The sequence below is a fragment of the Cupressus sempervirens genome, chromosome 1 (assembly GCF_028749045.1).
Source record: "Cupressus sempervirens isolate cs-2001-9-10 chromosome 1, ASM2874904v1, whole genome shotgun sequence".
Taxonomy (NCBI): Eukaryota; Viridiplantae; Streptophyta; class Pinopsida; order Cupressales; family Cupressaceae; genus Cupressus; species Cupressus sempervirens.
This window is the reverse complement of record NC_143118.1, coordinates 896,731,504-896,803,592: the sequence shown is the minus strand read 5'-3', so window position 1 is coordinate 896,803,592 and position 72,089 is coordinate 896,731,504. Positions and strand designations below refer to the sequence as shown.

Genomic DNA, 72,089 nt, shown 5'->3' with positions numbered 1-72,089 from the left:
TACCCCAATCAGATCATAATGAATAAATACATTGTTTTGTTTTGTTTTAAATAGTATAACAGATGAAGGGGCATACCCCTGGAGTCTTACATTAGATCAAGATACATTTATCAATACATTTGTTGAGCTCCATCTGGTTAAGAGTAGAAACCCGCCAAAGTGCTAACATACCTCCTACACCAATCCATCATTCCTCGCACGAGGCTTATCAATCAAACACGGTTAGTAATCCTTAAACCAAATTAGCAATAGCTATCCATCCACGGTCTCCAAGAGGATCATGTTTCCTAACTTTATTAATGTATATTTGCCAATATTTATAAAATTCAAATCTACAATTGATGTATAATAATCCAAAATAAAAGGTGACTCTCTAATAAACCTACAATAGAACCATAAAAGAAATCATCTACAATAGTAAACCTTTGATTCCTTTAGAAGCTTGACCATATGATCATCAACAAGTTAGATTGAAAACAAAAGAGGACATCGAGCTACGTCAAAAGATACCATCCTTCAGAATAATATTAAATAAATAAACCATAATCTAAGTTTATATTACGAATGGATTAGAGGTATAATAAACTAGAAATAACAGTATCATGCTCTGTCACACCATAAAACCTTACTATCTTCCAATAGAGAAATGAAAATCAATGAAGATATAAATCTGTAGCAAAACAAACCAACAGGGAATCACATCTTGGGCCGAAGCCTTGAGAAAAACTAAATAGCCTAAAACCTGTTATTGCAATCTTCAAACTATTGAAGCGATACCCAAGATAACCAGAGTCTTAATGCAAATTCTTTTAAAATACTATCTTTAGGAGATCTGTATTACTCAAAAGAGTTAAGACAAGAGTCTGAATCAAATCTCAAAACTAGAGGAGTCTTTTAATCTCTTAACTACTCTATGACAGGTAGGTAAATCCAATCGTGCCCAAGTATGAGCTCACAGCCCGAATGCCAAAATAAACCAAGAAACAAAGCACTAAGCAAAAGACAACGACTTCATAACAATCCAAAATATAATAATACCAACTCATTTACTTTAACCTGTAATAAAGTTTAAACTTATTTACAGAGCATATACAACCTATCCAGCCAACCTCACTAGCCCATAGCTCGAGAGATGGAAATGAAACAAACAACACAAGCAACTAAATACTAAAAGATTAGCCTAAAAAACACACATGATCAGAGAGATTTAATCACAATTTTAATCCTACGAGCATGAACCAAGTTAATATGACAGAGTAAGAAATAATTCTAAATTTAATCACCGACCTTCACTCCATCCTCCAATAACTTGAAAAAAATTGTAAAATCCATTTATCCAAATTGACAATTTCAGGTTCCTCATTATGAAGATAAACACAAAAAAGCCTCATAATTCGAAAGAGACTTAATAAAACTTTAATCTTACATGGAGAGTTACTATGATAGAATATATACATCCAATACTACAAAGGATTCGAGCAAACCCACGAAAGAAATAAGACAAATAATGAGCGATAGAAAACATAACAAAGGAACCATAAAGTATTATGAATAGGAAAAAGGAAATACATATTACTATCTTAAACTGAAATAATATGCCACCAATTCTTGATACTTTAGGGCTCGTAGAACAAGACAATACTAGACTATGTCAAAAAAATAGTGTAAGACCCTACTAAAGCTAAAGCTAAGATTTACATTACAGAATCCATATCTAGCCTACCTAAAACCTATACAAAATAGTTGTAACCCCAAAATAGGCCAAAGACAAGCCGATTTTTACAAAATAGACAAACCAGTAGACCCAAATTATGGACCAACCTGTACAGGAAAGTAGAAGACCATGAGCAACAAACACCCAACTGCTCCTTCCTTACTGCTTCTAGTATATCATGATGACCTCAACCACATCATTCAAGTTTTCTGCCCTGAAGAATGGAGGAAATTCAAATGTCAATTTCTCTCTGCTTATTTTTTCTATGTTGGGGATACAAAAATCAAAACGATCAATGTCGTCAAATGTCATGCCAGGTTGAATATAGGCCTTGTGCAAGGTGAGATAATTGACAATCCACCCATTACCCATAACCAGAACAATCTTTCTCCACCCCATAAGAAAATGGAAGCAGGTTTCCATCTTGGGCCATGTCAAATTGAACACCACTCTATACCTAATCAAAAGGATTGGGTGTCTGGGGATATTTGCTATGATGAGACTACCAGGGGGGTGCTCCATGTATTCCTCAAGGAGGGGTAAAAATAAATTCTCATCTAGCCCCATAATCACTTCCTCGATACCTTTACACCATGTGGGTTGAAAAATATTGAGGCACAGTCAGATCATACCCCATTTCCTGAACCCAACTTTTGCCATACACTCGATAAATATTCCTATGACATCACTATTGGTCCTCCAAGAATGGTCATATTTAAATACCCCTTCACCAATTTCTCTACTAACCGCAATTCTGGTCATTCCATCCATTTTCCCAAGATGTTACTCCACTTCTCCGGTTTCACATTCCCAAGGAATGCCATGGTCCTTTCTTCAGATGAATGGAAGATGCAAGTGTTGGTATCCATTGCCAAACACTGCAAACCCTCATTGACGACAACACCAGGATGAAATATGGAAAGAGAGCAAATTAAGAAGGTCCTTGAAGTTCTTAGAAACCTAAACAACTATCGGGCTGTCCCACACCAAATCATAATTAGAGATGGCCTATCGACCTAAAGCACGAAGGGTGATCAAATACATAATTATGGAAACTGTTGCTTAGGAGTAGAGCACTACCAATTGGGTCATAAGTATTGTACCATCTCTTGATATGAGATATCCAAGTGCATTAAAGCACTAGAAGTTCCCTTAATTATTGACCAACTTATTGCTAATACATAACATGCAATTATTTATAAGAGTTAGTATCCTAAACATTAGCTAGCCCGAATATCATGAATATAATAAACACACCTATAACACACCTATACCAAACTTAATACAGCTGACCTAAATACAAAAGTCACTTAATGCTACTAAAGATTAGTCTAAATAATCAGGTACTTAGACCAAAAATTAGAAAATTAGAACCATCTGCCCCTGCATTTGGTAGTGAATCTGCCTTGCTATTACTTTCTTTGAAGATATGGCATATCCTTGTGTCTTCAAACTTATCAATTAGATGGACTACTTCTTCTAATTTTGAATTAAGAATCCAATTAGGAGTAGATCTCTTCCTAATTACATTTAAAACTATTTGAGAATTACCTTTAATAATAATTTTAGAGATACCTAACTGAAGATAATTTTTAAGACCTTCTTCTAGAGTAGTAGACTCAACTATATTATTAGATGTTGGCATGATCGACATTAATTTTTTAGCTAACCACTTACCAGCATCATTATTGATGATATAACTGATACCTGCTATTCCTAGATTACCTCTAGCGGCTCCATCAAAATTAAGCTTAGCCCAATCCTTCGAGGGGGGAGACCATTTGCAATTATTTCTTGCCTCCTTATTTTTATTAAAATAGATTAATGAAGGATTGATCAATTTGGGCCATGTCTTTCTGATATGACCATCCCATATTAAGAAGGAGCCTTCTTCAAAATACTTTCCACAATTCTTGCCTTGATTTTCATAATCAACTCTTTTGATTTTCATAATCAACTCTTTCGATTTCATTTCTGTATCGCAAAAAATCCTCCTATTTCTTTCTTTCTAAATCTCCCACATGAGAATTGATGGGAAAATGTTCCAGTGTTTGCTATAAATAAATACCAAGGTACAAATATGAGTTGGCCACCCAATAAGAAAATCCTTAAGATTTTCAAGGAAAAGAGATTGCCAACCAAACTTATGGATAAGCCACTCCCAGCACCAGCGCGCATAAGGACACTTATAGAGAAGATGATCAAAATTTTCACATTCTTTCTTACTAAGAATGCATCTAGATGGCCCTGCCAAACCAATTCTACTCAATCTATCAGCAGTTAGAATCCTATCTTGAAAAGCTAACCAAAAGAAGAAACTAGCTTTCAGTAAACGGGCAGAGTCCCAACATAAATTAATTTTCACTTTATATATTATAATTATTAATCTAAATATAATATTTTTATCATTGAATATAATAACATTTTATTCTCGTTCTTTAATATATATTTTTTGATTGGTAATGCAAGTTTGTATTGATAAAGATAATTCTCATTCTTTAATATTAATACATTATGCAATATTGATATGATTATAATCAATTATTAATATAATGTTATTAGTATTATTACATTATTAGTTTATTTATTTATTTATTATTTATCTATTCATTTATATTTAAATTATATAAATCTTATTTTGATGGGGTTATCACAGTCCTCCCTCTCAAATTTTGCTTGCCCTCAAGAAAAATAGATATATTCATAACTTTTCTTGTAGAGCATATAATTAGATGCAAGAAAGCTTAAGGGATTCATGGAATATGCATGGAAACATGAAGCAGACACATAAATGCATGGAGACACTAGGTTGACATGATGCAGACATATAATGTATGCATTCTTGATAAATGCCTTACAATTTGCAACGAGGGTCAAGAAAAAGATTTACAAAATTTAATTCTTCAATATAATCTTGCAACTAGAAGTTGTCATTAGTTCACACATGTATATATAAGTGTCAAAGAAAATGTGAGTCATGATAAATTACTCCATGCCAATCCCATACTAAGTCTAAAGTAGAATTTTGCCCCACCTTGGCCTCGGTGGTAGTGTTTATGCATCCACATGAGGTGGCCTACTTAGCAGGATGCTTGTTTTGTTTTGCTCTTATTATTATTCTTAGTCCAGAAGAACACTTAGGATGTAAACATATTGCTTAGGCACGAAACTCAACAATTTCCCTCAAGGCTTTATGGATGTGAGCCCTTAAGCCTTTCTTGGACGTGTCTGCAAGGTGCTTGGGGACGCTGATCCTATCTTTTCTTGGAATAACCGATTGGCTAGATTTACTCTAGCCTCTCCCTGAATACACCTTTGTTCTTTGTCTTGAGGCTATCCTTATAGGTGAGTTAGTAATAAACTATGTGAATAGCAAAGATCGTGCTATCTTGGTTATTATTCTATTCTATGAGAATGGTGAGATGCAACATGTTGCTTAGATACCAAACTCAATGGCTTCCCACAAGGTTTTATGGATCCAAGCCCTTAAGCCTTTCTTGAACATTTATGCAAGGTGCTTGAAGTCATCAATCTCTACTCTATCTAGGGAATGTGTTACATCCCAATTTTTGACCCAATTTTAAATGCTTCTTTATAATGTTCGTTACAATTTGAAGTTCATCGAAGGGAATGGTATGTTACATCCCAATTTTTGACCCAATTTAAAATGTTCATATAGTTGTTGAGGTTCACATGAAGTCAACTGACATTTTAAATTTGTTATAATCTTGTGAAATGGTAAGATGGTTAGTCGTTATAATTTCATACGAAGATAACATGTTAGTTAACCGTTGCGATGATATTTTAAAGCTATTTTAGATAGTTGTTTTTTTATCATGAATTCATGGAATTGAATATGAAGTTCTAGATTGAACTATGAGACATATTTTTCATCACACCCAAACTTAGTTCTTGGTTGGTAAAATGTATTGTTTCTGCTTGTTTAATATTATCTCAAATTAAAAGTTGGAATATCACAATTTTCCTCTTTAGGTATGCAACACCTCGACAAGGTTTGGTTGCAAATATGATGTACTAGGGTGAACTACATCTTATGTCTTTCAAGATACACAAATTTAGTTATATGATGATGTAAGGTTTTGACTTCTACATCCATCTTATTCCTAGAGTAAATGTCATCTTTGTAATTAGCTCTTAGTATTTCATCTAGAACCCTCTCCTAATAATTTTAACATTCTTAATCCCTTTAGTAGGGAGGGGTCTAACTCCATGCCATAAATAGAAAACCTCCAAGTCCACTCAATCTCTACCTGCAAAACCACAAAATGAAGAATAATTTTTTTTGGGGTGCATATATTCACAAGGGATAACATGAATCCATACTATATTGTACTTAACCTTTATATGTATACCCTATTTGTATCCATCTTATTTCTTTACCATTATCTCACATGTACCCACATTTTCTTAAGTTGTTTTTTTCTTCCATATAAAAAGAATTTCACAATACAATAATTTGAGTTAGTAGCAATGCAAGCAAAGATTTTTTTAAAAATCACAAAAGCCCTAGATTTCTTACTTATCAAGGAGAAACAAAAGAGAGAAAATATTATTAAAACAACAATTTCTATCATAAATAAATATGTCCAAGACATGATTCCTCAAAATTACTAAGTGACCTAAGACAACTTGAGTAAGTAACAAATAGAAGATGGGGTGGCCTATCTAGACTCTACCATGGGAAATTAATAGATAATTCAAAAACCAACTAAATCATTGAATTATCTTTGTAAGAGATTTAGTAGCTCCTCTCACATTTATACTTATTAATCTTTTGATAACTTTAAGGTTGATAACATGATATAATAGTAAATAAATTTTGTGAAAAAATAGAATTGTATTATAAACTAGTTGTTTGTGCCAAATACTAAATCAAAATTTTAATCTAATCATTACAAGATTATTCTAATGATAATATTTTAAATAAATTTAGACCAATCTTAAACTTTTTTAACTATTCAATGTGCATTCTATTTATGAATTATTTTAACTATTGTAATATTTTATTTATATTGTTTATTTCATTTTGAAATTATAGAATTTGTACTCAATAATTTAGTATAAATTTTAATACTAATATTAAAAAATTTATATCATTATTCTAATATTTACGTCATTAATTATAAGATATATTTGCTGAATTATATATGTAGCTAGAAAACTTATTTATATATTATAAGAGTTATTTTATTTTATTTTAGAATTATTTGATTTTTTAAAAATTTGTTTAAATTGGTAAATGACCTAAGCGTTATATATTATATTAATTAAGAAAAATACAATATTGTATCTTTGTTCAAACGGGCACTGGTAGGAAAGAACGGAGAAGAAAACCTCCAGTCTTGCCCGAGACCATAGTCCTTTATTATTTCATGTTTGAAAGGGGCATACTCCAATCTTAAAAAAGTCATTATTATCTTAATTTTTATTTACAAGCGAATCGATAGGATTCATATATCAATGTTGCCAAATCTAGATCTTTAAGGACACCTTTGTACTTCAAAGGCATGGGTGAGGATGCCAAAGACAATCTGATCTTCATTTCCTTGAATACTTTGATTAATCATAGCTCTGGACAATGAGATAACACCTTCCTTACCTGCTAATAAATAATTAAACTCAAATATACTGTTAGTTCGAAAAGAATAATAACATCTAATTAGTGTATCCTGATTTCTTGATCGAATTTCTTGACATCTGATACGGGTCTATGTTACCAATTTTTGGATATATTAAGGTTGTTAGAGTTAATATAATCGATTTACTTTTTCATATGATCCACTTAAGCTTAATATTAGTTATTCCAACTGTTAGATTTAATGGTTAATACTCATTTTGATTAATGTCATTCCTTGTTAACAACCTTGCCTTAAAACCAAGGTATGTTATTAACTAGGGAAGAATGCCAAACTACAACAGAACAAGAGTGAGCTCGAAAGGAAAAGAAAGACGCTATCTTTGCCTTTGACCTTGAAGTGTCTGATGCATAAGCTTGTTGAAACTAATTCACAATTTACTTTGCATTTATGATTTATGCTTACATTTAGTTTGAGAGATTCAATGCTTGTCGGGGTAAGCTAATTAGTGAAACTAATGCCCAAAAAAACCACTGAATAATGACCGAGTCGAAAAGGTAAAAAATAAGAAAAAAAAAAGGTTAGAAAGGCCAAAGTCTAAATAATCAAAACCAATAAAACACATGATTAAACATAAAGCAAAAAGGATCTAAATAACATCTGCAAATTTGTGTTAATATAGAACAATATTACATCAATGCCATTACATATAGATCGAGTCTTAGCTACCAAAAAAAAAAGCTAAAAACCTTGCTGTTGGGAATGCTGCCAGAGACTAAAACCAAGAAATTGCAGTGACTAAAATATATACAAGGGATAGAATTATAATTGCCTTATACTGAAGATCCTTGGTGGGCCAAAAACTCATTCGAAAGAGACTGCCCTAGCTTAATACCAAACCAAAATTTAACCAATAGCACATAACCATCGAATGATACCAGTAGAGAACAAGGACCTACTCTAATCTGACCTAGTAGTGCAGAGCCAAAGGCCAAACTAGGTATCCCAAAAAAATGCTACTGCCAAAGCACCCCAAAAATAGGTTTCTCCTTCCCTCTTCCAGTATACCATAATGATTTCTGCAGCTTCCTTCGGGTCTTTGACCTTGGAACCTGGAGGGAACTCAAAAGTGTTCCTTACCGATAAAAATAATAATGCCTTTGTTCAATAGTTTTTCATATATTATATGCTTGTACATCTTTTAAACATATATAATATGGTGGTGTTGTTTTATTCTTTTATATATGTATTACTTTATTATTTCTATACACTATTTTAAATCAATTTTGAACTTATTTTAATTTATTAATTATTTGTTTTTGATAAAAAAGCAGCCAAAACAAGGGGGTTGGCCCTTTACAATAGTGGAAAAACTACCATGAAAAAGCCAATAGACAACCAAACAAACCTCTTAACAATTTACATCAAAATCATAAGTACCATCACAACAATTATTGAAAGTACTAATGTTCATGCACTTAATACTAATAGAGTTTAACAAATTAACAAAAGGCATATGGGTGGTCAGTGCATCATACTACCCATAACCCATACCCAAGTTCAACAGAAAAAGAAAAACCATCACAAATTGGACAGAAAGAAACAACATGCAAAGAACCAACAAAAAAGCCCCAAGCACAGGAACAAAGGCCCACTAACTAGCAACCTTCTTTTTAATTTTCTCGGCCAAAAGAACTTTGGCCCAGTCCTTCACAAGGAATTTATATAGTAGCTTTAGATCTTCATTGCCAAGGCCCTCTTCCTCCTTCTCTCGAGCTAGAAGCTGGAGGGTGGTCGTAGCCAATGGGCCACCTTCAGAGTGAACTTGGAAAATAAGGTGAAGCCTTCCTCCAATGCATTAGACCAATCCTTCAGTTCCTAGAGGTCTTTACAAGTAACAACCACCTCCTCTACATTATTTAAATTTATTTCCTTGCTAGAGTTCATCAGTGACTTCCTCTTATCCTACACATTCAAAATGTTAGTGGGATCCCTTAAGATTTCCATACCATCGCTACTTATGGGGGAAGAAATATGTTGGGGGAAGCTTTATTAGATTTGGGGTCTTTTTGGTTAGCAAGGAATAATAGGGTGAAAATGGCATAAATGTGATTGGGGTCTTGGGACGAGTCCTTGGTAGGGTTCTCTGCTTCAAAATCACAGGTGCCACCAATAGTGTCATCCCACTTCTCCTCATCTTTATTGTTAGTATCATCCTTCAATTCCTCCTTACCATCCCCTGAAATCTTAATACTCTCCTTCGAATTAGTATCTTCCTCCTCAACCTCCTATTAGTGTCTAGCCATTTGTTTGTATCTACCCTTGGTCTTGGCTAGCCTACCCAATCTTCTTCTGTTCCTACAAATCTCTTCATTCGAGTCCCCAATCTCCACCTCCACCCTCTTTTTAGTTTTGGTTTTTTTTATTGGCAACCAACTCTAGAACTTGGGGTTTGTTCTTCTTGCTCTTGACTGGGGTTTGGTTGGGTGAGGGTTGTGGAGTGGGGGCATAACTACCACCTACAAACTCTAGACAAAGGGGGTTAATAGTGAGGAGGAAATTATCAATGGCAATCACTCTAGGTGGGCATAGGGCCAGGTGGAACTAGAATAAATGAAACATGAGCTCTTGTTATAGAATAGCAAAATTAGCCCCTTTCTTTTTTCCCTAACATCCATAACCATCTCTTCTATGGCTTGCAAAAAAAAAAAGGGAATGCAGACTAACTCTCTATTATGAAAGTGGTTAGGGAAAGGGAAATGGTAGAAATAGCACACACCATATCTACCTTAAAAGGTGAGGTACTTCATTATGACTAGGCACACATCGTCCTAGGGCTTTGGTAACTTATCCCTTCGAAATGTGCCATGATACTAGTCTAGGGCTTCGTTCCCTTTGAAAAAACTAGATAGGCTAGCTTTGTCTATCACCTTCATAATTTGTTGCCACTTCCTACTAGTTATTTCAAGGCCCATCACCACAACTATGGACTCCTTGTTCACCTGGAAAGTGACACCATTGATAGTGACCCTCTCGTCTTTCCAACTACTAATGAATTATTGAGAACAATTACTTGCATGTAAGGGACAAACCCACCTTCCTTCAACATTATACAATTTCTCTACCTTTTGGAGAAATCCTCCATCTTCATGGGCTCCAATTTGTTAAGGTCCCCACTTGTGGAATCTTGCTCCTTAGTGATATCACTTTCAAGAAGCTCAGTAATTTTCATTTGCAAGAAGAACACCACCCAGATTTTCATAGACCTGGGGCTAAAAAGAATGTGTCCAGTGGTTAAAATGACTTCTTCCTTACACTTCACAAGGATGTGATATCCAAAATGTTTAGGCAGTCTTAAAACATCATTACGAGGAGTGAGAAGGATTCGAATGAAATCCCTTAATGATCTGATAGTAATATTAATGATAACTTTTTCTGTAATCAACCAATACCACAAAAAATCTGGCTCTTTTTTTAAAGCCAAGGTTATCAATACCTTTCCTTTTTTTGTGCCCTTGTGTGATGAAATCAATATAATTGAACCTCACAAAATGTCTTGTCAAATTTAAAGTAGTCTTAGCCATCATAGTAATAAAGTTAGAAAGGTCGACAAAATTGCCAGTTCTCCAAATTTGGATATTCATCAATCATAGTTTGGAGGGGTATTTTACCTACTAATGAGGGAATTAATAAAGTTTGGTAGCATTTCAGTGCTTGTCCAACTTTTTAGGCTACCCAAATCAAATCCTAAGCCTGCTGTAGTGTCCACCACCACATTGTCTTCCCTGTAAGTGTGTTGTATCTCATAGTGATCAAGGGTTGTTAGGAGTTGCAAAATGTCCCCCAAGATGCTATGTATAGTCCAACTTGGTTGGGCCCACCCTTGGACAAAGTCAATGACGAGTTTAGAATCACCTTCTATGCTTAACTTCTTAAACCTCATCCCCACAACTAATTTTAGACCCCAAAGTAAGGCAGTGGCCTCTGCCATGTTATTGGTTCCTTATCCCAAATTCCCAGAGTAGGCTAACAACATTTTTCCCCCAGTGTTTAACAATACACCACCAACTGCTCCCAAACCATCTCTTGCTACACCATCAAAGTTGAGCTTGACAATAGACATGGTGGGAGGAATCCAACAAGTTTTTTTTCTTGCTAAAATTTTTGAGTTGTCAAAGTGCTAGAAATTGGGGAGAATGTTCCAATTTCTAGCAATCTCCCTATCCTTCATGCTTGGGGGTTCTTGTGGTGCTCTAAATTTAGCCACCATAACATTCTCAATAACAAGCTTCCTTAATATCTCCCCCACCACCTCCGCCCCCCTTTCTTCCTCCCTAAAGATCCTATTATTCCTCTCCTTCTAGATACCCCAACAAACATATGGGGGGGCGGCGGGGAGGATATTTCAAAGAATTTTGAGTTGGGGGTGGTAGAAGGGGCAATTCCAGTTCTCTACAAATTGTTTCATTCCTTTGTTCATGACCCAAACCAATGGGAATTTGTTCCAAATGTAGGACCATGCCTATAAAATATAGGGGCATTCAAGAAAGAGGTGCACAATGCTTTCCTCTTCCTCCTTGCAGAGATAACATCTATTAGTAATAGGTATGCCTCTCCTCCTTAGGTTGTCAATAGTTAAGATCTTTCCATGCATGACCATCCACCAGAAAAAATGAACTTTCGACAACAATTGACTATTTCAGATCTTTCTCTAGCTGGTAGGGGTTTGATCCTTATCAAATATAAGGATGTAGGCAAATTTAACCAAGAACTGACCATTAGTCCTCTTATCCTAAACCCCTATCAGGATGATCATGCAAGGGAGGTTTATGATAATTGATCATTTCCTTTAACTCTTTCACCAGAGGATCATCCCTGTTGGGAATACCAGTAGTGGATAAGTGCTTCCATTTCCTTTAGGCATCAATAAAGTCCACCACCTTCTCCCTCACCATTCTTTTTAGAGGTTCTAGGAGATCATTGAACTTGTTGTAGATTAGTGGGTTCCCCCCAGCTAATTGTCCTACCAGAATCTTATTCTTATACCATTTCCTACCAACACCTCTTTCCTCATAAGGGACCTGGTATTAAGGATGCTATTCCAAACGTTAGAACCACTTGAGAGGTCATTATTTAGGAGATTATACCCGAATTGAGTGTTGACAAGGTATTTAGCCCTCATGATTCTTCCCAACCTGGTCTTGTTTTCAAACAATTTCCACCCCATTTTAGTGAGCATGCCTTTATTCAGGTTAGTAATTCTTCTTATTCCTAACCCCCCTTATCTTTAAGTTTACAAATAGTCTCCCAATGGACAAGGTTCAATTTGTTTCTCTCCTTCGTGCCCGACTATAGGAAGTTCCTTTGCATTTTTTCAAGTTTTTCAGCCATACTCTGATTAATCTTGAAGATGGAGAGAAAGTATATAGGTATTCCATGTAGAGTTGCCACCAGCATTGCTAAGGATTTTACCTTTCCACCTAGCAAGCTTCTTTTGCATCCATTCTAGAACAATGTTCTAGAAGGTGGTGGAGACATCCTTTATTGTCAGGGGGAGACCGAGGTAGGTGTCTCAGAGGTTCACTTTGACATCCTAGTATATTTTTAACTTTAACTTGCAAGACCTCATGAGTGTTAAAAAAATAGATCTTACTTTCGACTAGTTGATTTTTTGGCTTGATCAATCCTCATAGTTGGTGAGAAGATTCCTCCAAGCTCTAGCCTCTTGGATAGAGGACTCTCCAAAAAGGAAAGTGTCATCCACAAATTGCTATATTACCTCAAGATATAAAGTGGTAGTAGGTTGGCCTTTTAAATCTCCCAATGCAGCCAACTTGTAAACCGACCTGCCCAACACTTTTGTCACCATAATGAAGAGGTAAGGGGATAAAGGGTCACCTTGACTTAGGCCTTTGCCAGCTTCAAATCCTCCCTAGGGTGTCCCACTGAGCAACACCTCGTATTGAGCTATTTCCACCATGTTTCTTACGACATTCACAACGTCCTCTCTAAAACCCACCTATTCCAACACATCATATAGGAAGGTCCAATTGACCCTATAATAGGCCTTTGAAATATCTAGTTTAAGGGCTATACCAGGTCTTCTACTTTTTTCCATGGAGTGAATGATTTCATGGGTGTTAATCACAACATTTAGGATTTGTTGACCTGGGACAAACCCCTTATGGGGTCCCCAATGACCCTTTCTAGAAATGATTTTATCTTGTTGACCATCACTTTGGAGAATACTTTATATATGGTATTGCAAAGGCTGATCGATCTAAAATCCCTAATGGTCCTGGGTGTTTGGATCTTAGGCACTAGAACAATAAAAGTTTTATTGATATTAATTGTTTTTTTATATATTTAAAATATATTATATAAAATTTATATTGTATACAAATGTAAGTTTGAGGGGAAACACTGTTATTGTTTTAATTTTATTAAAATGGATTGTAATATTTTGATTTTTTAATTCAATGTTAAATTAATTTCTACTTTTTAGCTAAGTTTTAGTTATAAAATAACTAAAAAGTAGAATAAAAAAATTAAAATTTTAACATAACGTAATTTTAAAAAAAAATTCTAAATAGTTATCTTTAATAGAGACAATCTTTCATGAATGTTTATGCTTTATTTTTATTTTTATGATAGTTTATTTAATTAATAATTATTTCATATTTGATAAAATTAAAGATATTGACATCATTTAAAAAATAAATTGATTACTATTAATTTTAAAATTTAACAAACTTTTAAACTCAAATTTTTTTTTTCAAATTTATATATAAATTTATGTGTGTTTAAAAGATACTGGTACCATTTATTGATCAATATAATATTTAAACAAATTTACAATATATTTATTTTAAAAAATAAATTGAATTCTATTATTTTTAAAATTTAACAACCTTAAATCTAAAATAATTTTAATTTTGTTTCAAATTTAAATATAAATTTATGTATTTTAAAATGATATTAGTATATTTGTTGGTTAATAATAATACTTCAAAAAATAATAATAAAATGTACTATATATATATATATATATATATATATATATATATATATATATATATTAAAAAAGCTTCTATTATTGTTTAAATTTAACAAGCTTAAATCTAAAAGAATTTTAAAAAGTAAAACCTAAGTTACAATTCATTTTATTACAATTAGAACAACATTAAGTGAACACACTCATAATAATAAATATATAAGAAATGTTTTTGATGTTATACAAATTATAAATTCTTATAAATAATGTTAAAATTAATTGTTAATTTCTTTTATCAAATATAAATTTAATATAATTTATTTAAATATATAAACTTAACAATTAATACAAATTTAGAGAAGGTAAATAACCCTTCCTCTAAAATTTTAACCCTCTTTTCCAATTGCTGGCGCAACAAAATGAGGATACTGGAATGAATATGGAGGACCATAAGCTACTCTTCAAATTCCTTGCTGATGATTGGTCTCGGATTTTGTTGGCTGTGAAGGGGAAGGAGAAAAAAGAAATTTGAGATTTTTAGTTTAATGGGATCCTCGGATCCAAGACTTTTATGTTTATCTACTGTTTTTAGTTTTGCTGATATCCAGCTGTAATTAAGACTTGGTGTTGGCCTGTTATGCCAACAGTTATCTGGATGAACTTATGTAGTATTAGATCTTTTGGACTTTTTAGTTTAATTGTTCCTAGTATTATGCTGTTTAGCTTCTAGTTGAAGACTCTTTGGTTTTTTGAAGTTTTAATTAGTTTTTTGCTTGCTGTTGGACATTGCTGATAATGTGCTCGTTACCAGCTTTTTGCTTGTAAAGGCCGACCCCCTAGTTTTAGTCGCTTTATATTTCAAAAACAATTAATACAAATAATTAATATAATAAAATAAATTAAAAATTGAAATAATTTATACAAATTATCAAGTAAAAAATATATAAAAGAATAAAACAATGCCAAGATATTATATATTTAAAAAATGAAAAACTATTCAACAAAGGCATGATTATTATTTTTATCTGCCAACATTATACTCTTACTTTCCAGCTTGTGTGTGTGGCTTCTTCTCCGGGAACACATTTTTGTGTAGATAGATAGATAAAATTTTAACGTCCACGAGGCCAAAAATAGCCTATGGGACAGCAAGACAACTCAAGCAGACTTAAGTAGCGCTGTTCGCCTCTTGTGTAGACTAATGATGAGCCCCCCCAATTGCTCAATGTACTCTTCGTTGAACAGGTTATGCCAAGAACTGTCACATATAGTATCCGCAAACTTATCCCTGCTATCCTTGTAGGCCTCACATTCTAGAATAAAGTGCTGTTCAGTTTCCACTTTCCCAGAATTGCAAAATCTGCAAATTCTCTCTTCCCAAGCCTCCTTTGGCCTCTTCCAATGCCCGGTCTCACAACGAAGTTGGTGAGAGTTGGTTCTCAGCTGAGCAATAAGAATTTTAGCTCTCCAAGAAATGTTGGCTCCTATGTACACTTTTTCGAGTTGATCACAAGTGGGGTTGAACTCATTTATATAATATAGTTTCTTCCTCCCAATCTCGCTTCCCCAATTTCTCTTGTAGAATTTCTCCATAACAAAGACCTTTATTTCTTTATTACTTGTGGGGCACATATTGAAATGAATATTCCATTTGCTCATCCACTTGATGTTTTGTTGCATCCATGTCCTTTTTCGCTTACATAGTGTGTCACTAAAGACAACTTTCGGCCATCTATCCTCTTCCATTTTTTCGATTCTTTTTAGATAGCTTAAAAGGCGAACCATAGCAAGTGCCTCAATAGGCGCAGCCCCATTTCACTTAGCATGATGTCATATGGAACAAGGCTTTTAATTTTAAACTTGCTTGTAATCAAGCGCTTTTGGATTCCTTCGATTTGTTTCCATTGTGCTATAGTAGTGCTGCTGGCCCATAATTCACACCCATAAAGAACAACTGGCAGCACAAGAAGACCAAACAAGGTTTGAATAGTTTTCCAATCCCACAACTCCGCTTCACGGCACCTATTTTGAAGAGCGTAGAAAGCCTTCCATCCACCTAATGTCCTTTTATACCTACAGCTAGACCAGCTTAGTTTTTTGTTGAAATCGATGCCAAGGTATTTATATTCCGCAACTTCTTCGAGAACACTTCCATTGTAATAAAATTCATGTTGATGCTATTTTTTATTATTAGAGAAAATCATAACCTTGGTTTTGCTGATATTGACTTGCATCCCCACCATTCTACAAAAGCGCTCAAGAGAAGATAGATGGTCTTGCAAATCACAAGCAGATTTGGCAATTAAAATGAGGTCGTCCGCATATAGGAGTAGCTTTATAACAAATTCCCCTAGCTGAATGCCTTCACGCTCTTGCGTGTTTAACCACTCTTCCAGTTTGTCAATATATAAACCAAATAAAGTAGGGGATAAAGGGCAGCCCTGTTTGACCCCGATATCGCTCCTAAAACATTTTGAAATGCCATCTGAAGTTCTGATTTTGACTTTCACCTCTTCGTACATTCTATGAGCAGCAGCTCTGAGATGCCTAGGAATCCCCAATTCTTCCATCCTCAACCAAAGCTTGTCTCTCGGAACGGTATCAAAAGCCTTTTTGAAGTCAACAAAGCAACAAAAAACCTCTTCTTTTTTTTCCCACTCTTTTTCAATAATGTGTCTCAGAGTGACACAGTGATCCATTGTCGAGTGCTTTGGCCTAAAACCAGCTTGCCCTTTAGCACGTTTATGATTTTCTTCTGCCCATTTGCTGATCCTAGTTTCTATCATACTGCCAAAAAGTTTAGCAAAGAGGGGATTGATCATTATAGTCCTGTAGTTGGAGGGATTGTTAACATCACCACTCTTAAAAAGTGGTATTGCAAGGCTGATTGTCCAATCTTTCGGAAACCCTTCCTGGCAGATTTTGTTGAAGATTTCAGTGATGTGCGGTGCAAGAGTTTTCATACCCCACTTCAAATATTCAGCTTGAAGCGCAACAAGGTCTTTTGCTTTGCCTCCACCCAACTTCTTAATCCCTGTCTCTATCTCTTGCACAGTAAAAATATTTGTGGTATCATTGACCAAAGGTGGCTGTCCCACTCCACCCTCTTGTTCATAAAGTTTCTTAGCACAATCAAACCATTGGGTGGCAGTAATATTATTTTCAGTTTGCTTCCTCCTTGGTTGGAGTTCTTTCCAAAAACGTTTGGGGTTATTTCTGCCCAAGAAAATTAGCTCCTCTCTCCTTGTGGACATAAAATCGATTTTTTTCTTCTTTAGGATCTGTTTGTAGGTCTTAATGTCAAGGTTAGTTTTATTTGACTCCCTTAGATTTCTCCTAGCCCTCTTGCATTCCTTATCAAACCATGCATTGGCTGGAAAACAATTAGTTTCAGATTTTCTATTTTTTGCTCTCTTGCATTTTGAAAGAGCCTTGTGAATCAGATTTGATAAATCATGACTATTAACACCATGCTTATACATAGGGTGTCCCATACAAAGTTCCTCAAGAGCAGCCCTGAAAGTGTTACTATTTTCTGAAGTTAACAAAATTCTGCCCTGAGAAGGTGGGTGTTGAGGGCCTTGGATTTTTGCCCCAATCCGTCTATCCTTTGCCCAATACAAATTTACGTACAGTGGTCTATGATCTGATTTGAGATCTCAAATGTGCTCTCCAATTTCAACTTCTTCAATATTGTTATACAAATGCTGCGAACAAATTACATAGTCTACCACACTTGCCCCGTTGTATGTGTTGCAAGTGAAATTGCTCGACTTAGCCCATCTAGCCAAACCATTGCAGATTATTAGATCAAATGTGCCACACAAAGTGATCAATTCTTCCCCAAAATGATTGCAGCCTTTAGCATCTTCGGATATTCTATCCCATGGATGATTTCTCTCTTCTGTGAGCCAAATAGGGTTATCATTTACTTCGGAGCTGAAAATACTTGCTTGCCAATTTGCTGTCTTAGCATTGAAATCTCCAACGAGAAGGACATCCCCACGTTGTGAAAAAACAACAACATCTTTCTTTAACGTAGCATAAGGGTCATTGTGATCTAAACCACACTTTTTATAAATTTTAGATACTTGTGGAGCAAAGTAATAAGCTGCAATCCTGAGAAGAGTGTTATTTTCCACGATTTTGAGCCATATAAATTGTTTATTAGAATCAGTCTTTTCCAGCTGAATGACACGACCTTCTTTTTCTTTTACTAGAACCATTATACCTCCATAACCTTTACCATTTCCCGCTGCCTCATTCCACACTGCCATCTTCCAGTAGCCTTCAAACAATGGGGTCTTACATCCCTCATGCTCATGTGTCTCTATGAGACAAATAATGTCTTTGCCTTCCGCAATAGGCCCTAACCCAGGCCCACGTCTCCACGGATAACCTCTGCAATTCCAACAAACTAAACTTAAGGACGCCTGGGTTAAGCTTGATTGCTATTTATTTTGATGCGAAAGACTCAAAGTTGAGTTATTATCGCTAGGTGTGATTATGGATCTTGTTGTATCGCTGCCTGTTAAGGTGTTTGTTGTTGCACCTTTGTTGCCTTCTTGCTGCCCTTCATTGTAGCGGTGGCCAAAATGAGCAATAACTGCTTTTCCCTTGAACATCCAAGCTCTTTTGCCTTCATTTCTAGCTGTTCTAATTTTTTCCATTTCCATCCTTCTTTCTACTTGCTGTCTCATAGTTAAATCCTCCTCTAAAACGAAGCGAGAACCCCACAAAAGCTGTTTTTTGTTAAGTAGATTTTGTTTGTCGCTAATGCTGAGCATGACTACCTTGATTGGCCTATTTCTCTCAGCGTGTGGTTTGCCAACCCTCCAAGCTTGACAGATTTGTCCTTGCCACAACAGCACATCTTGTAGGAAATCCCTCGTTAGGTCAAGGGTATGTTCGCCTTCCCCATAGTCTTTTATCCCCTTGATAATTATATTGGATGCCCTAAGCTGCCTTTCCTTGACCTCTTTGTCTTGCGTGTTCACACGAATCTTTGCCTCTTCTCTTGCCATATCAGGGTGTTTGCTGTTTTTGTCCCAAGTTTTGGTGACTTCTGCAAAACTCCTTCTCTTCTCTTCACCATCTGCCTTTCCTGGCAAACTAGTGTGAAGAATCGTTTTCTCCTTATTATGAGATGACTCGGTATTTGCTGTGACCTTGTTTGTTTCCAATGTCACATTCAGGTTTTTCCATTCATCCTTCATATTCTGCCATTCAAGCTTCCCGGCTAAAAGTGTTTCTTGCAACGTTGAGATTTGAGCTTTTAAAGTGTTGTTATCATCTGCAAGAGTTTTATTTGTTGCAATTAGCACCTGTATATTGCGGTAACTTTCTTGCTCCTGCCTCTAGGAGCTCCAACCTCCTCTTGGCCCTCAAAAGTTCTTGCACATAAAGATCTGGGCACCAAGCGAGAGGTGTGGAGGTAGGGCTGTAACTGATAGACTCATCGAAGTTATTACTACTATACAGATGACTGTCACCACTTAAGTGTGGAGGAGGGCACATTTTGACTTGTTTATGCAATCTCTGCCCGTGTTTTTGCTTGCCCTATGACCCTTTCATACGAGCAAGTCTACGTTTTAAAATGCCCTTGAACTGTTTAACATTGACCCAGATATATTTTCCTGTCTTGCCAAGTGATGCCATTTTGACTTGCCCTAAATGGTTAGTTTCAAAGTGTACCATAATTTCTTGACCGTTTTTTACCAATGAAATGGTTTGTTTTTCCATGGTTTGCATATCCACCGTTTGTTTTCTCATTTGTGTATCCTCAATTTGTTTTTCCATTGATCAAAAGAAAGAAAGGCGAAACTAAAGTTAACAAGAGCAAATATATAAAACACTACTGAATCTTATTAATCTTCGCACTACTGAATCGGTTTCTTTTTCCAATATCGTGTCTTAAGAATGGGTTTAATCATTGTGGAACGATATTTTTCATTTTTTCAACAGTTTAAGCTGATTTTTGCAAAGGTTTCTGCAAGGACGAGACATTTCTGGCTTTTCAGCTTGCGTGTGTGGCTTCTTCTCCGGAACACATTTATAGTACGATCCTTTACTCTGAGCACGAATCTTTTTATTTTTCTGCACTACTGAATCTGCATTTGAAGGGTTTATCTGTGATGTCAAGCCATTTCCTGCGATTTTTATTCTTTTTCCAATATCGTGCCTTAAAAATGTGTGATTGCCCTACACCTAAAAGTCGACTTATGTCTTTGTGACGATTTTGTTAGGGCCGGTTCAGTTTTTTGTACTCAACGGCAACCAGCGAATGAAAAATATGCAAATCTTGCCGTGAATGCTCTGGCATCAAAACTATAATCGTATTGTTCAAATGAAGAAACGTGAAACTTATAGACATTACCACAATGGTCTGAAAAGGAAACTGGAAAACGGCAAGCGCATGCATTCTAAATCAGAACACTTCTAGTTTAGGGTGTTTGTTTCCAGTATAGTTACAGATACTCAGATACAAGACGTGTCAATAAATACATTTTTAGCGCAGTAAATTGGGCACCACGCGACCTGATTTCCCAACAAATTCCCATGTGAGCGTTGGAGAGCGGCAAGGATGAAGAAGACGATTACGACTAGGCGATTCTTGGCAAGAAGTTTCTTAGCATTTGTGTTTTATAGATAACCAACTAGGCAACCATATATTTCCTGCTGAGAAAAGCACTAAATTTGTGGTCTTGATAGAATCGAGGGCACTCTTTCGCGATAATTTTCACAATAACTCAATATAAAATAGAGGACTACCTGCTTTGAGACACATATTTGTTTGATTGTCAATGGATATATCGCAGCATTGACCGTATTTTCTTCCAAATGAACTTGGAAGAAGCGAAGAAAACTAGAATACGCCCTTACCGGCAGCACAGAAGCTTCGCATGCATGATTGCCTTGATTGACTGGACTTTTAATCATTTAACTCAGCCGGACTTAAGATTCCATTCACACCATCAGATACAAAGCCTAGGATGCCAGAATAGGAATAGGAAAGAAACGAATTGTTTGAGGAAATGCTCAAAAGAGAGCTTGAGGTGTTGATTTATGAATGTGGATATGGAAATCATTATCAATGCATGTGAATCATTTGACTGTATTCCATCTTTGAATGACACATGAACAGTTTAGTATAGCAAAAAAGAGTTGCATATTGGGGAATGGCTTAATCTTGTCTGGGTTTAAAATTACAGCCAAGACACTTCATTATCGAGCCTTTGTAGTCTTGATGATGATGAGGAATGGCCTTCAACACCGCCATGACAGTGTTTAAAGATAAAAAAACGGTGATTTACAAGATACAAAGCAGTGTTCAAGAATGAAAAGGCATGATATGGTGCAAGATTTTGTCACATATAGCAGTGATGTCCATGGAGAAAGGTCAGTGAGAAAGAGAATACCATCATGACAGTGAGCATTTTGTTCAATGAAATAAAAAGAACAGAGGTCTGATATTGTAATGACAGCCAAAACACATTGATATTGCAATGTACATGACAGTGGACGGCAAAGATTCAATAAATTTGCAGAACATCAAACCTAATGCAAAGGATAGTCAATGAATGAAGAACGGGTTAGTCCATCCTGAATTGGAGACAATTTGTCAAATCTTTTCTGAAAATTGAAAAAACTACCTATAACTCTAGAGTTCATAGATAACATTTGCAATTTATTAAACAATACATATCTGATATAATTTTGATTCTCAGTCATCTAAATACATAACAAAATTCGACAGAAAATAGATCTTGCATATCAATTAAACATTGAAAAAATGTAAATACATTTAGAGAAGAAAAGGCATTGTATGAAAAGGGCCAAAATCTAGCTCAAAGGCCTAGAGTGTACTCTAGTTTACAAAGAGCTGAAAAGGACTTCACCTATGACAGTCTTTCTGTATTTAGAATTTAAAGATCACTTTTCTGGCCAGTTCAATGTGTAAATGATCCAGCTCAAGTTGCAGTATAGAAAAAGGCAAATCTTCAAACAGATTGGGAGTAAACAGGGGTGTCAAGGTAGAAATAAATTATTTATAATTTATTCACAAGACCACAAAGGCGCAAGATTATGGGGGTAATTCAAACCATTTTAATTATTTTCAAAAGTGAGGCTTCTCAGCAAATCTTCTAGATTTGTTTTCCCTAGCTAGGTATTATTTATTTTAATATTTGCAATTGAATAGACTGAAAAACAATAACCCCACATGGTTTTATTCATGTACGACCTAAGTTGAATGCAATTTGAAATATAAAATTAAATTGAGACATGCATGAAGGTTCACAACAGCTAGGAAACATGTGTTGATGGTCTCATTTTACCATACAAACGATGTTATATACATATGAAAATGAATTAACTTTCACATTTGTATCTTATTTTTTAAAATACAAAGCAAATTTTGGAACTATGTGCAGCTTCAAACACCGATACAGAAATTAGAAATTCAATTTAATATTTATTTACCTCTGTACACAAGTAACAAATGTTTTCATTGTTGACAAACTGCCAAAGTGAAAACTTCGAATATAAAGATGTGGCTGCAAAAACAGAACAGCTTCATGGGATTAGGATAATCCAAAATCACCCAAATCTAAATGTCTGCACTGGAGATCTTAATGCCATACCTCATTTTTGGTTTATGGACTTTTTAATCCATCTCAGGTTCACTATCACTGCCATACCTCACTTTCGGTTTTTGCATTTTCTCCTCTCACTCACTGTCGCTGTCAGTGATACCCTCTCCTCTCACTCATTGCCTTTTCAGTGAATCTATCAGTCTTTTTTCCTTATTTAGTGATAGTCTATAATGTAAAATTCATTTCCAGCTTACCAATACCTCTTATTTTTCTGTGCTAGTGGGGACTATTGAATAGTAAAAATGAAGTAATAGGTTGACCATTCCTCAAGATCAGACATAACAATGGTTGAGGTCATAGAAGAAGGAACTTCAATCGCAGTATAAAATTTTGACATTGATTCATGTTACTTTCCAAAATTCAAATTTGAAATGCCATCCAATGAATCTAAAAGTTGTAGTTTTGTCATTTGCTGATCAAACACAGTCAACATTTTCATGTTGATAAGTGGCCACTTAACTATTAGTTAAAGATTCCTGTAAAGGGTTAACAAGTTCATGAAGCTTGCTTTAGATGCTTAGGGCTAGGAAGCTTCAGTGTTATTGTTGGACATGCCTACTCAATCATTTTGCCTTTTCTGGTTATATTTGCTATTAAATTCTAAATTTGCAATGGGAATGGGGCTATGCATGTATCTAATTGTTTGTGGATTTTGAGAATCCAACTTCAAATTTTATTGATTTCCAGATTTTTATTTGACCAGAAGAGTAGCATAACAGCACACTCGAGAAAGTCAAATACGAAAAGTTTAATATGCGGAAGAGAGTACAGTAAGTATCAGAAGAATCAAAATCAAAATCAGGCGAAGCATTTCCATATCTAGGTGATCCTGCAAGAGAAGTTGGAGGTGTCTGTACAGGAATCATTGGTATAATTGGATTTACAAGAGCTGCTAGAGCCCTCCCATCAGGTGGACCTAATGGAAGTCGAACTCCCAAATCATGAACCTTCATAGGATGATCTGTTGGGTTGGGAAGAGGAGAAACAAGCATGAATGGTCCTCACTGCTCATCAAAGACTACATCACAACTGTACATGGGATGAGATGTCTCAATGTCAATTAAGTGATAGGCTTTGTGAAGACTATTGTATCCAACATGCATGAGTTTCTGGCTCTTGGCATCCAACTTGGTATGTGACACATCAGGGATCCAAACAAAGGTAAGAGAGCCAAAAACCTTTAGGTGATTGATTTTGGGCTTGCGACCTGACCAGGCCTCTTCTGGAGTCTTACCTTTGATCATTATAGTGGGTGACTAGTTCAAATATTGGGGGGGGGGTGGGTAACTTTATTCTAATGAATTCTCTAGCTTTTTTGATATTCATGGCATCAAGCGCCAATTAACCACACACCACACACCACAACACAACACAACAGCGTAGTTGAACATTGGAATAGAACAATCATTGAGATGGCTCGATCCATGCTTGATAATAGACATGTTTTGGAGAAGTTTTGGGTTGAAGTAGTTTGCACTGCAATTTACCTTTTGACCCGGTCACCCACTATAGCGATCAAAGGTAAGACTCCGAAAGAGGCCTGGTTAGGTCGCAAGCCCAAAATCAGTCACCTAAAGGTTTTTGGCTCTCTTACCTTTGTTTGGATCCTTGATGTGTCACACACCAAGTTGGATGCCAAGAGCCAGAAACTCATGCATGCTGGATACAATAGTCTTCATAAAGCCTATCACTTAATTGACATTGAGACATCTCATCCCATGTATAGTTGTGTAGTCTTTGATGAGCGGTGAGGACCATTCATGCTTGTTTCTCCTCTTCCTAATCCAATAGATCATCCTATGAAGGTTCATGATTTGGGAGTTCGACTTCCATTAGGTCCACTTGATGGGAGGGCTTTAGCAGCTTTTGTAGATCCAGTTATAGCAGTGATTCTTGTACAGACACCTCCAACTTCTCCTGCAGGATCACCTAGATATGCAAATGCTTCACCTGATTTTGATTTAGATTCTTTTGATGAGGAACTTGATCACAGAGCCTCTCTTGATACTAATGTTGGTCCTTCTCTTCGGCCTAAGTGGTGGGCTAAGACACTTGCTAATTTTCGAGATGAATGGGAGAACTACTCTGAAAAGAGCAAACCTATAGAGAATTATTTTTTCTCTCATGGCCAACATTCACAGTGTGTTTGAACCTCAGGCATACTTCGAGGGTAAAGGAATTCCAGAGTGGGAACAAGGCATGACATCTAAACACTAAAGCCTGCTGAAGCATCACACCTGAGTCTTTCATGATCTTCCACCAGGGAAGAAACCCTTTGGTTGCAAATGGCTCTACAAAATAAAATACAAGTCTAATGGTACTTTGGATAAGTACAAAACTTGTTTAGTTGTGAAGTGCTTTTCTCAGCGTCAAGGCGTTGATTATAGGGAGGCCTATTAGATTAGATGAACACTATTAGATTAGTTCTAGCCATGGCATCACAATTTGGTTGGAAGGTCCATTAGATGGATATCAAGAGTGCTTTCCTGAATGGTGACCTACAAGAAGAGGTCTACATGATGCAACCTCTTGGTTTCAAGGTTGCTAGTAAAGAACACCAGGTTCTTAGATTGATGAAAGCTTTCTATGATTTGAACCAGGCCCCTAGGGCATGGTACATGAAAATTAATAAGTACCCCAATGATCAAGGCTTCCAAAGGAGTTCTTTAGACTCAAATTTGTACATCGAGACTAATGACGATGACATCATCCTTTTGGTCATTTATGTAGATGATTTGATCATCATTTGTAGTTCAACATCTTTGATTTAGGGAATCAAACAAAGTTTATGCTAGTCTTTTGATATAATTGATCTTGGGTTCATGCATTATTGCCTAGGTGTTGAGGTTCGATCTTCTGGTATGTTCATTTCTCAATCCAAACATCCTAGGGTTGTGTCAGACAAGTTTCGTATGGAGGATTGCAAGCCTACATCTACACTCATGGAGAAAGGTCTGCAGTTATCTGCTAAGTCTAATTCTCCTCCAGTTGATGATACTACATATAGGTGATTAGTAGGCAACCTCATCGACTTCTCTGCTACTAGACCTGATATAAGCTTCGCAGTCAGCTACATCTCACGCTTTATGGCAACTCCCAAAGCTGATCATTGGATGACAACAAAGCATGTGCGTCGTTATGTAAAGAGCACTATAGATTACTAACTTCTTTACTCTCAGAGATCTAATGCTAAACTTAGCGGGTTCACAGATTCAGATTGGGCAGGTTTTGTTGACGATAAAAAGTCAACTTCTAAACGCATTTATTTTGGGATCCAGTGCCATCACATGTACCAGTAAGAAGCAATTGGAAGTTTCTTTCTCCTCTACAGAGGGACAATTAAGGCACGTTGTGAAGTTGTTTGGCTTCGTTGGATGCTTGGGGATATGTGGATGTCACGTGTAGGACCAATCACTTTGTTTGTTGATAATGAAGGCATTATCAAGTTAGTGCGGAATCAACTCTTCCGAGAACGAACCAAGCATGTGGATGTTCACTGTTACTACATATGACAATTGGTTGAAGACAAGACAATAGACTTGTAGTATGCTCCTATAGTGGATCAGACTGCATATATTCTCACCAGGCCTCTTGGTCTAGATAAGTTTGTCAAATTTAGAGGACAACTTTGTGTAGTGGACATGTTAATCATTAAGGGAGGGTATTACGATAATAGATAGTTTCTATTTCTATTTAATGGTTATCTATTGTAATCTATTGTAAATATTAGAATCTTTCTAATATTTAGTTAGCTCTTAGTTAAGTGTTAGGTAGAATAGAATGCTTCTATTCTTGACAATCGTTTCCTAAGGAAAGATCGTTTATTCTTTTGTATATATTGATCTATTAATCACTTATAACAGCAAGCAATTATTTTACCAATTACTTCTTGTAATAAGACCTACTTCAACTATGTACAACAAACTTGAGTGAGCAAAACTCAAAAGACCTAAATACATACAAAATCTAACATGATTTCTCAAAATGTTTAACAATGGCATAATTCATGGTTTGAAGTCTTGTGAATTTGTCCCTATTAAAAAACTACATCATGCAAAATCAACAATTAAGGTAATTCATTAGATTCATGATCTAACGCAAATTGTCTTTCCTAGATCTCCATAATCAAATTGATAACCTTCAAAAGTATGGGTAGGGAAAGAAACAACTTGGTGTGCTTTGTCTTTGGATGGAAGTTCCTGTTTACTGTCCATAGGTTTAGGAGTTTGAAGTTGAAGATGTATCATTTCACTCGCATCAACATCATATTTGTGAGTGAGCATGGCATGCTCAAACTAGAATTTAGGTACATGAAATATTTCTCCAATTTGTCTATCTTCATGTTGCATCAACCATGCATCCTTGTGCAGCTTCGAAAGCATATCTTAAAAAACAAGGCCTCCTTGATAGGTTGGTCTTCATTTGCTTCCCCAAGTTTTGCGTCAAACACAATTTGCATACGTAGCAACGACTCAAATTGTTCTACATTCTTTACTTCTACTGCGATAACTTGCTCATCATTGAACATATCTATTTGTCTAATCTCTCCAAGGATTCTTGGAGTTTCATTTCTTTATTTTGGATCTTCCTTTTTGACTTTCACTCCAGTGTGTTCTTCTTTTGATGCAATACATGAAAAGTCATCCTTTATTGCAATATCTTGATTATTAGGCTCAAATAATGCTATCTTCTTTACCATCAAATGATGTTGTCATACGTCCTTTGGATGACTGATAATCTAAACTGGTAGTTGACTTGCATGATGACATCTTGGCATGATGGTCATGTGAACTCTGAATGCAACACATGTATTCAAAACCAATAAGGGAGCAAAATTTTTTCTATACATCCATTTGTCTCAACTCTTAATCCCTTCTTCATCTTGTCTTTGAGTCCATAATTTGATTCTGGTCATATGCAACTACTACTGGTTTATGTACTTGCGACAAAGAAACTCACTGTTGTAAAGCTGATTCCATCCTTGACAAAAATATCAAACTATGCATCTGCTCATGCTTGGTGGTGTTATGGGTTCTACACCCTCCTGGTAATGCAAATTGAGCCAAATTTTGTGGATGTAACCTTCCATTCAAATCCCACCAAATCGGAAGAATATCAGCTCGATGATTGTCCTGATAACAAGAACCATAAAACAACTTTCCATACATTGAGAAATCTTTTCTTTATTTTTATTTTTTTTGATTTTTCCAGTATAACACGGGGACTCGCACCCCCTTCCAAACCTCAAAGTACCTATCCCTAAGACATACCCGCACCAGGTGCTTGAATACCCAAGTACCCCCACCTCCGCCATTCTGCAACCATGCTGCCATTGGGATAGGTACTTGAATATCTATTTGATTTTTGATTGTTGAATGTTACTATTGGGTATGTAAAATCTTACTATGTTCAATGTTCAATAGTTCTAGCTCATGTTGCAATTTTGCTATGTTAAATTATTTTAATTTGCTATGTTCTATTGAAACATCATTTCATAACTAGCATTTCAAGTTCTATGTGTATACTATACAACACCCCTCCCTGCCCTGTCCTCCCCTTGCCGTCGTCCCCTTGCCGTCCCCAAAATGAGGTCCATTTTCCCTGAGTCCCGAAAACTCGTTCCGACGTCTTGTCGTCCCAACGTACCCCAGTATTGGGGTAACATTGGATTTTTCAAAATTATTTGGATTTTTTTCTTTTTTTTTTGAACTTCCTTTTGATTGTAACATAAAATAGATGTAACGTATCTTTGATTCAATGCTTGGAAGCTGATTCTGGTTAGAAGATGCCTATCTATGATAATTCTGTTCGTAGCTTCGGGAATGACCTAAAACATGCCCTCCTTTTAGTGCCAATTCAGTTGAGGCATGATGATGGAGGAGCTGTCTGTAATACCCTCTCAAATCTTTATTGGAAAATCATTGAGTTTGTCCAACTGAATGAATTTAAGCCCTCCTAGCTCCAATTCTCTTGAGACGTGATGATGGAGGAGCTCACTATAATACTCTCTCAAATCTTTATAGGAACTCTCTCAAATCTTTATAGGAAAATTGTTGACTTTGTCCAACTGAATGAATTCATGCCCTCCTAGAGTTGTTGATGTGTGTTTTTCGACACTCGCCAACACAGTGTAAAATACCAAGTATTCTATTCTTTATTAAAAGACAAATACTTTATATGTTGAGCAATGCAAATCTGTGTGATTAAATTATGCAACCCCCAGGTTTACATTGCGAACACGTGACATTGAATTGGATAGAGACTCAGTGAATTCAATGTCATGTTGTTGGTAACACATAAAGGGACTTACACAATCCTTCATAGATTTAATCAACTATTTTCCTTCAAAGCTATTGTAACTTGAATAGTAAACTAACTTGAACTTCAAAAAGGTATAAAAAAGATAGGTGTTTAGAGAAATCTAATCCAACACCTAAGGACAATTCAGATGAATGAATTCCTTAATCAAATTTTGCCTTGCCATAAGAATACAACTAAACAAAACTATTGCAATCTCTAAAGGTGATGAAGGATTTTTATATTTTCAATCTCCAAAGGTGATAAAGGATTTTCATATTGTAAACATTCATCCCAATATCTAATACTGGTACAATTCAATTGAACATCCATAGTCAAACTAATGCTTGATGAGGTAACCATACACTACAATATGCAATCAATAAACAGCAAAAGTCATGAAACAAGGAATTCAACATAAATTTCCACCATAGTTACACCGCCCTGGGGGATCCTAGAATGGAGGGACAAGTTTCTTGGACGGGGGATAGATGGGCCTTAATTTGGGGACAGTGGGGGAATGGTGACGGGGGACAGGGGGATATTGTATGTATATTATAATATACATATGGTACTTAAAATGCTAGTTATGAAAATATGTATTGCAATATAAGATATAAAGATGTAAAAGAATAAATACTTGAACTTTGCATTGAATTAGAATATTGAACATAAATAGTCAAATCAGCAAATAGTCAACATGGAGACATCCTTCATTGTTGATGGAGGTGGTGGAATTCAGTGGTGCTGTTGGGGATGGAGGGACGGAGTCCCCAAGTCTCCGGTGCGTCCTTGTCTTTGGGACATAGGGCAAAGGGGGGGGGGGGGGACGCGTCCTTGTTTTACTATAAATTCCACATTTCTCTTTTAAGATCAATGAAATTCAACTAAAACTTGAGAGGTAGAAACCATACAAAATAAAGAAAGAACACACAAAGATCTGTCTTATCTTCAATGAAAATTTTATAGTGATTTCGACATAGTCTTGGCAACAATTTTTGATCTCCTAGTGCTACTTTTCATCTAATCTAATGACTTTACTTACAATGAGGTCAAACCTTTTATACACCTTTCAATTAGAAATTTAGGGCCCAGATTAATTCTAAATCAACCACCAAGATAATTCCACGAAACCCTAATTGGGGAAGGTACAACTACTACCTACAAACATTAAATGCCAACTAATGAAAATTTAGTATCTTCCAAGGACAAATAGGAAAACTAAATGCCATAAGGGATCACAACAAACTATCTTCTAGGAATATGTGCCTCTTGATAGAAACATTGATGAACTTGGCCATGATGATGTTGAGCTCCTTCATTGGTGGACTTTGAATTATTTGATTGGCTGAAGATGAGTGGGTGCCATCTCAGCATGCATATCTTGTTATCTTGCACACTTCATCACCAAGAAGAGCTATCTCGTGATAGCCAACATTATCTTTCCAACTTTCATTAGCTCTTTTGAAACTAACTACTTCCTATGATCAATTGGGATGGTTTGTTTGCCCAAATTGCTTCATCTCCATGAAATCCTTTATGTTGTTATATCTTTACTTGGCATTCTTGATCATCTTCTTCTTCTTTAATGACTTTATGTCTTGGATGTTATCTTGTCGTGAGCTTCTTGTAGTAATTGAGTCCTTCATTTTGATAGGTTAATGCGACTCTCTTCATTTGTAAAGTTATCCTTTATTGATCTTGAATTCCTTCTTCAAGTGTCTTGTTCTTGTTAAGTTCTTAATCATAAGGCAGTCCTCTTGACCGTTTTGATGTAAGCTTGCCATCCTCCTTACTTGGATACGCTTGACCTTGATTTCCCTTGCATTGTTGAACCTTCCATCCACCTCTTCATTCTCCATGTTCTTTCATTCTTTGCATTAAGCTTGTTCCTTGACCTTGATCTTCTTGTTATTGAAGGCAAAGATATTCTCTTCCATCACTCTGCTTCATTCCATAGCTTCCTTAATCTTCCTTGCATCAATTTTGAAAAGAAAGAGAACACTTTGAATCATAAATCCCAAAGTAAAAAGGAATGCAAGAAGATTGAGAATCCTAGAATTTGTTGTAAAACTTGATAGTTTGATATTAAACAATGGAGATGAAGTATTGTTAAATAGAATAGTACAAGACAATCCTTCTACAGGAAACAATCATTATTTGAATACAAAAAAAGAAAAATACTAAACTCACCAAAGGCAACCATTAGAAACATTACGTTATTATCTTAATAACCTCCCTAAATGGTCATTGTACAAACTACCCTACAAAAGACAATCTGCAAATCGCTGCCCTCTTCTCATCAGAACAATTTGAGACATGAGCTTGTTGCTAAGCCCCTCCTTTAAAACCACAAACCAACCAACTTGATGTTTGGAAACAAAGGGATCACTCCCTCTTGCCAGGGACACACCGATATCAAACAAAACAACAATCTTTAGGAAAAATCGACATACCCTCATGCAAAGTGTTGCCCTAGCAACTGTAGGTGCAACTCATAATAGTTGCAAGAAACCATGATTTTTGTGGAAAAAATTGAAAAAACCCTTAAAGTTTTTCTTTTCCTCGAAAAAATTTAAAAAAATTCGAGAACAACAACTCCAGTCATATTTTTCCTGGGAAAAACGTAAATACCTAGAAACAATTTATGAGGATAAATTGAGAAAACAAACGCAAATTTTTATGAGAAAAATCAATCAAATTGGAGATAAATTATAATAGAAAACTTCATTTTTGAGGGAAAAAGGAAAAACCCTTTTACATATTATTGATTTTAGAGGCAAAAATTGAACAAAACCCACAATAATTTTTTCTGGACAAAAATCATAAGAACTTCCCAAATTTGTTTAAAGGAGAAAATGATGAAACCCACAATATATTTTTTAGGACAATTTTTTAAAAATCTAACATGATTTTTAAAGGGAAAAAACTATTAAAACCCGCACACTAACTTTTTAAGGACAAAAATTAGAAAACCCACTTTAATTTTTTAAGGGACAAAATTACAAACCTAGACATCCTTCATTGTAGAAGGCACAAACACCCACAAACAACCATGAAATCCTAGGGCAAGTGGAATTAAAAGCCGAGATTTTTTAAAAATCACAAAAACCCTTTGCATGTAGTACTGAAAAATTCATGCATGCAAAAACAACTCCATCTGCACTGGTTGGAGAAATCACCTCCGTTTAGCAGGTCATGAGCATAGAAAGTTCCAAAATCTCACTGCATGGCATGAACAAGAGAAAAAGGAGGACAAAAATCACAGATGTGGATGGGAACAATATTTGGACGACTTTGCGTGGGTAAGGAAGCCCTACTTGTGGGTAGAGAAAACACATAGTCGTCACCAAACTTCTCACCTGCCAAAAATGATGCAGTGAATATTCATGGAAAAACCTAAAAGCCCTAGGTTGCACGAGTTGAATCGACCCTAAAATCCGTGTGCACATTGTAGGAAAAGAAACAGGCTTCTTGCAAAACGTGGATAAAAAGAAAATGCTGACTAACAAGAATCAAACCTGGTCTATCCAAGAACAACCTAAAAACAAAATGGCTTGGGCTTATGAAAACACAACAGAATTCAGGTTGTGCAAAAAAAAATCACTGCGAAAAATGACCGTGATACTTCAAGATGACACCAAACACCTTTCAGAAAACTGTAAAAAAAAAGCATCAATTCCTTGAAAAGAAAGGCTTGAATTTGCACAAAAGGGCATCCCAAAATCCTAGAGCTCCATTGCCAGGGAGTTAGACCGATATCTGCTCCCACTCTGTTATAATATTATAAAATTTGATAGTTTGATATTAAATTATGGTCTTTAGGTAGTAAAGTACGAGACAATGTTTCTAAATCAAACAAGACAATGTTTCTAAATCAAACAATTGTTAATTGAATACAAAATAGAAGAAAATAAAACTTACTAAAGATGACCATTAGAATATTACATTATTATCCAGTGTTACCCAGGGACGTGTCCGCAATATATTTTCAGCCATCCTCGTCTCGGAAACATCTCGGAGACGTTGGGACACCTAGGCGACCGTTGACTTTGACTTTTAGAACAAATAAAAGACTTTGACTCAAAGTAATACAAATTTGGCTTATGAATTCTGCTGATTCTTATATTTTAAGGTTCTATTATGTATAAGTGCTTGCTTTATCCATGTTTTCATATAAATTAATTTTCCGTATTGTTATCTATGAAATGGCATAGAAAATATGATCAACAATTCATAAAAATTGCTCCACAAAACCCTTCCTACTATCTGGAAACTTCATTTTCAATTGGAACATGAAGTTTCAAGTCTGGAAATTGCTCAGATGCAGAAGGAAATTGTTGAAATCTGCATGTATCTTGTTTGTACTTTTTTCAAAATTTATCTCATCTCAACTTTTTCATCATTCTTCAACTCTTAACTTGTCTTTGAATCTGATTTGCAATCTTGATTTCACTCAAGAATCTGATTACCTTGGTTAAATTTGCACCTTCCTTCTGTAACTCACCTCTGCAATTTGACCTCAACTCCTGATCTGCCACCAAGTTGCTTGCAATGTAATGGATTGACGAAGGAAGCTGAATCTTGGTCTTGCATTTACGGGTGCTAATCTTCCCCGTACTTCAACATGCCGCATCTCTTCCTCTGCCTTTTGCAGTACAATGTTAGGAAATGCATAATGCCATAAAATGAGGATGAAAAAACACTCAGATATTTATGCAAATTTCCTCTAAAAGGTTATATCTTTTCAGTTTTTAACATGAACATTTTCCTCCATTCATTCATTGCCTGGCTTGCATTTGATTTTCATGTACTAAATCCACACCTATTCAGATATGTATGTAAATTGCTTGCATTTCCTTTAAAACATTATCTCTTTTCAGTCTTTAACAAGAACACTTTCCTTCATTCATTCATTGCCTAGCTTGCATTTGATATTCATATACTAAATCCACACTTATTTCTAAATTTGTTACTCTTGTTTTGGCCTTGCTTTGTGATCTCAGCTTTTGAAATTGCTTTGAATGACGTCTTGCCTGATTTTCTTATATGGTGCCTCTAACTTAAATTGCTATCTGCTGACTTGGTCTACCTACTATCACGTTCGCCCTTGGAAACCTATGTTTCTCCTTTAAATGGCTGACCTAGTAGGCATTTGAAACTCTGATTTTTCATTTAGGGCAAGTTGACTTCTTTTAGTGTTTTTTTTTTGGTATTTTAAAATTACTTTACCCCTTGGGCATAAATCAAGATTTCAGATGGAATTTATGGCGGAAATGTGAGCCTTAGTTGTATTCTAGGGTATAGATTCATGTTTTAGCTGGATTTTAAGGTGGAAATTCATATTTTAGCTTGTCTCTCCAAGGGAAAATCAAACTTCAGCCAAAATTCATGCTTTTAAAGCTGGATTTTCCAATGGAAATTTAACTTTTAGCTGGACCATTCGAAGGAAATTTGATTCTAAGCTGTAATTCCTTAAAATTTTAGCAGAATTGTGAAGCTTTTGAGCTGGAGTTCCATCTCACACAAGGATTTTGCTTTTCCACTAAAGCTTTTTGAGTTTTTTAACTGGAAGAATTCCTAATGTTATTTAAGAACTTTTCTTGTTTGGAACTCATTGGATGTTTTTTTAGCAAGGATTTTTTCTTATTTTTGAGTCTTCCGACTAGGGGGTTTTTCAGCACAATGATGTAAATGAATTTTGATTTCAATCACTGAGCAAAAAGTGATGATTTGGTTGAGTTGTGGTAGTAAAAGTACATGTTCTAAAAAAAATGAATTTGTTGTCATATATATGTAACTAGGAAACACAAATTGTCCTGCATGTTCTACGTTAGGTATTGTCCTCCCATAGTAATTCATATCGTTTGAGCTAAAGAATGCTAAAAGCCTTTTCAAATTTCCTGAATGGGGGATGTTGTGAATGTGTCAAGTATTATGGTAAATTGATGATGTTGTAGTTGTATTAAAAAAGGAAATGAAAGCTTCTTATATAGATTTACAAAGACCATGTTTCTTACAGAAACAATTGTGAACTAAAGACAGAAATATTACGATGTAATTGGTAAATATTTGCTTGTTATTAGCAGAGACCAAGAGGTCTATATATACAAAAGAATGAAACGATGTTTACTTGGGAAATGATCGTAAAGATTAGAAACATTCTATTCTAGCTAAAAGGAAGCTAAAGAAAACTACAGACTAACTAATATTAGAAACATTCTAATATTTACAATAGATTACAAATAGATAGCCATTAACTAATAATAGAAGCTTATCTATTATAGTAATACCCTCCTTGAATGGTTTATCTATCCACAACACCAAGCTGTTATCTGAATTTAACATACTTATCATGATCTAAGAGGCTTAATGAGAATGTCTGCAGTCTGATTTGTGGTAGGAACATATTGCAAGTCTATTGTTCCGTCTTCAACCAGTTGTTGTAAGTAGTGATAATGAACATCAACATGCTTGGTTCATTCATGGAAGACTGGATTCCGTGCTAACTTGATAACGCCCTTGTTATCAACAAACAAAGTGGTCAGTCCTGTTGCTGACATCTGCATATCCCCAAGCATCTGACGAAGCCAAACAACGTCACAACCTGCCTTGACTGTCCATTTGTATTTGGCCTCTGTAGAGGAGAGAGAACTGCCTGCTTCTTCTTATGGGTCCATGTGACGACACCTGATCCCAAATTGAACACATATCCAAAAGTTGACCTTTTATCGTCGACAAAGCCTACCCAATCTGAATCTGTGAATCCACTGAGTCTAGGATTAGAACTTCGAGAATAAAGAAGTCCAAAATTTGTAGTGCCCTTCCAATAAAGAAGCACACGCTTTGTTGGCATCCAATGATCAACCTTAGGAGCTGTCATAAAATGTGAGATGTAGCTGACTGCGAAGCTGATATCAAGCCTAGTAGCAGAGAGTTAGATAAGGCTGCCTACTAGTTGCTTGCATGTAGTAGCATCAACGGGAGGAGAATCAGACTTGGCTAATAACTTGAGACCTTTCTCCATGGGTGTAGATGCAGGCTTGCAATTCTGCATACGAAATTTGTCGAATAGAGCACTGACGTATTTGGACTAAGAGATGAATATACCAGAAGACTGTTGCCAAACCTCAACACCGATTTAATAATGCATGAGCCCAAGGTTAGTCATATCAAAAGATTGGCATAAATTCTGGTTGATTCCCTGAATCAAAGATGTCGAACTACCAGTGATGATCAAATCATCCACATAAATATCCAGAAGGATGATGTCACTGTCAGTAGTCTTGATGTACAAATTTGAGTTTGGAGAACTCCTCTGAAAGCCTTGATCATTGAGGTACTTATCAATTTTCATTTACGCTTCAAGCCATAGAGAGCTTTCACTAATCTGAGAACCTGATGTTCTTTACTGGCAACCTTGAAAGTAGGAGGTTGGGTCATGGAAACCTCTTCGTGGAGATCATCATTCAGGAAAGCACTCTTATTGTCCATCTGATAGATCTTCCAGCCAAACTGTGCTACCATGGTTAGGACTAATTTGATTGTGCTCATCTTTGCAGTAGGGGGAAAGGTCTCCTCATAATCAATACCCTGAAGTTGAGAAAAGCCCTTTGCAACTAAACAAGCTTTGTACTTATCCAAAGTACCATCAGATTTGTATTTGATTTTGTAAACCCATTTGTAGCCAATGGGTTTCTTCCTTGGTGGAAGATCAAAAAGGACCCAGGTGTTATTCTTTAGCAGGATCTGGTGTTCAGATGTCATGCCCTGTGCCTACTCTAGAATTCCTTTAGCCTAAGAGTATGTTTGAACATAGCAGGATCTGGTGTTCAGATGTCATGCCCTGTTCTTACTCTAGAATTCATTTAGCCTTAGAGTATGTTTGAGGTTCAAACACACTATGAATGTTTCCCATGAGAGCAAAGTTAATAGAATCTGTAGGTTTACTCTTTTTCCGAGTAGTTCTTCCATCAATGAGCTTATCATCACGAAGATCAGCAAGTGTCTTAGCCTACCACTTAGGCCGGAGAGGAGAATGACCAACATTAGTATCAGGAGATGCTCTATAATTAGGTTCCTCATTTGAAGAATTTGGGCCAAATTCAGGTGAAGCATCTACAAATCGAGGTGATCTTGTAGGAGAGGCTAGAGGTGTTTGTATAGGGATCACTGTATAATTGGAGCTGCAAGAGCTACTAGAGCCCTCCCTGTAGGTGGACCTAATGTAAGTCTAACTCCCAAATCACGAGCCTTAATAGGCTGGTTTGTTGGATCAGGAACAAGAGAAACAAACATGAATGGTCCCCGCTGCTCATCAAAGACTACATCATTACTGTACATGAGATGAGATGTCTTAGTGTCAATCAAGCGGTAGGTGTTGTGAAGACTACTGTATCTAGCAAGCATGAGTTTTTGACTCTTGGCATCCAACTTGGTGCGGGATGCATCTGTTGACGGTAAATTCTATAGTGTAGCCGACAGGTAGAATAGTATCCAAATGGGCGCATGACGCTTGAGTCACCCCTTTGGAAAGGTATATGTACACCATCCGAAATGGACTTTGGATCATTGTTGTAATAATTGTATTCGGATTGTAAGCATTGAGTGCATATTCCATATATGAATAAATTATCCATTCTGTGTTGTATCGTGCTATACTACATGCGTTAAGTATCTTTACCTTGTATGATAAACATTTGATGCTGTTGCAGACACAGGAGGTTGGGCAGACATAGGCTGAGGGACTACTGCATAGTGCTATTGAGCGTATGGCGGAAGCAGTAGAGAGGGCTATGGGTGTGCAGCAGGAACATTCAGTAGCATGGGAAGTAGGGATGAGAGAGGCATTCCTTGCTGATGTAGTAGCTCTAGCTTCTCGGGCCTGCCATGTGTTAGCTTTTGCAGAGACTCAGGGGTTGGACTCAGTAGTGACGGAGCTGGAGGGAGTAATATCCTTTATGAGATTAGGATGCTCGAATGCCTTTACAGTCTGTTTTGAGGAGCAGGGATGGCCGGATGTGGAGATTGCAGAGATGCGACAGGACTGGGCCACGACGAGAGATCCTGGTATGGAGAGCCGAGTAGAGGCTTTGACTCACGAGATAGTGAAGTTACACAGGGGGGTGTATTACACTCTTTGAAGGAGCCAGGCAGATCAGGGAGCAGCTGAGAGGGCTCAGGAGGAGTCAGTTGCAAGGTTAGCCACAGAGAGGGCAGCCTGGGAATCCGAGAGGGCAGTCCTGTTAGACAAACAAAGTCAACTACAAAAGTTGGTAGCGGAAAAGGAACAAGTAGCAGCAGAGAAGGAGAAAGAACTGGGAGAGATTACAGGGATGATGCAATCAGCTTTAGAGCTTCAGATGGAGGCAGAAGTAGAAGTGAAGGTTAGGAAAGAGCAAGTCTACAAGCTATGGACGAAGCTGAACGATGCCAGGGACGCATCCCTCTGATTAATATTTATGCATTGATGTACTAGTGGGTTATTTTTGAGTTTTGTTGTATTGTTGTCCAAAGATGACTTTTCTTTTGGGGGGGATGATGTTGTCGGTAAATTCTATAGTGTAGTTGACAAGTAGAATAGTATTCGAACGGGCGCGTGACGCTTGAGTCACCCCTTTGGAAAGGTATATGTACACCGTCCGAAATGGACTTTGGATCATTGTTGTAATCATTGTATTCGAATTGTAAGCATTGAGTGCATACTGCATATATGAATAAAGTATCCATTCTGTGTTGTATCGTGCTATACTACATGCGTTAAGTATCTTTACCCTGTATGGTAAACAGCATCAGGGATCCAAACAAAAGCAAAGGAGCCAAAAACATTCGAGTGACTGATTCTGGGCTTGTGACTTGACCATGCCTCTTTCGAAGTCTTACCTTTGATCGCCACTGTGGGTGACCGGTGCAAAAGATAAACCGCAGTGTTAACTGCTTCTGCCTAGAACTTCTTCGGAACATGTCTGTGTTCGAGCATGGAGTGAGCCATGTCAGTGATTGTTCTGTTCCGACGTTCAAGGACACTGTTTTGTTGTGGTGTGTGGGGTGTGGTTAACTGACATTTGATGCCATCATTATCCAAGAAGCTAGAGAATTCATTAGAAAAAATCCTCCCACCATTGTTTGACCTAAGAGTAATAATAGATATCCCACTCTTTTTCAACGAAAAGTTTAAACTTCTGAAAGACAAGAAATGCATCTGATTTCTTCTTCAGAAAATATACCCACATTTTTCTATTGAAATCATCAACAAAAAACATAAAATACTTGAACCCAAGAGCAAAAGGAGTAGCCATAGGGCCACAAATATTGGCATGAACAAACTGAAGTACTTGAGAAGCTCGCCATGAATTGCCATTGGTGAAAGATGTGCGATGTTGCTTCCCAGCCTGGCATGCACCACAAACTCCAAGTTGCCGAGTTCGAATCTCTGGCAAACCAAGGACAAGCTCTTCCCGAGCAAGTTGAGAGAGATAATGCACATTTAAGTGCCCATACTGCTGATGCCAAAGTGTGCTAACAAAAGACCGCGGAGCAGCCATAGCTAAGTCTCGAGAATCACCATAATCAGTAAGTTGGAAAAGACCATGATCCTCAAGACCCACTACAACAATAGACTGAGTCGCCCTATCAGTGATAGTACACTGATGTGAACTGAAGGTGACATCCAACTGTGGAGAATGTCGCAGCAAATGACTGACTGAGAGTAGATTTAGTTCCATCCCTGGTATATAGTATGCATCGAGGAAAATGAGATTCCTCCCAGCAGTCTGAATCTGAATGTTGCCTTCGGTGACAATGGTGTACTCTTCTCCACCACCAAAAATAACAAAATTTGAATAAGGTTAGTAGTCAGTGAACCAGTCTTTGGGGTGAGTGAAATGACGAGAGGCACCTGAATCAATATACCAGGCAAATGACTTTGCATGATTTGCAGGTCTTTTAGCCATGAAGGCGTAAAAGGCAGATTCTGTTTGCTCAGTGTGCTTTGTACAGTTCACTTTGGGCTGCAAACCTGATTGCTTATATTGGGCAGCTAAAGGTTTTCGACATACAACCTTCATGTGACCAAACTTGTGGCTATTACAATAATAGATAAGACGTCTATTATTAGTTAATGGTTATCTTGTAAATATCTTTAGCTTTAGTTTGCTTTCGTTTTTTGCTTTCTCTGGAATAGAATGTTTCTATTCTTTACGATCATTTCCTAAGGAAACATAGTCTCTTCCTTTTGTATAAATTGACCTTTCGGTCTTTGTTATTAATAAGCAAGTATTTACCAATTACCTCGTAATATGGTATCAGAGCATCTTTCTTAATTTTTTCGAAAATTATAATTTCTTTTCTGAAATTATCAGAGCCAATTTTCGAAACTATTATGTGAACCTTGCTTCCTAATCTAAAAACCCTGAGATTTTCAGAATAGTTTTTTGTCTGAGATTTTTTTAAACTCGCGGATTTTTTTTGGCAGACCTGCGGATATTTTTCTGGGCGTTTTTTTGAAATCGCGGATTTCTTTTCCTGGTGTTTTTTTTTGAGATTTGCGGCCTGCAAGCATCCTTCCTCCATTGGCGACCTTGTCTCCTCATGCAATCGCGTCACATGGCAGCGCAAATCTGAACAAATATATGTAGAAAACGACGCGATTTTCTGGACCCGCAAAATGCCTGCAAAAACGACTATTTCGAACGCCGAAGATCACTGCTGAAGCATTCACGCCCCTCTTTGCTAGCATATCTTCCTTTTTCGGGTGTTCATTTATCCAAATCGGCCATTTTTTGCCCTGCAAAACACCATTTTTGCTGTTTTTGACCTTTTTGGCCGCCGACTGCTATTTTGCTCAAAAACCTAATTTTTGGGGTCGAATTTTTTTTTTGTTTGCAGATTCTTGGTGGGTTTTTCGAGAGCTCAACTGGGTTGTCGTCCTTTTTTTTGGGTGCCTCGATTTTCGAGCCAGCGGATTCAGAAAATGACAGGAGATTCCTTCTGGGTTTTTCGAGCTCTCTTCTGGGTCATTCTCTGATTCTTCTGGGTCTTCCGTATTTTTGCCTCGAAGAACGTGCCTTCACAGATTTTCACAGTTTTTCATTGAAAAACGTGCCATGGCATCTTTGACAAATATTCTGCTCGAGCATAATTCCAAATTCAATGGTCGCAATTATGGAACCTGGAAGCAACGCATCATCGCAATCTTCGAATATCCAAACACCGATCAACTTGTTCTGGGTGTTACGCAGCATCCGACTTCTCCAGGTCCTGATCAAGATACATGGGATCTGAACAATCGAGAGGCAGTAATGCTTCTCAAACTCTCCATAGCTGATGATCAGCTTTCTCAGATTCCATCCGGCAAGATAGCTGCCGAAATTTGGACACATCTAAAAGGTCTTCATGAGACTTCCGACAAGAGCAGAGCCTTCTTTTTGAAAAACACTCTGTTTTCTATTGTCATGGATGAGCGCACCTCGCTCCAGGCACACTTGAATCGGATTTAGGAAATCCGTGATCAGTTACTTGCCATCGGTCGCAAGATGGAGGAAGAGGATATTGTGGTAATCACTCTTCGGAGTTTACCAAATTCCTATGAGCATTTTATTGAGACTCTCAACATCACATCTACTGGTGTTGATCTAAAGTTCACTGATCTCTGCACCTTGCTACTTCAGCAAGATCGGTGGAAACAACAGTTCGGTAGCAGCTCCAGTTCCACCTCCACTGAGCAAGCCTTTGCTGTGAAATCCTTTCAGAAGGATAAGGGCAAGTTTCAGCAACCATCTCAGCAGAAGTCTTCTACTCCAGCATCCAATGGTACCAAAAAGAAGAACATTCAATGCAACTATTGCCACAAGTATGGTCACATGAAGGTTGCATGTCGGAAACGCTTAGCTGCCCAGTCTAAGCAATCAGGTTCGCAACCCAAAGTGAACAGTGTAGAGCACACTGAGCAGGCGGAATCTGCCTTTTATGCCTTCATGGCTAAAAGACCCGCAGATCATGTGCAGTCATCTGCCTGGTACATTGATTCAGGTGCCTCTCGACATTTCACTCACCACAGAGACTGGTTTATTGACTACCAGCCTTATTCAGATTCTGTTATCTTTGGTGGTGGAGAAGAGTACACGGTTGTTGGTAAAGGCAACATTCAAATTCAGTCTGTTGGGAGGAAGCTCATATTACGTTCCAGGGATGGAACTAAATCTACTCTCGGTCAGTCAGTTGCTGCGACATTCTCCACACTTGGCAGTCACCTTCAGTTCACATCAGTGCACCATCACTGATCGGGCGACTAAGTCTACTATTGCAGTTGGTCTTGAGGATCATGGTCTTTTCAGACTTACTGATTCTGGTGATTCTCAGGACTTAGCTATGGCTGCTCGGCGATCTTCCATCAGCACACTTTGGCATCAGCGATATGGGCACTTAAATGTGCATTATCTCTCACAACTTGCTCGGGATGAGCTTGTTTTTGGTTTGTCAGAGATTCAAACCCAACACCTTGGAGTTTGTGACGCATGTCAGGCTGGGAAGCAACATCGCACACCTTTCCCCAGTGGCGATTCTTGGCGAGCTTCTCAAGTACTTCAGCTTGTTCATGCTGATATCTGCGGCCCTATGGCTACTCCTTCTGTTCTTGGGTACAGGTATTTTCTGTTGTTTGTAGATGATTTCAGTAGAAAAATGTGGGTGTATTTCCTTAAAAAGAAATCCGATGCATTTATTGTATTTCAGAAGTTTAAACCCTTAGTTGAAAAAGAGTTTGGGAAATCTATTATTACTCTTAGATCAGACAATGGGGGGGAATTTTGTTCTAATGTTTTCTCCAGCTTCTTGGATACACATGGCATCCAACGCCAGTTCACCACACCCCACATGCCACAACAGAACAGTATAGTTGAACGTCGGAACAGGACAATCACCGAGATGGCTCGTTCCATGCTCGAACACAGACATGTTCCGAAGCGTTTTTGGGCAGAAGCAGTTAACACTGCAGTTTATCTGTTGAACCGGTCACCCACAGTGGCGGTCAAAGGTAAAACTCCAGAAGAGGCCTGGTCAGGTCGCAAGCCCAGAATCAGTCACTTGAAGGTTTTTGGCTCTCTTACTTTTGTTTGGATCCCTGATGCTTCACGCACCAAGTTGGATGCCAAGAGTCAGAAACTGATCCTTGCTAGATATAGCAGTCTTCACAAAGCCTACCGCCTTATTGATGTTGAGACATCTCGTCTCATATACAGCCGCGATGTAGTCTTTGATGAGCAGCGAGGACCATTCATGCCTGTTTCTCCTGTTCCTGATCCCGCAGACCAGCCTATGCAGGTTCATGATTTGGGAGTTCGGCTTCCATTAGGTCCACCTAATGGGAGGGCTTCAGTAGCTCCTACAGCTCCAGTCCTGCCAGTGATACCTGTACAGCCACCTCCGGCTTCTCCTGCAGGATCACCTCGTTTTGAAGATGCTTCACCTGAGTTTGATCCAGATTCTTCTGATCAGGATCCTGCTGATCAAGCATCTCCTAGTACTACTATTGGTCATTCTCCTCTCCGGCCTAAATGGTGGGCTAAGACACTTGCTGATCTTCATGATGATGAGCTCATTGATGGGAGAACTACTCGGAAAAAGAGCAAAACTATAGATTCTGTTAACTTTTCTCTTATGACCAACATTCACAGTGTGTTTGAACCTCAAACATATTCCGAGGCTAAAGGAATTCCAGAGTAGGAACAGGCCATGCAATCTGAACACCAGAGCCTGCTGAAGAACAACACTTGGGTCCTTTTTGATCTTCCCCCAGGGAAGAAACCCATTAGTTGCAAATGGGTCTACAAAATCAAATACAAATCAGATGGTACTTTGGATAAGTACAAAGCTCGTTTAGTGGCAAAGGGCTTTTCTCAGCGTCAGGGCATTGATTATGAGGAGACCTTTGCTCCTACTGCAAAGATGAGCACCATCAGATTAGTCCTAGCCATGGCAGCACAGTTTGGCTGGAAGGTCCATCAGATGGACGTAAAGAGTGCTTTCCTGAATGGTGATCTCCATGAAGAGGTCTACATGACGCAGCCTCCTGGTTTCAAGGTTGCTAGTAAAGACCATCAGGTTCTCAGATTGGTAAAAGCTCTTTATGGTTTGAAGCAGGCCCCTCGGCCATGGTACATCAAGATTGATACGTATCTCAGTGATCAAGGCTTCAAGAGGAGTTCTTTAGACTCAAATCTGTACATCAAGACTACTGACAGTGACATCATCCTTTTGGTTATCTATGTGGATGATCTGATCATCACTGGCAGTTCGGCATCTTTGATTCAGGGAATCAAACAACACTTATGCCAGTCTTTTGATATGACTGACCTTGGGCTCATGCATTATTGCTTAGGTGTTGAAGTTTGGCAATAGTCTTCTGGTATATTCATCTCTCAGTCCAAATATGCCAGGGCCTTGTTAGACAAATTCCGAATGCAGGATTGCAAACCTGCATCTACACCTATGTAGAAAGGTCTCAAGTTATCAGCCAAGTCTGATTCTCCTTCGGTTGATGATACTACGTATAGGAAACTAGTAGGCAGCCTCATCTACCTATCTGCTACTAGGCCTAATATCAGCTTCGCAGTCAGCTATATTTCACGCTTTATGACAGCTCCTAAGGCTGATCATTGGATGGCAGCAAAGCGTTTGCTTCGTTATGTGAAGGGCACTTCTGATTATGGACTTCTGTATTCTCGGAGTTCTAATCCTAAACTCAGTGGGTTCACAGATTTAGATTGGGCAGGCTCTGTTGATGATAAAAAGTCAACATCTGGATATGTGTTCAGTTTGGGATCTGGTGCAGTCACATGGACCAGTAAGAAGCAGCAGGCAGTTTCTCTCTCTTCTATAGAGGCTGAATACAGAGGGACTGTTAAGGCAGGATGTGAAGCTGTCTGGCTTCGTCGGATGCTTGGGGATATGCAGATGTCACCAGCAGGACCGACTACTCTGTTTGTTGATAACGAAGGCGTTATCAAGTTAGCACGGAATCCAGTCTTCCATGAACGAACCAAGCATGTGGATGTTCATTGTCATTACATACGACAGCTGGTTGAAGACGAGACTATAGATCTGCAGTATGTTCCTACCACAGATCAGACTGCAGACATTCTCACCAAGCCTCTTGGTCCTGATAAGTTTGTCAAATTCAGAGGACAGCTTGGTGTGTTAGATAGATTAAACATTAAGGGAGGGTATTACAATAATAGATAAGACGTCTATTATTAGTTAATGGTTATCTTGTAAATACCTTTAGCTTTAGTTTGCTTTCGTTTTTTGCTTTCTCTGGAATAGAATGTTTCTATTCTTTACGATCGTTTCCTAAGGAAACATTGTCTCTTCCTTTTGTATAAATTGACCTTTCGGTCTCTGTTATTAATAAGCAAGTATTTACCAATTACCTCGTAATAGTGGCAATAGTTGCATTAAATGTTCCATTAACTCCTGTGGTTCAGAGACAAACCAAACATAGTTTCGGAAACAATTAAATATTTCTCAATATCTATGATATTTGATTTTAAAATGCTATAATTGATCCTATCCACTTATCTATCATATAAATTATTTATAAAATTAAAAATAATAATTATAAAGGAGGAAACTATATAATATTTTAACTCTAAAGCTTCATGCAAATAAAATAAAATAAATATTTCATACTGATCACGTTGGAAATAAAATTGCATAGGAGACATTCCTTACGGATGATCCATCCAATACAGGTTGACTCCAGAATCGCATAAGAATATATTCAATAATCCACAATCCACGGGCTTAGTTCAAAAATTCATTTCTTTGCCCAGGAAAGAATAATATATCAAAGTGCATATAGTATGAAAAAATTAGGAAGAATATATCAAATTGTATATGAATATGAATTGTTTTTTTGTTTTGATTTTACATCTTATATTTATAGTTTTGCAAAGACATGGGGTTGTCTCTTCAGAACATCACGACCCTTTATAACAAGAAACTAATCGCTCTTAACTCATTGATCAATTAATAATCAATGTTTTAGTTGGCAGCATATTACTTGCTACTACCAAATCAGGCGGTGGTGGTGGAAGCTAATAGACCCAAATATATTTGATCCTTTATATTGACGATATGCCTTTGGATCCTTTACAAAGCCACACAATCATCCTCATGCACACCATCACCCATACATTCATTGGGCCTCTTCATATTCTGTAAACTCGGATAGCCACGATAACACCCACCAACCTCTGATTCGCGTGCATATCCATATCTCCTAACATGAGGAAAGAAATAACAAATTGATGATTTGCGTGTCTCTCAACGGGAACCAAACAATCTTTTGAACCTGAACAATCCTTGCACAGAACATTTCCAAACCACTCAAAGACTTTACACAAGCATCCACCTCCTGCACAAATAGAAAATGTTATTAAATATTGCTAAAAGATTTGATATCTTAACATTGATCTCACTACTTCCATGGTAATTTTTTTTAATGTTACAGCTGCTTACATTTGATGACACTTCACTTTGTGTAGATGGAGTCATCGCAAATTAAAGACATCTTCAGTAGTGTGTAACAACCGGTTTTCCCGGGTCTAATTTTAACATCTATCATAGGCATAGAATACAGTTTTAACTTCGACTTCATAAGAAGGCAGTTACATCATTCATGTTCATGTGAAGAAGATTACCGTTAAAGTCAGTTAAACAAAATTGCTTGAAATACTTTTTAATGAAATTACTTCAGAAATTGAAATCACATACCTCGAAAAAACTGAGACTAAAATTCATCTAAGTATGCTTCTGCAACCACCCAGGTTAGTCCACAAATATACTATAACAATTTCTCAAATCGACTGCTATCTCAAAAATCATTTGATGAATATCACTAAATACCATTATAACTTAAATTAGGGTATCATATATCATCTTACCAATTAGGGCATCAATTACCATCGGTTTATTTAGGGCTTTTGGTACTGCTTTACCACTTAGGGCTTCCACAACCACAGATTCAATTTAGGGCTTCTGCGACAATGGATTTATCTAGGGTTTTCGCGACGACGGATTCAATTTAGGGCTTCCGCTACCACGGATTCAACTAGGGTTTCCCATACCACGGATTCAACTAGGGTTTCCGATACCACGGATTTAGTTAGGGCTTCCAATACCACCATATCAATTAAGGTTCCAGCTGTCACACAATCAATTAGGGCTTCGGATTTCTTTTCCTTCCGATTGCTTATCTGTGACAATTTCTCAAAATTAGATAATTACTTATATTCAATATTAATTTATATGAAGTAAAATGATGATAACAATGAAATACCTCAATTTAATCTTACCTTCTAATAAACAAAAATGATAATACCTGTTTCCGATAGACAATTGATTTCATGGCTTATCTCTGTTTGACGCATATCTGATATCTTGAGAGAGCTGAAACATTGCCAGGGGCTTTACCACCCAACCTCGGACCACAATATATATATCCCCACATGATCTCTAACGAGAAAGGCCCTCCCTACCCGGAATTGACAGTGAACATCTTACCATTCACTGGGCATCATGATATATAACATGCCATACGACTTGGCAGCAGGAGATCATCATAACAGGGATATGCATGAGCTATTATTAATTCATATTAAATGATATCTATTAAAAAGTCATAACTGATATTGCTGTTTCTTATTGTTGATGAATCTTTCCTCACGCCCCCTCAACCTCATCAGGCCTCCAAGCCCGTGATTTCTAGGTGCTTGTTTAATATTAATAAATTCACTCTTGCAGGGTATGAATGTTTGTAATACATTCTGAACTGAATTAGTTAATCACAGTTTTTCATTGCATATCCATATCTTTTATACATGTTTAATACTTTCTTATGAATAAAGAAACATTTACGGTTTAAGGCAGTTTTCCAAGAACTAGTATTCTTTTACTGACCACCCTGATTCAGTCTGCAATTATATTAATGAAAAAGAGACACATTGAACATTCTTGATTCAACAGTTGCATTAGAAAGAAAAACACGATTGGCCATTCTAAATTCGGCAACATTCGTAATTGTCTCATGCGCTTATATCTTCAACCAATTTTCAATATCTATATCCTTGAAAAACAAATTCTCAATACACACAGATACAACAAATGAACTCATATTATATCCAACTTGCAAACTAGAAAAGGACAACTCATTGCACTCACTAATCATCAACAGATTTTTAGATCGGTGATTCCTCGGTGCCTGAACTCGTTACATCTTATTCATAAGAATATGATTCTGCATGATCATTATTACTGTTTTTACTTGTTTGAGAACAGAGCATTTCATGACACAAACTACAGATTAATGACAGGGTTTGTTTAAAACATAATCCTTATTCAAAGGTATAATTGAATTAAGTGATGGAATTTGGTAACAACTGACAATGTTTAAGATGGAATCATAAGTTTGCTACTTCTTTAATTTGCTTCTATCAAAAGATCATCTTTCTAATAAACAGTAAAGTAATCAAGCTCTATTGGCATTATTCTTTTTTTCTGAGCACAAGAAAAGAACAACAAGACTACAATCTATGCATTTTGTATCAACTCAACTCAGAATAAGAAAAAGATGCAAAACGTAAGTGAAAGGAAATGAATTCGATTTTATTACACCCTTACTTGGCTCTGATTACTGTGCGCCCAGACTGGTAAATTCTTCAAATATCTACAGCATTTCTGTCGCTCAGAGATGTGCTGGATTGATTCACGTATGTTCAGATATTTGGTATCGTGGCTATTTAGAATGGTGCTGCAGACGATGGTTGTTTGGGGCAGAAAGGTCGACTGAATAACTCACGGCAGAATACCTTCAAGGATTTGTCAAACTCAGATTAATGAAGACAGAACTCCGAGACTATGGCGGAAAGCAAGAGCAGACGGGAATATGGTTGCCTCCATTCGAAAACGACAAAGGCAATATAAAAGATTTGATCAGCTTTTCACCTTCTGCCGTTACAAGACTCCACGCGATTTGAATTTCCATCGATTGGAAATATGAAAACGTTGGATCAAAGGTGAAAAGGTTTTATTAATATTATTATAATTCGACAATTTATTAAAATCTTATAAGTATTTTAAAACATCAATCTATTAATTTATTAACATATAAAGATGCCAAAATATTTTTATATTCAAATACACATGTATAAACTATTATTAAAAATAATACAACGAAAGATTCTTAAAATCTTTTAAGAATACGTTTTATATTTAAACTTAATTAATTAAATTTAATTAATTATTAACAACTCATGCAGTTCCAGAGATGAGTCCTGTTACAAATCGCTTGGTTCTCTACCTGTCTATCCAATGATGGTGATGCCCTGCCTAATTCTTTTCTGACAATGCTTCCACCCCCTTCGACAAGCTCCCTGCAAGGAATTTCTCTGTAATTAAATTATAAATTATAAATAATCATATTAGTTAACCTTTCGTCTTAATTCCATGAATTCGCAATTAACGAATAACTAGCATGTCATCTTCACTTGAAATCATAACGACTAACTATCTTACCATTTTGCTAGATTATATCAAATTAAACTACCGACTTCATGTGAACTTCAACGTCTATATTTCAAGCTAGGTCAAAAATTGGGATGTAACATAGTGTCACATATTTCTTTTAGAACATCTCTTAATTGAAAAGCCCGGTGGGCTCATGATGACTGGTTGTATTTCACGGGAAAGAAAGCGTGATGCACATTTTTATTTATTTATTTTGTAAACTCAAAATGAATGTAACTCCCACATACCCATACAGTTCAAGGTTTGAGTATTTTATGTAAGAAAGGAGTATCGGGAGTGCCTCTATTTAATCATGTGTTTATCAGATTACCACATCATCGCTGGTCGATGCTTCATGTTCTCACAACAGCCCTGTCTTCAAAGATCTTTGCAACAACATGTTATGAATTGTCTCTAAGCAGTTGATCTCTGACTTGGACCATGTTGACTGGTCCAAAGTTTGTGTCACCAATCATCTTGAATATATATACTGTTGCCTCTCCAAAATACAGAGCTTTGTCATCTATGGCCTCCTTCGATCTCACTGCATAACTATGTCTTGAATAGCAGGGAGATATCCAGCCAATCTTATAGCAATCTGATATTTCTTCCAAAAATATGCACACGACAAGGCATGAACTAATGTTACTGGACCTTTGGATAACAGGTTGTTTGAGATTCAACATGACTGACTAACCTTTTCATGTCTTCTTTTTAAGATTTATTTATATGTAACTGATACTTTACCCTGTTCTTCAGTTATTTCTTTCCTCGGCATGAATCTTCATTTGCTGTGTGATTTCTTCAGTCTCTACACATGTATTGTCTTCATCTGATTTTTGTATCAAATATTCGCTGTTCAATATACCTGTTGTTCCTTATTCATATTACAAATGCTTCCAAATTTGTAATATCTGGTGCACCTCAGCATAATAGAATCATGGTACAGATATATATCAAATGAAATCTTCATATTCTTACTATGAATAAGAATAGATGAAGTAAATGTTGTATATAATATCTTCAACTGTAGCTATTTTGAACCTGATAAATGAGACTCTGATTGGTATGCTGGTTGATCTGTACAACTGTAATTTAATGCTGTTCCATACAACTTCTCAAAACAATATCATTGCCTTTTGGCTGTTCATGAAAATGCCGATCATTATCATCCAGCTCTGTTTTGTACTAAATTAATACAACAGTGGATATCGATGACCTCTTTATACATGACATGTGCTTTAATAGAACTTGATAATATGCTGACATGTTGTCTCTCCATTCACTAATCCCCTTTTTTTCCGACATTAATGCTGATAGTAACAGTAACTTTTCCACTTTAGCATTTCATAACATGACCATAGATGATGATGCTACCTTCATGCTATTTACTTAATCACAATATGACTCATGAATGTTTTCTCCGTTTTGAAATATGACTATGCAATTCATGCATGTGCTTTCATCTCCTTCATCTTCTTCATGGAGGCCCTAATGGAGGTCAAAATATTTTTTTGGGCTCCATCAAGTTGAGTGCCTTGAAGGCAAATTGTTAAGCTAAAGTCAACTAATGCTTGTTAGCTAACCTAACTTCACTTATAAACTGAAAGAAATGTTATATATAAAAGGTTTATTCTGGATTCATCAGGCTCAAATGATTTGTCTCAGTTTAGCTCTGAGGTTGAGTTTTTTGGACTACCCACTTCATGAAGTATTATCCTGTCATTACTGTACTTCGTCTAGAAAATGCCTTGAAAATGAAATCACATTCAAATAGGCAATAACTAGTCATCATGATCAAGGCTTATTTTCAGGAGTGGGGGTACTATTTTTGGTTGCCCCATATGTTTTAAAGTACACTTTGCAGTTTTTATATTTCTTGATAAAGTATTTCCAGACTAATAAGGGAACAGGATGAAGCAAAAAAGTAATTGTCACTATCCTTGCAATTTAAACTTTGTAGTATTCTGGGCCTGAAAATACTCAAAATCGTGGTTCCCCACATCTCTTTAAATGCACAATGCCAGGTGTCACGCTCCCATTATTTTGTTTAAAAATTCCGTTTTACAAAGATTGTGTCATTTACATGCATATACAAATATATAATGCAATTTTCTATAAGAATCACAATCCAATAAAATGCTGTGATTATATAACTGACTTGCGAAACTTGTTATTTCCAGTTTCCTATTGGGTATGTATGTTTTCTTTCCTGAATTTGACATTTCTGTTTGTGTGAACAGTTGAAGAGACAACCAAGTAATGGCAACTCTGAAAACTATTAAAATCAAGACAGGTAGCTGTAAACGTATCCTCAAAGAGCTTCATTCATATGAAAAGGAGATTGACAGGGAAGCTGCTAAGACTGCAGCCATGAAAGAGAGGGGTGCTGATCCATATGACCTTAAACAACAGGTATGAGTGCTTGTTTAAAAGATGTAAAGAAGAATATGGAATTTTATGGTCAGATATTGGCTATACAATTTGAGTATCTGTTCGATTTTGATTTCAGCAAGCTTCTCATTCATAATGCCACTTATGAGTATCTGCATTATTGGGTTTAATGTAAATATCAGGATCTATGAAGACATTGTGAATGTAGGTGATTGTAAATCAATAAGGCAACAGAAAATCACTTGTTCTTAAATAACAGACAAAGTTTCTAGAGCGAATTAGTTATATTTGAAATGGAACATCAACAAACAGTGGGTGTCACTCACATTTTTTATGCCAACATGAAACCATTTCATACATTTGCTTACAATGCCTTTTTACATAATTGCATGGGTACTCGTACCCATACCTCTGGGATGCATACTAGGTGCTGGTACACGTACCAAAGAACAGGATACTTGGTAGGCACTGAGTGGAGGGCATCATAGCTGAGGATTTTGATTATGATTTCTGATTTTTGTTTGTGTATCAGCTTGCTGTTTATCAGGCTTCTTTCAATATGTAATCAGTAATCAGTTTGAAACTTTGATATAATGATTGTATGACATTTCAATTTGTGGACTTTATCCTTAATGTTCGATAGTAAACTTTATCATTGTTCCTGTTTTGAAAACTCAATGTCATTATGTTTTCAGATTTTTTATAAAACATTAAATTGTATAGATAAAAAAATTGACATACCCAGAGTAGCTCCATCTCATATCTTGAAAAAATAACTGTACCTGTCTTTAAAGTACCCAAGTACCTCCCTCTCCATGCAACCTTGCTTTTTTATTAATCTGTTTGAAGTAAATATTGCCTATTCTCTACATGACAATTGAGTAGGATTTGTGATGTGTTTTAGGAGAATGTTTTGGCAGAATCAAGGATGATGCTTCCTGATTGTAGAAAGCGTCTTGAAGCTGCCATTGGTGATCTGCAGGGAATGCTGGTTAGTTTCAGTCTCTTTTTCCAAAGTAAACATGATAGAGATGTTGAATGATATCCTTCGATTTTTAACTGAATTCAAGAGATCTATTTGTTCAAACTTGTATTTTTTCATAATAGACTACCTGGTTGTGTTGATTCAGGCTGGGCTAGAGCAGCCACATGAGGACGCTGAGGAAATTATTGATTCAAAAAATATAGTAAAGGAAGCGGAAGCTTTCTTTGAGACATCCTCATCATGAGATTCCTCAATCATTCTCTTGAGAGGACTGCCAACTGGTGCCTTGAATATTTTCACATAAAACCTTGGCGGCTTTGAGATCTATGCTTTGCCTTTCTTGTATGTAGGATGATTTTTTTGTGTAAATGCCATTTCAAAATTTTTAATACCCCGATAAAACTAACATCTGGAAGTTCTAGTGATTGTAGCAATTGCTTTGAGAATGATGGATATGTTTTTCTGTTTCCATTTTTCTTTAAATTTATTTGCTGTGTCATCTTTATCACCCTTTTAAGGACAAACATAGGCTTTCTGTGCTGCACTAGAAACGATTTATACCTTAATTGTGTTTTAAAAGAACAAACATTACTGTGTTAGGAATACTGGATCTGCCTTTGAATGATCAAGATGACTACTACTCTTTAGAAATGGAGATTGAAACATAAGCTATTCAATTAAAATTATATTGGTAACTGCATACTTTGTTGCCAACCTTGTAGGGAAAATCAATCCAGAATAGAGAATATGAACGTATTGCAGCAAATGCTTTAGTCTGATAACATCCCAATTGTGTAACAGAGATTACATATACCATGAACCATATGGGGAGAGGAAGGGGAAGCAGGTAAGGTCCAAAGAGAAGCCTGACTAGATCAACTAAGATGATTGATAATCTATGAACTCATTTTTACCCTGCGCAGTATGGAATGTCCAAAAGTTGCCTAGAACTTGTATTAAACCCTATCTTTTTGTTTCATGTCTTTTAGAGTAGGGTAGATTGCAGTTGGAATAGAATTATGTTGGACTACATAAATTTTGCTACCCTTGGTCTTATAAGTGCCCCAGTCTGAATGCACATGCATGGCAAGTCCAATGGTGATTTGCTGGTCCAGCTTATGACTTTCATGAAATATGTAAATTTAGTCTTGAATCGATATCTCTAAGGTAAAAGCATGCTGCCAACCTCTTAGGATTTTCCATGTGTCTTTTTAGCTGTCCTCTCCCATCTACCAAATATCTTATATTTGTTTTGTAGAAGAAAAAATAATTTTCTTTTGTAATTGACAAATTCACTGCTACTTTCTTGGCGGCATTCACTGCATTGAATTGAGTGTCCACCCCAGCTAACATTTGACCACCGAAGTGGAGAACAATTTAACCACCAAAGTGGAGAACGATTTATGAATTAGTGAATGTGTCAAATTTGTTTGTACATTTCATTCTCTTAATCTTCATTTTGGTAATTTTGTTTTCAGTTCCTTGTTTTGTTTGCCTGCTTTTCATTAGGTGTGTGGATAGTAAGTTAGATTTTAGTTTACAATAATAGTTCATTTTATTTGAGATCTTCTCTATTGTGTCTCTAGTTTGGAAAGATTTCTATTCACCACCACCACCCCCCCCCCCCCCCCCCCCCCCCCCGAAATTGTAAAAGCACGCTGCCAACCTCTTAGGATTTTCCATGTGTCTTTTTAGCTGTCCTCTCACATCTACCAAATATCTTATATTTGTTTTGTACAAGAAAAAAGAATTTTCTTTTGTAATTGACAAATTCACTGCTACTTTCTTGGTGGCATTCACTGCATTGAATTGAGTGTCCACCCCAACTAACATTTAACCACCAAAGTGGAGAACAATTTATGGATTAGTGAACGTGTCAAATTTGTTTGTACATTTCATTCTCTTAATCTTAATTTTGGTAATTTTGTTTTTAGTTCCTTGTTGTGTTTGCCTGCTTTTCATTAGGTGTGTGGATAGTAAGTTAGATTTTAGTTTACAATCATAGTTCATTTTATTTGAGATCTTCTCTATTGTGTCTCTAGTTTGGAAAGATTTATATTCACCCCCCCCGAAATTGCTATCTTTCATTAAAAACAAAGAGAATTACATAGTCATGTACACAAAGAATGAAATAAGGTTTGGATTGGCTCAATCACTTTTGTTGCAGACCTCTCAATATGGTCATGTGGGAATAAAATTCCATTGACATCCATGATCAAAGTATAAGTCCATGTTTCTTTTCACTCCATCTCTTAGAACCTTCACTCTATACTCCTGATGGCCTTTTCTGTTGCCTTGAAGTCTGTTGAGGTATGAACCACCATATAAATGAACTTCTCCACAAGAGCAACATTATGGTGATGTGGCACCTCCAACATCTACTACCTCAATATCTTTCTTACTACATCCTCCACATCATCAGTGATAAAAAATATCACAGAGATGCTTTCCCACTAGGAAACCACATTTATAGTGACAACCCTTCATCTCAATGAACTTAGTTTTCTCCATTGCATCCTACACATTTTCTATTTTGCGCTTGGTTAAATAGATCATTGGGAGTCGTGATAGTTCTAGTCTGTACTATCCCCACTTTGTCTAGCTCTATCTTCTGTAGTAATCCTTTCTATGCTTTATGCATATTTCTTCTTCGATGTGGTCGATCATACGAGTTTTCTATTGCCTTGAAGTCTGTTTGCTAAGGTATGAGCCACCATATAAATGAACTTCTCCACAAGAGCAACACTATGGTAATGTGGAACCTCCAACATCTACCGCCTCGATATCTTTCTTACTACATCTTCCACATCATTAGTGATAAAAAATATCATAGATTTTTTTTTTGACTAGGAAACCACATTTATAGTGACAACCCTTCAACAAATTTGGTTTTCTCCATTGCATCCTACACATGTTCTATTCTACCCTTGGTTAAATAGAACATTGGGAGTCATGATAGTTCTAGTTTGTACCATCCCTACTTTGTTTAGCTCTATCTCTAGTAGTGATCCTTTCCATGGTTTCATATTCTCTATACATATTTCTTCTTCAATGTGGTTGATCATACGAGTTGATAGGGAGTTTGTAGCTCTGTTCCACTCCCTAAAGATGTGTGATAATGAGTAGCTATGAAACTTGCCCAGTATGTCCTTGATGCCATTGAGCCACATCTAGTACTTCCATCTTGGTGTTTTGCCATTGGAAATGGCTTCGAATGACATTGAGAGAACCCCCTCAATGTCCAAATCCAGTAGTCCTTGTTAATATTTGAAATCGATCTCGTGAATCAATTATATGCTTTAAATAAGTTTTATCAACTTTAGCAAATCTAAAACAATACTTAAAAGTATATAGCAACCACAAGATAGTCATACAATGTGACTCAAGATATATTAATTAGGGAAACCTTTGATCAATGCAAGATCCTATTCAAATTCTTATTCAGATTGGTGAACCTAGAGAGCAGACCAAGAAGATCAAAGAAACATCCTATGTACGCAATAAGTATGGACACATTAAGAAAGATTGCAAAGGTAATATTGATACTATGCCTTCTTTTGGTTATTGTTTCAATTGGTGGCTTTATGGACTTAAGTCATGTGAATGAAAAGTTGAATTAAATCCAAAGAAAAATGGAATATCTAATCATATATCTAATGTTAGATGACCTATTGGAAATAAAAATGTCATATCTTCTACAGAGGGTGAACAGTGTCATGGTGAAAGCAAATATATTCTCGGCGACAACTTCCAATAGAGGGTGAACAGTGTTGCTGGCGAACAGTGCCATGGTGAACAATGTTGTGTGAACAGTGCCATGTTGAACAGTGTCATGTGAACAGTGTCATGGGTGAACAGTGCACGGGTGAACAATGTCGCGGGTGAACAGTGTCACGGGGTGTACAGTGTGGGTAGCTAGGGTTTGTATGCCAACTGTTTGACAAAATGAATCCCCCACTTGATCTTGTCGCATTTCAACAGATTCTTGATCATTTGGCAAAAATTGAGAAGGATAATATAGCATTGAAAGATACAGTTGCCTTGTTAGCCAACCTCTCTCAAAAATTAGTCACTCAGATGCTTCAACTTGAAGAAACATAGACTGATTTGAAGAAACAATTCAACTGCTAGCCGGATATAGTTTTTACTTCACAAATCATGGAGCTCTCAAAGGAAATGGACATGTACATGTGCCAACTGTTTGATTTTGAGTCACAGTCATCTGATATCCACACACTAAAGGAGCAACAATCTGAACTTGATAGGAAACATTATTCCCTCAAGACTGAAACATAACAACAGCTGAAATCTTGGGCATTTATTTGCAACAACCCCAACCCAATGTCTCTCTTCGGGGTGGAGAAGTTGGCCCAAACCAAGATGGCTGATGAAAGGATTAGGTGTGCTCGTGAACTAAACTTGAGGGTCCATGGTCTCCCTCTTCCTTCTTTTTATCCTCTTGCAACGAGCTATTCCTTCCTTAAAGACCAACTAGATATCACTGTTATTTCACTAGATTGTGCTTGGGTCGGGTTTGACAATACCCTCTTTATCCGGTTCCTCTCACTTGCTGACTGCCTTTGGGCTCCTAAGGCAAAGAGGAAGCTCTTCTCTCTCCCCACCAAGATTTATCTTGATGAGGATCTTACTAGATCGTAGGTGACCGAACTTAAGCAGGCTCGGGCTCTTGTTGTGGCTGCCTGACAGGAGGGTAAATGGGTAGTGATTAGAAACCTTAAGGCGGTGATTCGAGACACTTTCCCTGCTGGTTGGGAGTCGAGGTCGACCTCTATGACCAATTCGAGCAGGTCCTAAAGGTTGCATTCTAGGACACGTACTTGGTGCCAATTCTTATGGAGGCTCAAGTTCTTACCTTGGTTGCTTGACTGGATGAGTACCTCTTTGTTAGGGACACTCCTCTTGTTACACTCATCAACATTGCAGTACCCCTAGTTGTCCCTGCCCATTTCATTGTTGGACCTTTTCTTTCTTTTTTTCTTTCTCTTTCTCTCTTCTTGGAGAAAGGATCCTTCTTCGTCTTTTTCTTTTGTTCTTGTCTTGGGCCCTCTTCCTTCTGTGTGGGACTTCTATGTACTAAGAAAAGATTGTTGATCCTTCTCTCTTTTGTGTTGCTTATTTTCTTTCTTTGCTTTCCTATTCGCTCTTTTTCGGACACCATTTGGTGCTCCTGTTGGGTTGCTCTTCTTCCCTGTTGTATCTTTCAGTCCCGTAGACCCTTTTGTTGATCTCTTGTTGGACATTAATATATTTATCATATCTTATCTACAGTTACATGTTATAAGTGAAATAACTTTGGACATATCGCAAGATATCGTAGATTGCAAGTGAATTAAGGAGGACTAATGTATGGAAATTCAATTGTTACATGTTTAAAATGTAATAATGTAGGGCATATAGTTAGATATTATATATTTAATAATTTTTTAAACAATAGAAGAGTACCTAATGTTAGAAGAAATAGTAACAATGGAAGAAAGAACCATGGATCAAATAAGGTAAATAATGAGAACACCAATAATACATTTGTGAGTGACAACAAGAATGGCAATGAGAAGCTATGTAAAGAGAAGAATAAAAATGATTCATTTGATAAAGTAGAGCCTTTATGTATAACTCTTCCAATGTCATGCATTGAAGCTTTTTTGTCAACTTGAGCTAGTTGAGCATGGTTTTAGGGGGAGTAGTTGAGCATAAAATATATTGCCCCCAAAATCATAGAATTGGGAGATCCGAGAATGGGTTGAGGTGTATCAAGTTTGGGAGACATGATATCTCCGATTGCAGGCCTTGATGAATAGTTGATCTAAGACATAACTATGTATTTTCATGGCTATTGTCTTTGTAGTAGCTTTTCTAGTATATATGCAACCAAATGCATTAATTACATAATGAATCTGGATGATTTAATGGCTAAGTTTTAATAATATGTAACCATTTGTGAATCCAAAGCTTGGAAAGAGTAAAGTGAATATGATTGAATCATTTGAGAAAAGGTTTTCAAAGATTTCTTGTAAACCCTAGTTCACAGAAAAAAGGTATTTGATCTTGTCTTGCGAGTTGTATTTGTGATCATTTTTATTTTGCTAATTATGGACACCACAAGTATATGATATTAAAGAGGGTAATAGGCATCACTTTAAGAAACACTTCTTTAAGTCTATGGAAGATAATTGGGATGGTGCATTTCCAAAACTCTTGGTGGAGTATTGCACGTTGAATACATAAGAGCCTACACTCACTACAAGTATGCAACTATAGGTAATGCTAACATAAGCTGTGATAACCTTTAAGTCAAAATTAAAACATCTCAAAACCATCAACGTAGTATAGATTATGGATTTTGAACTTGAGGAGTTGGAGTGGATAAATATTTTTCTCATGGTTGAGAGATCATCCTATCAAGATAACCAAAAACATTATTGACCTTGTGACTGGATTTGATAATTCCTATTATGATTAAGCTAGTCAAGAATTAAGTTTAGAAAAACACTAGATCAAAGTGGGATAAGTGAGCTATGGCCCTCACAAACATTAAACAAAAGGATGTAAGGTTAATATATAAGGTAATAGGGTACAAAATGAATTATAGAAATATATACAATTCAATTTTAGTTGGTATCATTCAGACAACTTATAAGATGGTTGTTGAGCATGAACAATTTGATGTTTGTGATATTATCAAACCCCACTTATTTACGAACCACAAGGAGAATCAAGCATGATAAGTATCAGGTATTTAGGTTTGGTTCTCCCATCTTACACATGTTCTATCATTCATAGATTCCCTAGTATGCATCCTACTCCATGGTAGAAATACATACCTACTACCTTCACATCACAGAGTATTATAGAATGTAGGATGGAAACCAAATTGTTAGTGGTTTATTTGGATTATTCAAGTAATTTTAGAAAGAAATGATATAGCTAGAGTAAGAATTCCAATCAAAATTATTGAGAAGTATACGAATTCTAATCAAAACTATTAAGTATGTAGACACTGTGCTTCATGGTGGAAAAGAAAAGACATGTATGGAAGTAGTTGAACCAAGAGTTCAATGCATCTCACTTATGGGTTACGAAGTAGATCCTTTTATAGTTGTTTATCATGTAGATGCTATTCTTGTATCTTAGGACATAAAATGTAGAGCGCTCGGGAATATATGAAGAAAATTGTAGTAAAGTGAGAGAAGAGCTCACTAGAGGAACAAGGAAGAGGATAATAGAGAAGCTAGTTGACAAGATAGTAGAGAAGGAGGGTAATACGAAGGAACAAATTATAACTTTGAAAAAAGACAGAAAAGTTACTAAGAAAGCTAAGATTGAATCCTTAATTCGTAAGAGGCCAAAGGAAGAAGAGAGAGTTGATGTGAAACCACTGAGGTGTCTAATGCACCATGAGAAGTGGTCATGAAGTCTAAGGTTACCCCTACACCTTAGTGAGATACAAAGAAATGTACAAGGATAACTCCACCTATGAAGGTTAAACAAGATAAGGAAGAAGCAATGTCTATGAGGCCTTCTAGGATTCCATTATCCAAGGCTAACAATTCTACCTGTTAAAACAACAACCTTGTTCACAAACATTGCTACTAGTAATTTAACAAGTAAAACAACTATGAAAGCAATACTGTAGAACCATAAAATATCACACATAGAAGCATAAATCAATGACACATATTTTTACATGGAAATCCCTAGTGTGAGGGTGAAAACTTGTTAGCCCCAACTGATAATGTAATTGATAGTGAGAGATTGTAAATTGATAAAGCTATGAATGTATGAAAAAGAGTCATATCAGTTGTTATATTGTCATTGATGTCAAAGTCTTAGTTGGATATAAATTATGCTAACTCACCAGAGTACCATATCATTAGATAGATGAAGAGGATTTGATCAATGAAGAGGATTTGAAGAAAGTATAATGAAGACAAAAGTGATATTTAAGGTATTCAATGGGTACTTGAATGAGTTGGATAGTGATAATGTATTATTGGTTTGATTGTTTTACAATCATGTATTGCTAAAACGTATCGAAGAACACAAGCAAAGGAGGATCACAGTGTTTCCCATGAAAGTCAATATTAACGAAGTTCTATATTACCTAAGTAAATGTTATGTTTACTGAGTAACAACTAGATGAACAAGTTTGGAGAATTGGAATCTAAGGTCAACTTTTGATGGAAGTTTGGAAAGTTCAAGATGTTCTAAGGCACGAGTCAAAGTTTGTTACAAGATCTACGATTGGGAAAATTTAATAAAGATCTAATGATGGAGATCGAAGGAGGATAAGCATGTGCACAAAGTTCTATGCATGTTATACTTTTTGATTGTCTAGATTCATTGTATGAAGTTTATGAATCTAGAAATGTTATATGAACCTAAGATCGATGATTGTGATTTAATGAGAAAAGATGGAAAGGATTTGGAAGCTTGAATATGACTATTTAAGGAGACAAAGGTAGTTTTAGGTTGCTGGCTGATATTCTAAAGTATTTCATAGTAGGTGTATGTCCAAACCAAAGTTCATAGGGTGTCTTACCAATGTCTTGCCTTATCTGCACTCTATTCATTGTGTATAATGCAGTGTTTATTGCTCCTCTCCAAAAGATATGTGATACATTATTCCCAAACATCATTGCTCTAGTTGCTTCATTTACTCATCTGTTCCTCCTTTTTGTTCTATTGTGGTGTCTTAGGAGCTGACAATTGTCTCTTATTTCCACTATTCTCACAAAAGATGTTAAACTCATTTGAAATAAATTCTCATCCTCTATCTGATCTCGAACATTTAATCTTCAAACCATATACATTCTCTACTCTATTTTTAAATATCTTGAATTTCTCAAAAGCTTTAATTTATCTTTAAGAAATGCTACCCATATCATCCTTGTAAAATTATCAATAAGAAGCATGAAGTACCTTTCATCATGAAATGCTCTTGTTCTTGTAGGACCAGTTAAATATGTGTGCACAATCTCCAACTTCGTTCTTGTAGTAAAAATCTTGCTTGGAAATGAACTCTTCTTTTGCTTTCCATCACACATTCCTTACAAACCATATAAGAAGGCTTCACAATCTTATGTAAACCTATAACTGCATGTATAGTACTTATCTTCACAATGTCATCAAAGGAAATGTGACCATATTTCTTACGCCATAAATAACTATCATCAACCTTAGCTACCAAACATGTCATCTCAGTAGGATTCAATTGAAAAATGTTACCTCTTGTCGTTGTGCCTGTACCACAACTTACCATCTTTATCCTTGATAATACAAGTCATCTCTGTAAATTGAAATAGATATCCCTTGTTCACAAGCTATCCAATAGTCCAAAGATTATGTTTCAAACTACCAACAAAGTAAACATCCTCAGTGTTAGTCTTTCCATCAAGTGTAATAGATTCCTTTCCTTTAATTTGACAAGGTGCATTATTCCCAACTCTTACTACTCCATCATAACTATTAAACTCAAAAAACTTGTTCATATCTCCAGTCATATGATGAGAATAACCACTACCTATAATCCAATTAGATTTCTTGTTTTCAACATGTGATACTAAAACATATTTTCTTCTATTACGTCATCTTTTTTAGGAAATTTTTCTTTAGTAACAACACACCCCAATTCATCATCTTCATCATCACTTTCTAAGAAATTTAGCATCTTGAAATTGAATTCATCATCCTCATCAACATAGAAGCAATATTGTGTAAACTTTGACTTATAAGGCTTCGTAGGTTTTGCCTTCTTTACTCTTTAAGGGCATCCATATGAAAAATGACCCAAATCTTTACAAGTTCAACAAGAAAAGCTTTCCTACCTTTAGGTTCTCTCTTCATGATTAATGCAGGTCCTTCATCAATATTCTTATCTTCTTGCTTAGTTTCCCAATCTCTAGCATAATCTCCACTAGCGCTCGCACTCCTTGTAAGTTTAGCTCTGTCTTTCTGTACACTAAAAACTGATTCTATCCTTGTCACTCCTTGGTTTTGCTTCAAGGATTGTTCAAATGTATGCAACTTCCTAAGTAGGAGAGATCATACTTCCTAACATACATAATTGTCTTACAAATATAGGTTAGGACCAAAATCATATTGATCTCCCATAAATAGATAAAGTGTTGTACCTACCGACAATTTTCTTTTTAGTTGTTATTGCAATATTTGCTTAGGTCATTTTTCATGTGTGTGTTGGTAATTTTAGTGATATTTGAAGATTTCAATATACAACCTTATATAGTAAGTTTTTTAAATATATCACGAGTCATTGGATAGTGTGATATCTTGTGTTTACAGTTAGATGTTATGGGTACTTCCATGTTCAGATTATTTATATGTCATGATGCCAAGAAGATTTCAATATACAACCTTATATAGTAAGTTTTTAAAATATATCACGAGTCATTGGATAGTGTGATATCTTGTGTTTACAGTTAGATGTTATGGGTACTTCCATGTTCAGATTATTTATATGTCATGATGCCAATTATATATATTAATTTAGCATGAGATGATGTTATTTATGTTTATGATTTTCTGCTTGCCACATACTCATACTTGCATGTGTATGATTAGTGTGCATGTTTTATTTTTCTGCATGACATGCTTGATGTGGTCATTTGTTTCCTGAAGCTACATGATGTACCGATCCCTGTAATTGCTTATTTTACACATATACATGCTTGTCTTTTATGAAGTTTTTAAGGTACTAGACATCGACTTTCTTGAATTGCCTAGATGAGTGTGCTATATCACAATAACTCAATGGTAAGTGAGGGCAATAACATACAAGTCCACATCACAACCTAAGCTATCATTTGTTGTGAAATAGTGGACATGTATTTGATTGACTACCTATCTAAAGTTGTTAATGTGAAGTGAATTCATGAACTCTTTCTTTGAGCTTATTTTGAATTAATCAATTTTCTATTGTGGTTGTAGTCGTGTTTGATGTTGAGGCCTTAGATGGTTAAGTGAGTTATAAGTTTGATTATGTGATTTAATAATTAAATCTTATTAATGAAATATTTAATAAAAGAGTATTTAATTAATAAGAATCAGTTAAATATATTTGTCACTTTATTTAAAAGTCTATTATGGAGATTAATATTCTAATTAAAAATGAAAATTAAAAACTCAAATTAAATGCATGAATAATACAAATTGATATTAAATATCAAGCAACATATTATAGTGCAAATTTATTATTTATAATTTTGTATACTATATTGTGCTAAACATATTAGTTGGAAATTAAATATTAATATGTAATTAAAGTTGCATATTCAATTTAATAAAATTGAATTATAATTGAAGTTAAAAGTTGAGTGATTTGAGGCAAGAGCCTAAAACACAACATTAAATTGTGACTCCTAATTTGGGATGTATTGGGTTCGAGTCTACTTGAACTTAATTAATTTCAAGAAATAATAATAAAAAATTAATTACTATATAATCTAGGTTTTGCCCTATTACCTATAAAAAAGAGTGATTTGTATGGATGAAACTTATTAATTAAAGTAATCGCTTTATTCTATTTTAATAAGTAGATTAGAATATATCATTTAGGAAGTATATTAAATTGAAGATATCTATATGTTATTTTGCATATGAGTACGCACATATGGATTTGCGAGCATGATACTTTCATAGAATTGAAAAAATAGGAGAAAATTATGTATAGGAAAAATCATTAAGTTGGGGAATTTAGAAATATATTTGTTTGAAATGTGTGTGTATTTAATTTTTGATATTTTTAGAAAAATAAAAGGTGAAAAATGTTATAAAAATAAAATTAGATTATTTGACTTTTTTTAATAGAAAAAAAAAATATTTTTAATGTTGCGAGGGGTGGTTTTACCCTTCTAGCAGCCACAAAGTGGGTACAATGCAATGTATGGTATGGGCTCGCCTTGCCATACAATTTTATAATGTATAGCAGGGGCCACAAGGAGCTACTACTTGTTATGCCTAAGGGGGCCATGGGGAGCCTGTGAGGGCCATGACCAACAGTCGCCCAATTCATTAGGGTGGTGTTATTTTTATTTAAATAAATAAAAATTTAGTTTGATAAAATTTCAAATATAATTCATATTTAAAATATATTTATTAATTTAATAATCTTTTACTAGTAGTTTATATTGAATAAATACTAAATGATATTCAATATTAAATGAATTTTAATTTTTAATTTTTATTTTTTCAATAAGTATTGAATATATCAATTTGATTTGTATTTGACTTGTGATTTTTAGTTAATAAATATTAACAAAATTGATATTTATTTATAATTAAAGTTATTATTAAAAATATATTCTATTTATAGAAATGATGTTTAATTTTGACAATATTTAATATCATTAAGCACATGGTGGTTGTTTAAGATAGATATTATTTCAAATATGTATTATCAAACAAACAAACACACAAAATTTCATACAAGCATAATTATGATCAAACCAGATTTTAGTGAACAAATCAAATGTTTTATGCATTTAAGAATGAAATTGTGATTTGTATGTTGGGTGTTTCTATTGCTTTACTTGGTGATGTTCATATGTGAATTACATTGGCTTTATGAGTGGTATACTAGAGGCTTGGGAGATATTGTTGTCTAAGTGACATGTGTATCTTTAGTATCCTGTGATGTTGATTTGGTAACAACTATTTTACCTAGCCATATTTCTTTAGCTTGTTACTTTGTGAACTTGCCGAGAGTGTGTGCTTTATGATGTTATGGTTTGAGGACCATTATGTATTTATGAGGTTTTGGTTTGAGGACCAATATGAGTTCCAATTATCTTTTAATGGAACTAAATTTGACTCTCTCTCTCTCTCTCTCTCTCTCTCTCTCTCTCTCTCTCTCTCTCTCTCTCTCTCTCTCTCTCTCTCTCAAGATTTATGAGATCTATATGTGATCTGTGAGCTCAGGTGAGGTTATCAAGGTGCATCTTAATAGAGTGGTTTACAATAGGGTCCACGACACAATGAGCCTAGGTCCATGGTGACCTATCATAAGTTTATGATAAGTGATAATTTTAATAAATAAAATTTGTAGAGCACGTTAAATATAAAACTAGTGATATTGCTACCTTGAGTGCTTGTATTGGTTAAGGATTGGAGTGGAATGATACTTAGAGAGTAGGTATGATTGGAACACCTCATATTCATGAGAAGGTGTTGTTGTTCCACATGAATCATATTGATGGTCTAGGTTCCAAAATGACTAATCCATGAGAACCCAATATTTGAGGATTTAGGGTTCAGTATGACCAGTCTAGGGTAACTCAATGCTTAGAGTCTAGGGACTAGAGAGACCAGTCTAGGGTAACTCAAGTAGATGACATTTGATGACACTCTTGTTGCATGTGCCTAGGTCTCCTTTATAGGTTTGTATTTTCCTTTAGGTTTGTGTGTATCACCTTTGCAGTATGTGTAGTTCATATTGAGCTAGAGAGATATTTAAGATCCCATATTTAGTCTTATGTGATTTGAATTTGAGTGGGGTTTGTTGTTATCTTCTAAAAATGATGGGAGTAGACCTTTGGTTCCACATGGTCAGGTGGTAGTGATTCCATTACCATTGAGATATGATGTTTTTGATTGTGTGCTGGATAATTCTTGTAGTAGTTGCACTTTCTTGTTTAGACACCTAAATCTGATTACACCACTAAGTAATCTTATTTAGTCATCTTCTAAGACATTATTGATTAAATATTTATTTATTTATTTAATTAATCATCTTCACCTAGTTAATTAATTTATTTAATCAACTATAGTCCAATTGATAAAATCAAATGATCTGATCAAATGATATCAGAGCTGGCCACCAAAATAATCTATGAGATAGTAGATTAAGATGGAGTTATGTTCATAAATGACCAAGATTTTGGAAATTAGATGAAGTGTTAGGATATTGGTTCTTTGCAGCATAGGAAGGAATATGATACTAATGAAGTTATGTTATCAAATGATCTTGATATTGGAAATGCCATGAAATGTCAGGGTACTTGTAATTTACAGGATAGAAACGATTATGTTCTTAATGAAATGTTGAGGGTAGGTATTAATATTGAGGACTCTTAAGATATGGAAGATTATTGTAGAGATATTAATGGCTTAATTCAGGATTCTCAAAACTTTGGATTGGTTGTTGGTACCTTCATGGAGATAAGTGAACAAGAAGAATAATTGTAAAACAACAAGGAAAACTCTTCTAGATAGGATCCACAAATGGATATATTTTTAAGAAAGAATAAGAATTCATAGGCTACTAATAAACATGCTATCACTAATATGCATTATGAAAGGTCAGATTATTAATGATGACATGGACTCAGAAAATGGCTTTGATTCAAAGAACCCCGGTCAACACTCTAGTAAGAACATGCAAAAGGAAGTTCAATATGACTATAGAGGTGGATATGATCAAAATTTAGTGCTATCTATTGAGAAAACACATAGGTAGAACTACAAATCAAAATGACACCCAAGAAGAGGGGAAGAAAGCCTAAAGGAGTTAAGACAAAAGACGAAATTGCAGCGGGAATTCAATCAACATTGGATGGTAAATTTACACCATCTAAAAGTGTGACAAGGAGAACCAGGAATTCTCCTTGTCAGCAATGAAAATTGTGTCATGGAATGTCAAGGGCTTGAATTATCCTGAAAAAAGAAATAGATTCAAGAAGGAACTTGATTCTATGAATGCAATCACTATACTATTATAGGAAACCAAGATATCACAGGAAAATTTTGAGGAGACAATAACCAAATGGACTAAAATTTTTTTTGGCACATAGACAGGGGATTGGAGCTTGACTTGGTATTATTGTACTTTGGAACTTTGCTCATGTACAAGGGCAACTTTTAGACCAAAAAGATAACAAGCAGCTTTTGAAATTAAATAATTTTGAGCTCTCCTTCATTTTGATAAATATTTATGGTCCTACCTCAACTCAAGACAAACAAAAATTGTGGATAGACTTGACTCACATTATCCAGATGCATAGTGATCATCATATAATTCTGGTGGGTGATTTCAATGCTATCCATAAGATGAGGGAAAAGAATGGGGGTATTTGTCCAACATTAAAAACTATTAAAGATTTTTCGGGATTTGTAGAGGACAATAACTTGTTGGATGTGGAACATACTAATGGTATGTTCACATGGACTAATAAGAGAGAATTTTTTTCTTAGATTGCAATCATATTGGATAGGTTTATCATTTCACAAGAATAGAAATTAATGAACAACACCTCCCAATAAGATATTTTTCTATTATTAGGTTCATACCACTTCCCTATATCATTACTCATGGCACAACAAGACTTCAAGCATCAACCATCTTTTAAGTTTGAATGAATGTGGCTCTGTCATCCATAATTCCTCCACCTTATCAAGCAATGGTGGATAAGTGCCCCACTGGGAGAAGGATAAAAAATGCACCGTTTTGCTGCCAAACTAAATTATACCAAGAAATAGATTTAAAATTGGAATGAAGTGGTCCTTAAGAATATCTTCAAAGAGAAAGGGATAGTCAAATAACAATTAGTTCAAGCTTTCAACATAATCTTTAAACAAGGTATGGATGATGACACTTATGATAAACAATTAGCTTTACAAATAGAATGGGAAGAATTATGCAATAGAGAAGAGGAATATTGGCAACAAAAATCTAGAGAACTTTGGTTAAGAGATGGGGATAAAAACACTTTTTTTTTCCATGCATCGACAAACAAACAAAGGGTAGCAGGTTGTGTTCTCTCCATTAATAATGCTGATACTGGTATACAAATTTATGATAAGATTGGCATCCAAGAATAAGGGGCAAGATTATTTAAGAGCCTACTTGCATCACCCACTGTTCCAACACTTGGTGGACCTGCAGAGCAGGATTTTTTGAATAATATTCCATCTATTGTGTTAGATGTTGATAATATTGTTCTTATGGCTCCTTTGACCATACCAGAGCTTAGAAAAGTGGTTTTTTATCTTCCTTCGGACAAAGCCCCGAGGTCGGATGGCTATACAACTCTATTTTTTCAAGTTTGTTGGAATTTCATAGGGTGGGAACTTTTTGATGTCATTGAAGAGTTAAGAAAAAGAACAACTATGCTAAAATATTTTAACACTACCAATATAACCATCATCCCAAAGATTAAAAGGCCCAAAAATTTTGCAGATTTCTGACCAATCTCATTATGTAATACAATATACAAGATCATTACAAAGGAAATTTACTTGAGAATGCAATATCTCATTCCAAAATTGGTTTCTCAGGAACAAGGTGGTTTTGTTCCAAGCAAGAGACAATGGAAGGAGCACTTGCAACTCATGAGGTACTCCATTTGATTAATAGTCATAAGTCTTCAATCTTCATGGTCAAGTTTGACATGATGAAAGCATACAATAGAGTTAAATGGGATTTTCTCTTCAAAGTGTTGCAGAAATTTGGATTTGCAAAGGGCTAGTGTAAATAGATTAAAGCTTGCATAACGGGTGCTTGGTTTTTAGTTCTAATAAATAGAGTCCCAACGAGTTTCTTTTCATCCACACAAGGAATCTGGCAAGGGGATCCTTTGTCTCCAGTTCTATTCATTCTCATGGCAGAAGCCTTTAGCAAAACTATCCACAAACAACATACAATTGGTAATTGGAAAGGTGCTAAAATTAGGGGTACAAAATTTTTGGTAACACTATTTTTTTGAGGATGAAACTTTACTTTATGGGGAGTCTACTAATAATGAAGCCTTACAGATGAAGCAGACCTCGAATATCTACACTTCAGCTTCAGGACAAAAGGTCAATGCATATAAATCAAAAATCTTCTTGTTCCATACTAATTAGGCCATTTCAAATAGAATCACAAATATCTTGCGCTTCTCAATTGACACCTTGCCATTAGTATATCTTGGTATACCTCTATTCAGAGGCACTAATAAAATTAGCTACTGGTAGCCCATTATTGAAAGAATTAAATTTAGAGTTGTGGCCTGGAAGGATCGATGGGTTTCTCTTGTAGGCATAATTCTCCTTCTAAAATTACTATTGTTAGCTATTCCAAATTATTATTTAGCAGTACTCAAAGCACCTGCAACAACGATTCAAACAATTCAAAAGTTGCTTAGGGATTTCTTATGGATTGGGAATGTGAATGACACAAAGAAAATCCCACTTGTATCTTTGAAAGAAATGGCACAGGCAAAGGCATTGGGTGGTGCAAGGTTCATGACTTGGTAAATCGCAACAAAGCTTTTGGGGGGAAGATAGTGTGGGACATGTATTCCAAGCCACATACTAAATGGTGCTAGACTATGCAACAAAAATATCTTGACAACAATTTCCCATCAAGAGTGCTATCTATTTTGGACCTAGTTAAAGGTTTGAACCAGTTGGGATTTTATGATGTATTAAAGAGATGTTGTGGTCAAATATATTACATGGGAAGTAAACAACGGTTTGAAGGCTAAGTTTTGGAGAGATTCATGGAATGGAGCTCCTCTGTTCATTGAGATTGATTTATGCCAAGATTTGGTTACACATTCAGAAAGAGTGTGGGGATGCCATGTTACAGATTTTTTCTTAGCTGTATGTCTATTTACTAGGAAAGTGATATGGAAAGATCTAGATGAACTAGCTTTAATAGATCAAGACAAGCAAAGATTTTTGGAAAACAATATGCTTGTCTAACAAATAAGACAAATTACCATGGGTCCCAGGTAAAAATGGTAATTATTTAGTTAAGAAGGCCTATAGAATTTTATGACAACATGAGGTTAGGAAGGTTCCTTGCCAGGCATACTCTTTATGTTGGAATCGGGTCACTCTTCCGAAGGTAGGATGCTTTTCTTGGATATCTTTAAAGAAAAGGGCATTAACAAGTGATAGGTTAAAAAGCTTCATATCTCCCAACCCTTTAATTGTCGATTACGTAACTAAGAAATTGAAGATGTGGACCACCTATTCTTGAACTGTCCATTTGCACAAATTTGTTAGCTTTTTGTTCTTATAAAATTGTAGTACTCTACCCCACTGCCCAATAAATTATGGGACCTTTTTCAGTCATGGCCAGAGCTATATTCTTCTTCCCTCTTCTCTAGTTTATGGAAATGTATACCAACAATTATGTTATGACCAATTTGGTGGGAACGTAACAAGAGGATATTTCGACACAATCCTTCAGATATTGATGTGGTTCTTCAAAATTTAGAAAGATCTATTTCTAAGGTAGTTAATGCTAGTCATTCGAAGGTTCAATGTAACCTAGTAATATCTTAATGCGACAACGTAGTCATTCATTAGTGGAAAGGAATACATATTCCTATCAATTGGTCTCATAGCTCTTCAAATCAAGGCGTCCAAATCAGAGTTGCAATGCATTGGTATCCACCTAGCCCATGTTTTGTAAAATTAAATTTTGATGGTTATTCACGCGGTAATCCTGGTATATCTGGAATTGGGGTATGTATTAGAGACATTCATGGTGATGTATTAGCAAGAAAATCTTCTCTATTACAACATGGTACTAATAATATGGCTGAAGAGTAAGCATTATTTGTAGGATTAGTTCTAGCTAGAAAAGGCAATTTTCAACACATACATGTGGAAGGTGACTCAATGGTTATTATCAATGCATGTATTAAGTGGGAATCACATAATTGGAGACAAGCATATATATTACAACAAATTTGGCTACTATTAGACACCTTTCAAGAAATATGCATGTCACATACCCTTCGCGAAGGAAACATGGTGACATATTACATGACTAACTGAGGGTGTGATGGTCTAGACATTGAAACAGATAACTTAACAAGCTTCTTTTAGCATGACAAAGATCTGAAAAAGCTATTGAAATCAACAA

At 36.0% G+C, this 72,089-nt stretch overlaps 1 protein-coding gene across 1 annotated transcript; it reads left to right on the top strand.

The window, feature by feature from the left end:
- Positions 1–20,224: 20,224 nt before the first annotated feature.
- On the top strand, positions 20,225–53,666 carry LOC149580748 (tubulin-folding cofactor A-like). Its single transcript, XM_089793367.1, has 4 exons — positions 20,225–20,362; positions 52,062–52,233; positions 53,117–53,203; positions 53,343–53,666. The coding sequence occupies exons 2-4, from the start codon at positions 52,081–52,083 to the stop codon at positions 53,439–53,441; spliced, it is 339 nt and encodes a 112-aa protein (XP_089649493.1). The 5' UTR covers positions 20,225–20,362; positions 52,062–52,080; the 3' UTR covers positions 53,442–53,666.
- Positions 53,667–72,089: the final 18,423 nt, after the last annotated feature.

Excerpts from the sequence above, each read along its gene's own strand:
- LOC149580748 (XM_089793367.1), top strand. The coding sequence starts at position 52,081 with ATGGCAACTCTGAAAACTATTAAAATCAAGACAGGTAGCTGTAAACGT. Across the intron at positions 52,234-53,116 it reads CATATGACCTTAAACAACAG|GAGAATGTTTTGGCAGAATC; the intron begins GTATGAGTGCTT and ends GATGTGTTTTAG. Across the intron at positions 53,204-53,342 it reads GTGATCTGCAGGGAATGCTG|GCTGGGCTAGAGCAGCCACA; the intron begins GTTAGTTTCAGT and ends GTGTTGATTCAG.